Raw genomic sequence first — 72,089 nt, 5'->3', positions numbered from 1 at the left:
CAGGCAGGAACTGAAAGAATATGTAACCTCCAAACCAGCTCTGCAAGAAATTTTAAGGGGGACTCTTAAAATTCCCCTTTAAGAAGAAGTTCAGTGGAACAATCCACAAAAACAAGGACTGAATAGATATGATGACACTAAACTCATATCTGTCAATAGTAACTCTGAATGTGAACGGGCTTAATGACCCCATCAAAAGGCGCAGGGTTTCAGACTGGATAAAAAAGCAGGACCCATCTATTTGCTGTCTACAAGAGACTCATTTTAGACAGAAGGACACCTACAACCTGAAAATAAAAGGTTGGAGAACCATTTACCATTCAAATGGTCCTCAAAAGAAAGCAGGGGTTGCCATCCTTATATCAGATAAATTAAAATTTACCCCGAAGACTATAGTGAGAGATGAAGAGGGACACTATCTCATACTCAAAGGATCTATCCAACAAGAGGACTTAACACTCCTCAATATATATGCCCCGAATGTGGGAGCTGCCAAATATTTAAACCAATTAATAACCAAACTCAAGAAATACCTTGATAATAATACACTTATACTTGGTGACTTCAATCTAGCTCTTTCTACCCTGGATAGGTCTTCTAAGCACAACATCTCCAAAGAAACGAGAGCTTTAAATGATACACTGGGCCAGATGGATTTCACAGATATCTACAGAACCTTACATCCAAACTCAACTGAATACACATTCTTCTCAAGTGCACATGGAACTTTCTCCAGAATAGACCACATACTGGGTCACAAATCGGGTCTGAACCGATACCAAAAGATCGGGATAGTCCCCTGTATATTCTCAGACCATAATGCCTTGAAATTAGAACTTAATCACAACAAGAAATATGGAAGGACCACAAACACGTGGAGGTTAAGGACCATCCTGCTAAAAGATGAAAAGGTCAACCAGGAAATTAAGGAAGAATTAAAAAGATTCATGGAAACTAATGAAAATGAAGATACAACCGTTCAAAATCTTTGGGATGCAGCAAAAGCAGTCCTGAGGGGGAAATACATCGCAATACAAGCATACATTCAAAAACTGGAAAGATCTCAAATTCAAAAGCTCACCTTACAGATAAAGGAACTAGAGAAAAAGCAACAAATAGACCCCACCCCCAGCAGAAGAAGAGAGTTAATTAAAATTCGAGCAGAACTCAATGATATCGAGACCAAAAGAACTGTGGAACAGATCAACAGAACCAGGAGTTGGTTCTTTGAAAGAATTAATAAGATAGATAAACCATTAGCCAACCTTATTAAAAAGAAGAGAGAGAAGACTCAAATTAATAAAATCATGAATGAGAAAGGGGACATCACTACCAACACCAAGGAAATACAAACGATTTTAAAAACATATTATGAACAGCTGTATGCCAATAAATTAGGAAATCTAGAAGAAATGGATGCATTCCTGGAAAGCCACAAACTACCAAAACTGGAGCAGGAAGAAATAGAAAACCTGAACAGGCCAATAACCAGGGAGGAAATTGAAGCAGTCATCAAAAACCTCCCAAGACACAAGAGTCCAGGGCCAGATGGCTTCCCAGGGGAATTCTATCAAACGTTTAAAGAAGAAATCATACCTATTCTACTAAAGCTCTTTGGAAAGATAGAAAGAGATGGAGTACTTCCAAATTCGTTCTATGAGGCCAGCATCACCTTAATTCCAAAACCAGACAAAGACCCCACCAAAAAGGAGAATTACAGACCAATATCCCTGATGAACATGGATGCAAAAATTCTCAACAAGATACTAGCCAATAGGATCCAACAACACATTAAGAAAATTATTCACCATGACCAAGTAGGATTTATCCCCGGGACACAAGGCTGGTTCAACACTCGTAAAACCATCAATGTGATTCATCATATCAGCAAGAGAAAAACCAAGAACCATATGATCCTCTCATTAGATGCAGAGAAAGCATTTGACAAAATACAGCATCCATTCCTGATCAAAACCCTTCAGAGTGTTGGGATAGAGGGAACTTTCCTCGACATCTTAAAAGCCATCTACGAAAAGCCCACAGCAAATATCATTCTCAATGGGGAAGCACTGGGAGCCTTTCCCCTAAGATCAGGAACAAGACAGGGATGTCCACTCTCACCACTGCTGTTCAACATAGTTCTGGAAGTCCTCGCCTCAGCAATCAGACAACAAAAAGACATTAAAGGCATTCAAATTGGCAAAGAAGAAGTCAAACTCTCCCTCTTCGCCGATGACATGATACTCTACATAGAAAACCCAAAAGCCTCCACCCCCAGATTGCTAGAACTCATACAGCAATTTGGTAGCGTGGCAGGATACAAAATCAATGCCCAGAAATCAATGGCATTTCTATACACTAACAATGAGACTGAAGAAAGAGAAATTAAGGAGTCAATCCCATTTACAATTGCACCCAAAAGCATAAGATACCTAGGAATAAACCTAACCAAAGAGGTAAAAGATCTATACCCTAAAAACTATAGAACACTTCTGAAAGAAATTGAGGAAGACACAAAGAGATGGAAAAATATTCCATGCTCATGGATTGGCAGAATTAATATTGTGAAAATGTCAATGTTACCCAGGGCAATTTATACGTTTAATGCAATCCCTGTCAAAATACCATGGACTTTCTTCAGAGAGTTAGAACAAATTATTTTAAGATTTGTGTGGAATCAGAAAAGACCCCGAATAGCCAGGGGAATTTTAAAAAAGAAAACCTTAGCTGGGGGCATCACAATGCCAGATTTCAGGTTGTATTACAAAGCTGTGGTCATCAAGACAGTGTGGTACTGGCACAAAAACAGACACATAGATCAATGGAACAGAATAGAGAACCCAGAAGTGGACCCTGAAATGTACGGTCATCTAATATTTGATAAAGGAGGAAAGACTATCCATTGGAAGAAAGACAGTCTCTTCAATAAATGGTGCTGGGAAAATTGGACATCCACATGCAGAAGAATGAAACTGGACCACTCTCTTTCACCATACACAAAGATAAACTCAAAATGGATGAGAGATCTAAATGTGAGACAAGATTCCATCAAAATCCTAGAGGAGAACACAGGCAACACCCTTTTTGAACTTGGCCACAGTAACTTCTTGCAAGATACATCCACGAAGGCAAAAGAAACAAAAGCAAAAATGAACTATTGGGACTTCATCAAGATAAGAAGCTTTTGCACAGCAAAGGATACAGTCAACAAAACTAAAAGACAACCTACAGAATGGGAGAAGATATTTGCAAATGACATATCAGATAAAGGGCTAGTTTCCAAAATCTATAAAGAACTTATTAAACTCAACACCAAAGAAACAAACAATCCAATCATGAAATGGGCAAAAGACATGAACAGAAATCTCACAGAGGAAGACATAGACATGGCCAACACGCACATGAGAAAATGCTCTGCATCACTTGCCATCAGGGAAATACAAATCAAAACCACAATGAGATACCACCTCACACCAGTGAGAATGGGGAAAATTAACAAGGCAGGAAACAACAAATGTTGGAGAGGATGCGGAGAAAAGGGAACCCTCTTACACTGTTGGTGGGAATGTGAACTGGTGCAGCCACTCTGGAAAACTGTGTGGAGGTTCCTCAAAGAGTTAAAAATAGACCTGCCCTACGACCCAGCAATTGCACTGTTGGGGATTTACCCCAAAGATTCAGATGCAATGAAACGTCGGGACACCTGCACCCCGATGTTTCTATCAGCAATGGCCACAATAGCCAAACTGTGGAAGGAGCCTCGGTGTCCATCGAAAGATGAATGGATAAAGAAGATGTGGTTTATGTATACAATGGAATATTACTCAGCAATTAGAAACGACAAATACCCACCATTTGCTTCAACGTGGATGGAACTGGAGGGTATTATGCTGAGTGAAATAAGTCAATCGGAGAAGGACAAACAGTGTATGTTCTCATTCATTTGGGGAATATGAATAATAGTGAAAGGGAATATAAAGGAAGGGAAAAGAAATGTTGGGAAATATCAGGAAGGGAGACAGAACATAAAGACTCCTAACTCGGGGAAACGAACTAGGGGTGGTGGAAGGGGAGGAGGGCGGGTGTTGGAGGGGAATGGATGACGGGCACTGAGGTGGACACTTGACGGGATGAGCACTGGGTGTTTTTCTGTATGTTGGTAAATTAAACACCAATAAAAGTTAATTAAAAAAAAAAGAAATTAGTGATTTGCTAGAGAAATATAAATGATAAACAAAACCTAAAGGATGTGGGGGTCTTGAACAGAAAATCACCATAGAAGAAAGAGTTTGGGAATTTAATAGGAAATTTCCTCTTGAATAAGACACCAGAACCCGATGGGATGACAGTTGAATGAAATAATAATTGTAATGTTATTTAAACTCAGCCTATACAAAAAGGCAGAAAATTCCCTTATAAACAATCAGCATAATAGAACACTCGAGTTGGATAAAATATAAGTAATCTATACATTGATTTCACTTCTGAATATAATGTAAGAATTCTAAATAACATATTAACCAAACCAGTTAGTAATGTTCCAAAAGAATGATATACAATCAAGCAGGGTTTATTCCAAGAATAGAAAAGTATCTTAATATCAGGAAACCAAAAGAACAAAACCCATCTGGTTTTATTAATACACACTGAAAAAACACTTAACCAAGTTTAACAGTTGTTCTTAGTAAAAATTCCAGGAACCACGGGAAATTACTTAATAAGGACTATCCACCACAAGTAATGGAAAATATTATCCTACACTACAAAACACTAACATCATTTTAATTAAAATCATTAACTAGAGAGGAACACTCGGTCTCATGTTAGTTGATGTCTTGGAGGTTGTAGTAAATGCAATAATAAGAACATGGGATAATTTAGTTAAATTTTTGGGAAAAGTGATCAAATGATCTCTGTTTAGTATGTTATAATTATACATAGAAAATTCAAGATTATTAAGAAAGCAGAAGTATAGATACAAAAAGCAGATTAGTGGTTGCCTCAGGCGGATTAGTGGTTGCTTCAGGTGGAAATGGAAGTAAACACAAATGGATTGAGATGATATTGGCACAGTTCTGTAGGTTTACTTAAAATTACTGTACTATACACTTAAAATGAGTGAATTTTTGGTTTGTAAATTATGCCTCAATAAAGCTGTTTTTAAAAAAGGTCTAAAGTGAATGTGAAAATTTAAGATACTTGAAAATAAGAATATTAAAAGTATTTTTCTTAGATGATGTGGTGTACACACACACATGCACACACACACAAAATGGAATATTACTCAGTCATCAAAAGCTGAAATCTTATCATTTGCAACAACGTGGATGAAACTAGAGGGTATTATACTAAGTGAAATAAGTCAATCAGAGAAAGAAATTATATGATTTCACTCATATGTGGAATTTAAGAAACAAAACAGAGGAGCATAGGGAAAGAGAGAGAAAAATAAATCAAGATTAAATCATAGAGGGAGACAAAGCATAAGAGACTCTTCACTACAGGAAAGAAGCCAGAAGGAAAGTAGGTGGGGGATGGGGTAACTGAATGATGGGTATTAAGGAGGGCATGTGATGTTATGTGATGAGCACTTCATGTTCTATGCAAATTCTACCTCTGAAACTAATAATACACTATTTGTTAATTACTTGATTTAAAAATTTTAAAAGTCCTTAAAAGTGAAAAAAAATATTTTTCTTGGGAAATATTTTTTTTAATTTTATTTTATTATTTATTTATAATAGTCATACAGAGAGAGAGAGAGAGAGGCAGAGACACAGGCAGAGGGAGAAGCAGGCTCCATGCACCGGGAGCCTGACGTGGGGTTCGGTCCCGGGTCTCCAGGATCGCGCCCTGGGCCAAAGGCAGGCGCCAAACCGCTGCGCCACCCAGGGATCCCGGGAAATATTTTTAAATTTAGGAATGTATTGAATAAAAGAAGCACAGGAACTGTAAAAGAACTGATGAAAAAAGAAAAGAACTGATGAATCATATTGAAGGAGATAAAGCCAGAAATTCTCGACTAGGTAAACTTGACAGCATTAAAATGTCAATTATTCTAAAATTAATAAGGAAAATTCAAACATGACAGAGATTATTTTTCAATTTGGTGGGAAACAGGAAATTATTTAATACTGCTGACACAACTGTAAAACAATAATTTTGGACTCTCATATCATATACAAAAATGAATTCCAAATATGCTAATGACTTAAGTATAAAAAGCCAAACAATGAAAATCCTGCAAGAAAATTGATAAGATTGTATGAACACTCTAGATGACAGGAGAAGCCTTTTAACCAATGTTGGAAACCAAGAGTTATTGTTTTTTTTAAGAAGAAAGATAATGAGAAATGTAAAAGAAAAATCAGTTAGTGGAATATTATTTTCTGTTGGGTGAAAGATGTGTAATCAAGGTCAGGAGACAGATGTCAGATTTATATATTTATATTTATGTTACAGGGGATGAGGCTGCATCTGCAAGTTACTACACATTTTTACAAAGTTAAAAAAAACCTTTGCTGACATTTATACCTTGGAATAAAGAAAATGAGGAAAGAGCTACCTGACATGATGAAAAGGATGAACAATCTAATAGAAAATGTGTAGAGGGCAGAAGAGATGATTTGTAGATACACAAATTCAAGTGATCACCAAACATATAAAAAGATGGCTAAGTGCATTAGTGGACAGGAAATGCAAAGGAAAATGATCATGAGATTTCATTTTACATCCATAAAACAGGCCAAATTTTAAAGATCCAGAGTACCTGTTGCTGATGGGAATGCAGGGAAAAGAACACTCTTGGACATTGCGGAGGACACACGCCATGTCAGAATCTTTAGAACAGAGCTACGCACCCACAACTATTACAACTAGAGATTGTGTAGATGTGAATATAGATACAGACAACCTTTATTGCAACACTATTCATAGTGGCAAAAACCAAACCTGGAAAAAACCTGAATGGCTATGAATGGAAGAGTAGTTGAAAATATATGGTATTGCCACACTAGGGCCTATTATGAGGTTCATTAAAAGAGACTGAATTAGAGGTAGACCAGTTGCCTTAGAAGGGTTTCCCCAAGTTAAGTAAGAAGAAAGATGCCAAGAAATATATAAATATGATTCCATTTTTGAAAAATGGGTCCCATATGGATATTGAATATATGCATATTATGTGAGCACACAAGGACATATACACATATGACTATATCTAAGTAAGTTGATTCTTATTTGAGCATAGCCCAAAAAATGAAAGTGCATCTGGAAATTTGCTATCATGGTTTCTTGGAGGATTGCTATATGGGTGAAATGGGGATGGGAGAGGAAGGCGCAGAGGAAATCCAGCAAAAATATTTTTTAAAAATAAAGGTGAATATATTATGTATAATATGCTTGCCATCACACATGTATGGAAAATTATAAATGCAGGTATGTATACTTCTTCAAATGGAAATGAAACCAATTTTTGCTGTAGGAGACTAGACTACAGAGTGATGCAGGAGAAAAGATGTCATCATACATTATGTCTGATCATAGTCACAGCCTCACACAAACCCTCCCAAGGTAGGCAAACCTTTTAAAGACCATTTCTACTCGGAATTTATCCCTTATTCATTAGTCCAAGAAGGACTTCAGACTTGTTATATTATTGAGGTCTTTTCTCATCCTTTCCTTCTTTCCTTCCTTTTGTTCTTCAAAATGTGAAAGAGCAGTCAATCTTTGAAACAACCTGAGGAATTCCCCTTTTCTCTTACCTTGGGGCAAGATATTTGTTGCCCAGAAACAATTATAAACCTCCATTACATTGAAGCAAATGGTGTTATACTATATGTCGGCAAATCGAACTCCAATAAAAAATTATATATATATAATTATATATATATAATGAGAGAATATATATATGAGAGAATAAAAAATTATATATAAATACGAGAGAAACCTCCATTACGAATGTTTCTATGTATAATTATAACATACTAAACAGAGAAATATATATTTATATATAATTTTATATATAATTTATATATTATATATAAATAAATATAATTTATTATATGTATATATTATATATGAATTATTCATATATATTATTATATATTATATATAATATAAATAATATATAATTTATATATAATTATATAAAATTATAAATTATTGTATAATATATATTATATATATAAAAGAGAGAAACCTCCGTTACAAATTTTGAAATTCAAACCCTCTGTTGACATTTATACAATGGAATAAAGAGGATGAGGAAAGATTTACATGATATATTGATAAATTTTTTCTAATCAAATTGCATAACAGTATGAATAGAATATTTCCAGGGCACCTGCATGGCTCAGTTGGGTGGGTGTCTGCCTTCGGCTCAGGTCATGGTCCCGGGGTCCTGGGATCCAGTCCCGCATCAGGATCCCTGTTTAGCGGGGAGCCTGCTTCTCCCTCTCTCCCTTGTTCATGCTCTCTCTTGCTACCTCTCTCTCTTTCTCAAATCAATAAATAAAATCTTAAAAAACTAGAGTATTTCCAGGGCAGCCCCGGTGGCCCAGTGGTTTAGCGCCGCCTTCAGCCCGGGGTTTGATCCTGGAGACTTGGGGTCGGTTGGGTCCGCAAGCGTCGGGCTCCCTGCATGGAGCCTGCTTCTCCCTCTGCTTGTGTCTCTGCCCCGCCCCCCCGTGTCTCTCATGAATAAATAAATAAAATCTTTTTTAAAAAATAAATTTAAAAAGATTAATTAAAAAAATAGAGTATTTCCATTTAAAATTTATTTTTCCAACTCTTTATAATGAAAAGTCTCAAACATACAGAAAAGTTGAAAGAATTTTTCAACTTTTCAATTTTTCAACTTTTCAACTTTTCAATTTTTTTAACAGAAAAGTTGAAAGAATTCTACATTAAACATTTCTTTGCCTAGACCCCACCTAGATAACAACTATTAAAAGATTGCTATATTTGTTCTCTATCGGCCTATCTATGCTCTGAAATAGCAGGGCATATTCACTCCTAAATACTTCAGTCTGCATTTCTTGAGAGTAGAGATTATCTTCTACAAACCATAGTGCCACTATGATGTTTAATAAAAATTAACAGTAATTCTGTGTCATTTAATACTCCCATTTTAAAACTTTTCTCCATTATCCTATATTTTATAAAGCTATATTTTATAGCTTTTTTTCAAAGTAGAATCCAATCTACATTCATGCAGAACAGCCCTCCTGACTGTTTATTTATTTATTTATTTATTTATTTATTTATTTATATTAATGGAATTGACTTCTTGAAGATCCCAGGTCAATTTATTTTAAGAAGTCCCACATTTTCATTGTTCTGATGTTTCTTTGGTGAGATCATTTAATTTAATCTGCTGAATCTCTTATAAAGTAGAAATTAAATCTCAAGGCTTATCGAGTTCAGGTTAAAGATTTTGAGCAAAAACACTTCATAGTCATGTGTTCTTATATTGCATCCTAGTGGAGGCACCCAGTATAAATTTGCCCCACTATGAATGATGCTAAGTGTGGCCACTTAATTAAAATGATGACGGACAGCTCTTACTGGAAAGCACAATGTTCTCTTTGAATATCTTGGCAAAGGAGACCTTTGCAAGGCACCAACATTGCCCACTACCAACACCCAACAAATGGATATTAGATCACAAAAGTACAGGCCACCCATGCAATGATATGCTCTGCAGTTATTTAGGAGGAGGTATCAGTAAGGTCAAGGCATATTTTGAGCTACATACGATAGGGGAAGATTTTTCTAAGCATGATAATCAAACTTAGAATTCATAAATTAAAAAATTGACAGATTTCACTTATATTTAAAAGTTATAATATCTTAGGAACAAAAGGGTAAACCAAGATTTAATCAAGATTTAAAAATTGATGACCATCTCAATGGATGCATGAAAAGCATTTAACAAAATCAAACACTTTAATGATAAAACCCACTCACAAAACTAGAAATATAAGGGAGCTTCTTCAACACTTATGAAAAACCACAGCCAATATTACACTCAATGGTGAAAGGTTAACATTCCCTCTGACAACGCAAAGATGCCTGATTTCACCACTGCTATTCAACATTGTACTGAATTTCTAGCTAGAGCAATGAAAAGAAAGAAAGAAAGAAAGAAAGAAAGAAAGAAAGAAAGAAAGAAAAGAAAGAATTCACATTGGAAAGGAAGAAGTAAAAGTATATTTATTCCTCTATTCACATATGACAAGATCCTATGTACTTATGAACAATCCCAAAGATTTCACAAAAAAAAGGCCAGTAGAGCTAATAAGCAAGTTTACCAAAATTGGAAGACATACAAGATCAAAATAAGAATTGAACACAATTAAGAACACAAACATAAGCAATGAACATAAGCAATGAACAACCTGAAAAAGAAATTAAGAAAATAAATCCTTTTAAAATAGCATATATAAGAATAAAATACCTAGGAATCAATTTAGTCAAGGACATGAAATACTTGTATACTGAAAACAAAAAGGCATTGCTGAAAGAAATTGAAGAGGACCTAAATAAACAAGATGACATCCCATGTTCAAAGATCAGAAGACCTGACATTGTTAAGATGTCAATACTGCCCACAGTCATCTACAGATTCAATGCAATCTGTCAAAATCCCATCTTTTTTGCATAAATGGAAACACCAACTCTCAAATTCATATGGAAGTGCAAGGGTCCCCAAATAATCAAAAACAATCTTGTCAACAGCGTAAATATAAAGCTAAACCCACAAAACTCCTAGAAGAAAACACAGGGGCAATGGATTCTTAGATATGACACCAAAAATGCAAGCAATGAAAGAAAAATATAGACAAATTATATTTCATCAAAGCTAAAAACTTTGCAGCATCAAAGGACATTCTCAAGAAAGTGAAAATACAGCCTACAGAGCAGAAGAAAGTATTTGCAAATCACATATCTGTTAAGAGCCTACTACCCAGAATATATAAAGAACTTTTGTAACTCAAAAATAAAAGCACAAACCAATTAAAAATGGGCAAAGAGCTTGAATAGACATTTTTTCCAAGGAAGATGCACAAATAGACAAATAGCTAATAAGCACATGAAAAGATGGTCAATGTCATTAGTCATTAGGGAAATATAAATCAAAACCACAATGAGATAGCACTTCACACCCAATAGAATAGCTATAATTTAATAACAAAACCAAAAAATGGCAAGTATTGTTGAGTGCTATGGTCTGAATGCTTATGTCCCCTGAGAATTCACATGTTTGCAAATCTAACTGCTAACATGATGGTAATAGGAAGTGTGGCCTTTGAGAGGTTCTTGGTCAGGAGGGTGGAACCTTCATTAGTGTCCTTATAAAAGAGACGCCACAGAGATCCCTCGCTCTTCCAGTGTGGGAGGACACAGAGAGAAGACACCAGCTGCGAACCAGGAAGAGGACCCTCATCCAATGATGCTGGCACCCTGAACTTGGACTTCCACCCTCCAGAAGAGTGAGGATTAAATTTCTGTTGTTAATAAGCCACCCACTTTGTGGTATTTTGTTGTGTCAGCCCCAACAGATTAAGGTAAGGGTATGGAGAAATTGGAACTCTCAGACATCATTGGTGGGAATGTAAAATAAAAACAAACACATATTATGTATAATATGCTTGCTATCACACATGTATGGAAAATTATAAATGCATGTATATATACTAAAATAATAAAATAATAATAATCAGCCTCTGTGCATAAATATGTTTAGTGGCTCCCCAGAAAGTTAAACATAGAATAACCACAGCAATTCCACTTCTGGTTATAACCCAAAAGAATCTTCCATTCAAACATATACTTGTTAATAGCAGCACTATATACAATAGCCAAAACATGCAAATAGTGCAAATATCCATCAATGGACAGGTAGATAAATCATATGTGGTATACATACAACGGGCCGCCCCACAATTTTAGTTCTACCACTACCCACCTGGAGGTAGCATCAGATTCTGCAGGTTAGGAACACTGTCCGCAAGACCACTCCTATTTCAGATGCCAGCAGCTAGTCTCTGGGTTTCAGTCCCCAGGCCCCTCACATTTCTTATTGACTGGCTATGGATTCAGGGATTTCCTCTGACCCCTTCAGTTTCCACAATTCATTAGAATGACTCATGTAGGAAATCCCTATGATTACTTATTATTATCCGTATTTGTGATTATTTAATATTTTTTTTTATAAAGGATGCAAGTCAGGAGCACCAGCCCCATGAAGAGGTATAGGCGACTGTGAGAGGTAGCACAGAGCTTCCATGCCCTCTTCTCATAGAATAAGAGTGTGTCACCATCCTGGCACATCCATGTGCTCACCAACCAGAAGCTCCACTGAGTTTTTATTGGAGTTTCAAAACGCAGGTGTAGTTAAGTAGATCATTGTCCATGTGACCCAACTCGGATCCAGCCCCTCACTGTCCCTGGGCTGAAAGTCTTAACTCTCTAATCACATATGTGACCTTTCTGGTGACCAGCCCCTGTCCCAAGTTAGGTAGGAGCATAAGTCACCTCATTAGAATAACAAAGACACTCCTATCACTCAGGAAATTCCAAGTTGCTTTAGAAGCTCATCCCCTGGAACCAAGGCCAGACAAATTGTTTATTATACCACAGCCGGAACAAAGGAATAAAACACTGATACATGCTTGGAGCATGGATGAGCCTCAAATGCATCATGCTAAGTGAAGGAAGCCAGACACACAGGTCACATATTGTAGGATCCTTTTCTATGATATACCTACATGACGCAAAACCCGCAGGGACAGAACACAAGTGGTAGCCACCAGGGGCGGTGGATGGGAAATAGGGGAAAACGACCCAGAGTACAAGGTTGAGCTGTTGAGCCAGCCTTGAAGCCCTTGCTCTCAGCTTCTTATCAAGCAAGATCATAAATGTCATTTTAGTTCACAGGTCTCTCTGTTGACTGTTCCCTTACTTGCCTACTTACTGCTGAAGCATTCAAGAGAGAGAAGACAAGGTGGCCAAGGCCAGGCCAAGGTTGTAGTTGTCCTTTGGGGGCTCTTAGTTCACAGGAAGAGGGGAGGAGCTCGTGGAATAGTGGGGTGGGGGGCTAGTGCTGCTCTACCCCAACCCCAGGCCCCTCATGTAAGGGCTACAGGACACATCCTGGAAAGGGGTTCTTTGTCCTCTCTAGGTCATAGTGGAAAAATGAGCACTTTGGAAAGAGATTTCAATGATTTGTAATCTGGTTATTCACTTTATTCTCTGTGACCTCCATCCCTCTGTGTCCTGTTTTTTTGTTTTTTGTTTTTTTCCCAGATGGCTTAACATAGATTCCATCATCCAGGCCTCTCACCCCTTAGTTTCTAGGGCCAGGTGGTTGGAGAGGATGGTTAGCCCCTCTCTGACCCCCACTTCCGCTGTCATTCTGACAGTGGCCACTTCCTCTACAGACACTGTTCCTGCTGAGAAATCCTCTATGCATGGCTCCAGCCCTCATGAGTCCAGGAACCCCATGCCCACCCTGCTCCAGCACCCCACACCACCCCAGACCGGTCCTCTGACTCTGCCCTTAACTCAGCAGATCTTCCCTCCACTTAACCCTCTTCATTTAGACTCTGTAAGCCTGCCATCAGTCTCCTACTCGGGCTTGGACTGATACATCATCTGTGCAACCCTTCACATGCAAGGAGGCAGGATGGAAGCAGCCAGCCAGATCACCTTGGTTCTCTCTAAAGCTGTCACCGGGCCCGTAGAGTCACTGCATTAGTAATAAGGTCGGGGAGCAGGGGACACTCAATGGTGTACAATAGAATCCCGTTCTATTTAATATTTAGAGGGATGATGATGATGGTGATGACGATGATAAAGACAAATAGGTGATAGTAGATGAGAATATGTTTTACACAAAGAGAATTTTGAAGGATTTATGTGAAAATTGATAACGATTATCTTTGTTGATTAAATTACCTTGAGGAGAGGCCTTCCCTTTCTTCATTTCAGCATTGTTTACATTTTATACCGTGCCTATTCTTTCTTTCTCTTTAGAGGGAGAGATTGCATGGAAGGGTTTGTATCAGTTATCTACTGCCGGATAACAAACCTCCCCACGCTTAGTGGTTTTATTTTGCTGATAGGCAATCTGACCTGGCTCAGCAGGGCCCGTTCTCCTGGCCTCCCCTGGGTCCATTGTGCATCTGTGCTTAGCTGTAGGTCAGCAGGGGCTCCGCTTCCTGACTTTGGCTGGTGGTCAGCTAGGGACAGAGGGTTTCTCTCTCATCCTCCCAAAGGCCAGCCAAGTGTGTCTTTGATTTCCACGAGGAACAGCCACACACGGCACTTTCCCAGCCTCTGCTGGCCTTGCAGGTGCGGTCAGCAGGGAAGGGACTGAGCAGTGCCCAGGACACTGCAAGCAGTGAACAAACTGAGGCCAGTACAGCAGATGCCAAGAGCGCCAGGCTGGGAGGTTAGCACCTCAGCCCTATGCTGGCTCCAGGCCTTAGCAGACTTCAACTGTAAGTCAGCAGAATGACACCATATAAAAGAGCAGCAACAGCAGCACTTTGCACCTCTTGAGGGAACAGACTGGGTAGGCAGCAGAGACAGTGGTAGTTAAAGACAGCAACACCTCTGTAGGCAGGGGCCCAGGGGGTATTGCAGATGAACAGAGAGGCCAGGACCAGAGGAGAAGAAGGAGGGAGTGAATCCAGAGCACAGCTGGCTACGGATGCCTTCAAGGCCCAGGCTGATGAATTCAAGTCCAGTCTCCCTCCTAGCAGGGAACTTGTGGATGGGAGGGACAGGCTTCATGAGGCATTGGGTAGGTCTCTGTGGAGCTGCCTTCCCTGGCACCTGTCACCTTCCCAGCCTCCTCACTCAGCCTCGCCACCTGTCTACACATGTGGGGAGGGGACAGAAGAGGAATTGCTGGCCTGAGCTACCACGTGGTCAGGGGTCATGCCACACTTAAAGTCACTAACTATGGACCCATTATACAGTGGTTCTCACCCCATGACACTGGGGTTGGCAGACAAAATCCATGGCAGTCATGGCATGGGTGTATGCTAGGTGCTGGCACGACCCCAGCCCAGAGCTTCGTAACAGCCCCATGGGGATGGCATCCTTTGCTCCATTGCAGGTGAAGGGACTGAAGCTGCACACCCCCTTGTCCCACAGCAGTTGGTGGCAGATAGTATTTGAACCCAGGCCTGATACAAACCTACACTCTGTACTTACACTGAGTGGATGTCCCCCTGGCCTCTCCCAATGGGGATCTTATCACAAAAGCATGTATGAGTCCACAGAGTCTCAGAGATCCAAACAATGCAGCTGTTTACAGCATGACCACTGACAGTTTCCTTTCACTACTGCCTCCTCCCCAGAAGACACAACTCTAAACACTGTGGCATGTGAGAAATTCCCAGCTCAGGAGCTGCAGAGCAGTGGCCACGTCGCAGGGGACTGCACATCCAGGTGGTGTAGTTCATCGGTCCACATCTGCCACCTAAGCCAGCCCCCCTTTCTCTGCCCAGGACCAGCTCACCTTGCAATTCGGCTCTTACAAAGAATGCCAGCTAATGGCTTTGGATCATCGGCCACCCTTCCACGGGCAAGCCCCTCCTAGGACAGATTCACAGAAGTACAGTTGCTCCAGACCAGGGCCTGTCTGCAGTGTCTAATTGCCTCTTTCCCTGCATCCTCAGCCACTCTGATCATGTGCAGACTTCTGCATTTTTGCCAATAAATGACATGATAGTTTACAGTTACATTTCCCTGATTACTGGGGAAATTGGGGATAGTTTCATGTGTTCGCTTTCAGAAACAGAAAAATCTACAAAAATATCTACATTTTGAAATCTCGCAGCATCAACAAGAAACAGAGGCCGAGAGCACTGCTGACTCCCCCGTATCCTGCTCCAGCCTGCACATAGCAGGGGAAGGCCCTCTGTTCTCCGGAGCCGGGAAAGATTTTTATCTGCCCTGAACCTCAGCATCAGAACGATGTCAGATCTGCAAGAGCATAGAGACCTCCCAGGCCAAGAGCTCCATTTTGTGGCTGGAGAAACTGAAGCCCTGGGGCACATGCACATCTGGCTGAGGTCTCACAGGCTGTGACAAAGCAGGGAGCAGGACCCAGATCTTTCAACTTTCATGAAGGCAAAGGACAGAACAGGAACAAAGGAAAGGAGGCAAGGGCAAGAGCCACGCTTGTGCTCCACAGGTGCAAGGCTTGCCTGGGGGTTGGCCCGTCCCTGCCCACCTCACTCAGGCCTGGGAAGGATGCTTCCCCTTCTGACCTGATGTAGGGAAGCCTCTATGAGGCCCCTGAAGGATCTCATAGAAATTACATCAGACGGTTCCATAAGCAGCATATTCCAGCATCAGCCCCTGAGAGGCGAAGAGCTTTTTCTCAAGATAGATCAAAGGCCCATTCCCAGGGCACTCCGGGGAAAGGGGTGTTGGACATGTCCTTCCCCTGGACCTGGCCCGGACACCTAGGCTCAGGACCTACGGATGACCTCACAGCCTGACCAGAGGGGGGCAGCCGAGTGCAACAGATGAATGCGGAATCCCTGGCACGCTGGAAACCTCTCTGGGGGAGGGCGGTGGGTGTCCCCAAGGGGTCACTTGTAAGATCAAGCAGAGTTGAACTCAAGACTGGTCTAAAGTCCCATGGAAAATACCTTAATAAGTCGCCGCACTTGAGAGCAACTGCCCTGGCCAAGTCAACACAGTTGGGTGTCCCTCTGCCACGGATTAGATCACTGTTTATCCAGCTCAGCCAGGGATTTCAGGACCTTGTATGAGCCATACCTATTTTTACCCATTAGAGTCAGCGTCCAGCACTGACAGAGGTCCTAGGACTGGACACTTACTATGGGAGCAGAAGGTGCCAGGCTTCTAGGCTGGTCCTGCCACAGAGCTGCTGACAAGTGTAGGGCACTTAGTAGGTGCTTCAGCACTTATTAGGGGCCTCACAGTGAGGACTCCTGGCCTCTCCTGGGTTATCAGATGTGCATCACTTACACTGCAAACCAGCCTTTCTGTTTCCTTCACTCTCCATCCCAGACTCTCTTTTCAAGTGTGTATAATTGATTTTGACTCAGTTCCACATGTCATGATGCAAAGCCCCTGTGTGCCTTCCCTTCCCTGATGGCCCTTTCAACCTGTTTCACAACAGAGAGTGCGGTTACATCAGCTCAGAGGCCCGGCCAGCACACAATTCAGCATATCCAGGGCTTTCCGCTGCCTCTTGAGTAACCAGCCTTTGATGGGAAGGGAGAGGAGATCTGTGCAGACACTCCTGCCAAGAGCAAGGCCCCAAGATGCCTGAGCGCTCCCTTCAGGCTCCATCAATCATGAGGCTGCCTCTTTGAGGAACCTCCACACAGTTTCCCAGAGTGGCTGCACCAGTTCACATTCCCACCAACAGTGTAAGAGGGTTCCCCTTTCTCCACATCCTCTCCAACATTTGTGGTTTCCTGCCTTGTTAATTTTCCCCATTCTCACTGGTGTGAGGTGGTATCTCATTGTGGTTTGGATTTGTATTTCCCTGATGGCAAGTGATGCAGAGCATTTTCTCATGTGCATGTTGGCCATGTCCATGTCTTCCTCTGTGAGATTTCTCTTCATGTCTTTTGCCCATTTCATGATTGGATTGTTTGTTTCTTTGCTGTGGAGTTGAATAAGTTCTTTATAGATCTTGGAGACTAGCCCTTTATCTGACACGTCATTTGCAAATCTCTTCTCCCATTCTGTAGGTTGTCTTTTAGTTTTGTTGACTGTATCCTTTGCTGTGCAAAAGCTTCTTATCTTGATGAAGTACCAATAGTTCATTTCTGCTTTTGTTTCTTTTGCCTTTGTGGATGTATCTTGCAAGAAGTTACTGTGGCCGAGTTCAAAAAGGGTGTTGCCTGTGTTCTCCTCTAGGATTTTGATGGAATCTTGTCCCACATTGAGATCTTTCATCCATTTTGAGTTTATCTTTGTGTATGGTGAAAGAGAGTGGTCCAGTTTCATTCTTCTGCATATAGACCTGCCCTACGACCCAGCAATTCCACTGTTGGGGATTTACCCCAAAGATACAGATGCAATGAAATGCCAGGACACCTGCATCCCGATGTTTCTAGCAGCAATGTCCACAATAGCCAAACTGTGGAAGGAGCCCCGGTGTCCGTGGAAAGATGAATGGATAGAGAAGATGTGGTCTACGTATACAATGGAATATTACTCAGCCATTAGAAATGACAAATACCCGCCATTTGCTTCGACAGGTATTATGCTGAGTGAAATAAGTCAATCGGAGAAGGACAAACATTATATGTTCTCATTCATTTTGGGAATATAAATAATAGTGAAAGGGAATAGAGGGGAAGGGAGGAGAAATGGGTAGGAAATATCAGAAAGGGAGACAGAACAGGAGAGACTCCTAACTCTGGGAAATGAACTAGGGGTGGTGGAAGGGGAGGAGGCTGGGGGATGGAGGTGACTGGGTGGTGGGCACTTAGGGGGGCACTTGACGGGATTAGCACTGGGTGTTATTCTGTATGTTGGCAAATTGAACACCAATAAAAAATAAATTTATTATTTAAAAAAATAAAATAAAATAGTAGAAATGAAAAAAAAAATCATGTGACTGCCTCCTCTGGCCACCTCCCCAACCCCTAGTCTCACAAAAGGCCAGCAAGACCAGCATCTGTGCTGTCCCTCCAGGGCAGGGCAGGCTCTGTGCCCCCTGAGCTGAACTCCCCCCAAATCCAGGACCTGCTGCTTCAGCCTCAGAGCCACAGGAGTTCCTGGGGGGTATAGGTCGCTGAGGTCCACCCAGGCCTAAATGAGAAGTGAAATTGTAGTGCAGAGCAAAATCAGCAAGATAAAGAAAGCCAAAAGATGATCCTTTAATACAGTTTCGATGTCCTTTAAAAACGAAATCCTTAAACTCCGTGCAGTCAGGATGAGTTTCAAGCTGTAAAGTTGCACAGGTTGTTTTAAATGGAATTCCCAGCACCAATTGGTCTTTCTCGTTTCCCGTTGGAAGGTACCCCAATCTCAGTCAGTTCAGGGACCCCTGTCTCTCTCCAGGGGGTGAGTCTATTTCTGTGTGTCTAGGAGTTGGCAGCAGCCGGTCGCACTCTTGTTCATCCTGACCCCCACTCTGCTCTAGGGTCAAGGATGCCAGGAGCCTGGGACATGTATGGGGGTGACTTGGGGCTCCTACCATCTACCCAGTGCCAGTGCCTTTAGGAGTGGGAGGAGGGAGTTGGGCCACTTCGTGGGATGAGGAGAGAAAAACAAACCCATAGAGAATTGGGGATTCAGAGCATGCCATAGGTGGGTCTTCCTTCCATTGAGCGCCCTGTCACCTCAGGGTGTGAGGATCCAGATCCTGAGTGTTGAGAGAATATGTCAGCCCTCCCTCGAAAGCAGGATCCCAGGATGGGACATATGATGACACAGCAGCCCAGCCAGCAGCATCCCCTCTCTGTCGGCACCAAGGCTGTGCAACTATTCAAAGGTTTTTTTTGTACTTTGTTCTTGTTATTAAAAGAAATAAAGAGTGGCACAAAGGGATGGGAGTGCAGATACTGGTGGTGAGAAGCCTAGATCTTTTGTGGCTGGAAATGGCTGAAGGGCTGGAGGAAGTGTTTGCAATCACTCCCTTGGGCTCAGAGCTTGGCCCGCAACTACCTGTCCATATATGAAAGCAAAAGATGCCGTGAAAATGCAAGTCAGAACTGCTGGATATGCCATCAAAGACTGTATCCCAAAACAGGGAAGTAGCTTCAGGCTTCTGTCCTATGAGCTCTGGGAATGGAACTGCCCCCCCCAAAAAAAAACGCACACAGAAACATAATATTGGAGTCCATCAGCAGTTTGCAATGTCTTCTTCAGGGAGTGCCATTATGAATAGAAGTGGGCACTCTCTTCCCTTGGCTTCACTTGAGGTCAGCATCTGAGGTATTTCAAGCTAAGTTCATTTATGAAGAATCCACAGTTTATGCACTCTTGATTCCAATTGGCCTTTCTCCAAACATTTGCATCCCCTGCCTCCTTCACACTTAAAACACATGCCAAGTTCTCAATCAGGGGAGTTAATCTGCTCCTTCCAGTCACACTTTCCAGGCTGTCCCTGCCTGGGCTGAACCCCTGCCACAAACACTCTGTGCGCCCATCACTAATGCCTGCTGGGGCTGGTCAAGCAGCGCCCCCAGATGAATCACAGCCTAGTAGAAGGCAGAGGTGGGCGGGCAGAAGCAGCAGCAGCCTGTGACACCCAGGGCCTCAGAAGGAGGTGGCTGGGCAGGCCTAACTTCACAGATTCCCATTGTCCCAAAAAAGACAGAAATCTGGATTTAAATAGAAATTCAAAAATTTTTAAATCATAGCAAGGCCTAACCAAGAGTATCAATGAGCTGGAAGTCTGCAAAGGACTGGGGACAGGGACTAGCTTGGCCTCATTGACTGGTGTCCCTATGGGGTCTGACATGTTCTAGGCACTTGGGCAAATCATTCCTGAATGGATGAATGAATGAATGAATGAATGAATAAGTGTGGCAGGATGCTCAGTTCCCAGGGGCCGGGAGGCTTGTTTACCCCATATCCTGTGGGAGAACACAATGTCCTGTGAGAACATGCCTGCTGAGGTACTGGAGCTGGCTCTGACACAGGGGTTGACTGGCAGCCATGGCAGCAAGGAGCAGGGGTGGGAAGGACTGGCCCCGCTGGTCAGACTTAGGACCCCCTACTGGCTATCCAGTTTTCCAGGCAACAGCTTCCACTCCTTAAGCCCACAGGTCATGGCTTAACATAAACACAAAGGCACAAACGCAAGGGCCTGAGTTAGTGCAATGCCCTGAACAAGGAGTGCCTGCCCTTGCCCTCAATTCCCACCTGGTGCACCCACCTCCTCCCAGGAAGCCTCAGTCCCAAAAGGCCCAGCCAAATAGAGGGGCTACTGAGCCAGAGATAGGAATCAGGGTCCTCCACTCTGGGAGCTGCCCTCTGCCATCCACGAAGGACACTGAGACTATTCATCCAAGGTCATTCCTCCAAGTGTGTTTGGGGGTCTCTGGGTGTGCAAGCTCTGCTCTGTGTGCACAGCATGCTACGGATAGATGTGCCCCTTTGACGTATGCATGCCACCTGCTATGCCTGGTGTGTGCACCACTTCAATGTGTATGTTCAGGGGGTGTGCACATGTATGTGAGTACATGGCATGTGAGTGCATGTCTCTGAATGTGCTAACACCTCCTATTGTGTGTGTCTATGAAGAGCGTGGTGCAGATGTGTGTGTATCCCCACTGCAGTGTTTCTGAGCATGTGCCCGAAGGCCGGGTGTACACCTCACTGTGCTGTACAGTCTGGTGTGTGTGTGTACACTCTGCTCTGTGTGTGCACGCATGTGTACGTGTGCACGGACCCGCACTCTGCTGAGTGCCAGCGCACACATTCTCCAGGCTGAAGTGAATGTGCCTGGGGGTTGGCTGCACAGCGGCCCGGTGGGGTGAGCATGCTCCAGGCCCTCTCCCCTCCCCTCCCCAGGCCACCTTCCAATCTCCAAGTACAGACGGGCAGGCCAGCAGGTTGTGGGGCTCTGAGGGTGGGTCACAATCGCTGGGCCGCCAAGGACGGCTGGGGCACCAGAGGCTAGGCCAAGCGCCGCCCCGGTGGGGGCTGGGGAGGTCGCGGTGACCGCATTCCTGGGCTCCAGCGCAAGCTCCAATTCGTACATTCCATTCATAACATTCCCGCAAGCGAGTGGGAGGGAGGACGAAGACAGAGGGTTGGTGATTAAAGGGAAGGAGGAAGGGCGCTCCTTGCTGCCCGGGCTGAGAGGGCCACCCTGCAGCCAGCCGCCGGCTGAGCACAGCACACATGAGCTGCGAACCAAGCAGCTGGGCTCCTCCCTGCGCAGGAGCCTTGGGTTGGAGAGGGGCCTCTGCAACCAGACCTGGGGGGCCATCGAGGGTCAGCGACAGCCCGGCTGCCCGTGTGCAGCAGAAGTACCAGAACCACTCCCCACCTACCCTCCTCAGGTCCCCCAAAAGGTAGGACCTTATGACTCAAAAGGTAGGACTTTATCATCACTCATTTTACAGATGGGGAAACTGAGGCGCAGAGAGATCTAGTAGATTGTGCCATTCATATTCCCTATCTGGGTGCTCTCCTTCCCTCTTATGACCTTAGCAATTGCCTTTGCAAAAGGCCCTGCCCATTTGCAATGTGTTCTTGCTCACTGGACACAGACATCTCCCTTAGCTGAGTCCTGCCCTCCACCCAAGCCCCCTGTGCCCCTGCCCCCTCTCTGAGCCCTGCCCTCCTGGCCTGATTGCTGCTCTTGAGACGATGTCATGTCTCGCATTGAGCTGTGCCTTCTCTAAGGACCGGGCCCAAGTGGCACCTGTACCAGACCAGTGGGCACTGGGAGTTGGGAGCATTCTGACCCAGCTGTGCCCCCCCTTGAGGCAGTAGCAATGGGGACAGAACAGAAAGAGCAGAATCTGTGTGGCTTCCGGCCAGCAGAGAAGCAGGGAGGCTGGAGAAAGGGTCAACCAACATGGCTTGGATCAGCAGTACCAAGATGCTGCCAAGAGAGCTACAACCATGTCCCAGAGCTGAGTAGGGGCGACAAAGAGGAAAGACAACTTAGTTTGAAATCCTGCTGGCCCTGGTGCAGGCTTTGCCAAGGACACTTCGAGGAGTCGGGGGTGCCCAGGTTAGTGGAGGGAGGAACTGGCAAGTCTCTGGCAGAGGGAATGGCATCTGTACGAGAGGCGGCCACTCAGTGGGCCATAGTTACCTGGCCCGCAGATGCGTGGTGGATTGTGGAGACACGCCTTCAAAAGCCAGAGAAAAGAGTGACCTCTCCATTTGTCTACTACAGTCCTTCGTCCAGTCCAGAGGTCTGTATTTGTTCAGTCATCAGTTCTTATGGCCCAGGGCACTGGCCTACATAAGCACAGTTTGATGATTGGTGGAGGAAGATGCTAAAACCAGCTGAGCCCTCCGCTGGTGTTCAATCAACCAAGGATCAGGCCAAAGTACCAGGGAGGGCCTCTCCCGGGCTGCGAGGCTGGGGCACATCACCCAAAGTCATTCTAGCAGCCCCCTCCATCTGGTCGGCCTTACTGCTCCCACACCCATCCATCAGTTGGCTGTGTGACCGTGGCCAAGCCCTTTCATTGGCTCAGCCTCAGTGAGCCATGGTGGTCCACGTGTCTCTGTCATGGGGTTGCTGGACCCAGGGACAGGAATCACTCCGCAAAACTGTGTTAGCTCCTCTGCACCCCACCACCGTTTTCATCCTCCTCCCCATTCCTCCTCTAACGAGTTCCTTGAGACCCATCCTTCCAGTGCAAAACTTCCAGTCACCCTGATGTGAGTGCATAAAGGCCGCCTTCTCAGCAAGTTCAGAACAGCACTCCTCAGAGTGTGGCGCAGAGAGCCCTAGGGTTCCGGTTCTAGGGGGTCTTCCACATGATAGGCATGTTCATGACAACACTAAGGTCTGCCTCTCTCTTGTCCTTTCACAAAGGTGCAGCAGCATCTTCAGGTGCACGTGCTCTGCTGGGACCATGAGATGTGTGCTGTACATCCTTGTGCTTTCAAAGTCTTTTGGGTCATATTTCAGCTATATTAAATAATGACAGACCTAACTCACCTTCTTATAAAAGCTCCTCGAGGTCCTCAATAATTGTAATGAATTAATAAAGGGTGTTAAGGGGTCTTGAGACTAAAACATTTGAGAATGGCTGATTTAAACTGGGTTTGAATCCAGATTCTGCCCCTGAATGTTTGTGAGTCCTGGAGTGAATCAAACATGTGAAGCCACAGTTCCTCTTCCTGAAAAGGAGAGAGTGGCACTTTTCTCCTGTTGTCGAGGTGGATAGGAGATGCTGGAAGCCAAACACAGGAGTGCATTCAATCGGTGAACCCGTGTAGCTCTGCACTGCGGAGGCCCACCCTCCAGGGACTGCTGCCAGCTTGCACACTGAGGAGGAGGGTGCCCCACAGGATTTGGAGGGACTCTTAGCTGCTATTCAGAGTCCAGCAAACAAGAAAAAGCCAAGCCCCTGCCACACAGCATTCATCTAGCCTGGCACTTTCCCCAGGCGGGCTCCCAGCCAGCTCCCTGAGCACACATTTTCCTACATGTCCAAGGTGTGAGAAAAGTAACACATTTATTGTTGATCTTGTTGGAAAAGGCCTGGTTTTAAAAAGCAGTGTGTTTTGAACTTGTTGAGAAGTACATTCTGTAATTCCTGACCAAAATACCAACTGACGTAAAAGAAGCTCCTTTACAGAAAAAAATATTTTGCTTGGAGATGGACCCCTGGATGCTCGTGGAGGGGAAAGTGCTTCTTCCCTGAGCTGGAGCTGAAGGCCAGGTGGGAGGGCCAACCATCCCCCCAGAGTGGTGGGGGGTCACTTTATTGCCTGTGCTACCACCGCCCATGCAAGGAGATGGAAGCAAAATGGCCAAAGAAGCCACAGGGGGACAAAAGCTATTCCAACTGAAAAGAGAATTCAGTTCAGTGGCCAGTTACAAAATAAATATACAAAGCCTTGTGGCTTGCCAAACTCCCCAAAATAACTATAACAAAACATACTGAAAAAAGATCCCATTCACAATTCAACAAGAAATTAGGATATTTCTTTATCCTAATCATATTTCAGGAACAAAATAAGCAAGGAGACAGACACAGGACAGGAGACTCCAACTCTTACCTGAGAAATACAGGTTACTTAGTCAATGGAGAGATGTGATGTGTTGATGTGTCTCTGGACAGAAAGACATAATAGTTTTTTTTAAAAAGTCCATCTCCTAGCAAGAAATATTTGAAAAGGAAAACAAATTGGTGGAGGAACGAGATTATCAGATATGAAAGATAAAATCTTTTAACATTGAATTCATGATGCAAAATGGAGTGGAAAAGAGTAGAAAAATGTACACGTCAGCCTGAAGTTATATAAACATTTAATATGTGAAAAGACGACCTTTCAAATCAGTGGGGAAAGCTTGGATTTTTTTCAATAAACAGTTTGGGCGAGTGGCCAACCCCTTGAAATCAAATAAAGTTAGATTCCTGTTTCTTGTTCTAGATGGATCAAATGTAAAATGAAACCATAAAAAACACTAGAGGCATATTTCAGTGAATATTTATGTAATCTTGGGGGTGAGGGAGAACTTAATACACATGAAACCGAAGATTAAAACAATCAAGGGAAAGGTAAATGGATTTGACCAGAAAACAAATTTTAACTTCTCTCTGTCAACAAACACAAACAGATCTTCTCTTTAGAAATGGACTCTGTCTAGTAGCTTTGACTGAACCCTTCCACAGTCTCACTAACACAGGGAAAAATGAAGCCTGCTACATTCATCCAGACAGTGAATATTCATTTAGTAGCTGTGAACAATAAAAAAAAGAAAGAAAAGACCCCTGCCCTAATGGTCTTGGCATCTAGAGCGAGAAACAACTAAGAAGAAAACAAACAAAAGGACTGCCCATTGAAAACTCGGATGAAAATACAAATTAACAAGCTTTTGGAGAAGCTGCTGGTAATTGGGTGAGTGGGTGGCCATGGACGTGAGGATGCCTATGGAAGCCGTAACTCGTGAGCTTCCTGCTGTCTTTGGTCCTGCAGCGATCATTTTCAGAAGGATCTTCTTCCCTGCATGTTTCTTTTTCCCTCTTCAGTATTTTTTTCATCATTCCATCCTGTTTTCTTTAGTCTCTATGCAACCTTGAAAGTCTGAGTGTTCACAGTGGGTCACATAAACAATGACAAATAAATGTAGTATTTCAAATGGTGCGAGGAAGAAAAGCCCCCAATTGTAGGTGGTCCTTAGACAAGTCTTTTAAATTTTAATAGTTTTCTATTTATTTTATTCTATTAGAAAAGCATTAGTTTTCCATTTACGGGAGAACAACGACATTTCCTTTTACATAAAGATATTTAAGTAGAGAGTTGATTTGAACACAAGGTTAAGTACATAGGTGGTTCAATTCATGCCAAAAATCACGACCTTGACCAGGGAAATGACTGCAGATTGGGAGATGCTGCTGTAGGCAAGGGAAAGCCACCGAGTGCTCTCCCCAGGCTGTGTTTGGCACCACCAAGGGGAAGCACTGACCGATTAGGGGACACACCTGTGAAGAGGTGAGCAAAATGGTGAGGCTGGCGCTGAGCAGGAGAGGAAGGGGTCATTCTGGAGGGACTGAGGGCAGTGAAGACAGTGGAAGTTGAGGATCTCAGCTAGTGCAAAACCTTTGGAGGGGATCCCCAGATAACACTGCTGGGACCCTGGCGGGGTTATGGGGCAGGCGTTAGGAGCACAGCATGCCAGACTTGTGGACTCAAATCCAGCTCATCCTCCCAGGCAAGGCACTGAATACTGTGTGCCTTGGTTTGCGCGGGCATGACAACAGTGAGGGTGACAGTGCCCACCTCGTGGGGCATTGCCCATGCCTCAACTTCCTCCCCTGTGAAACAGAACCATAAACAGCCCTCACTCAGGGGAGTGTGTGAGCCCAAAGGAATTCATCATGTGAAGCACACCCAGCACTTGACAGAGTCAGCTCTCCATAGACATCTCCTTGGGCTCCTGACCACCCCCCAATGTGAGCACAAACAACTCGTGTTGATTATTAGCATTTGCCCATCTGTGCACCTGCTCTGACCTGCTCGGTGTCCCAGGAGGTCACCTCCAGGATTCCCATGGCCCCTTCACCAGGACTTGAGGCACCCTGCTTCCCTTCCCACCCTCTCCTGTGCAAGGGAGAGGGAGACAACCTTTAATCAGCCAACCTCCAGTGACCTATAAGTATCTTGTCCATGTTAAGCTGGAATCTGCCTCACTGCTGGGGGCAAATCAGACCAGGAAAATCCTTGAATGCCTTCTTAACCTGGTCACAATGAGAAGTATGGGATGTGTTTGAGCAACACAGGGTCAGGACAACCCTAAAGATACAGTGTTTTAAAAAAGATCCATAACCCTCTCACCCAATGTTTCTGTTCCCAGCAGTCTCATCCTGTTCCTCCCAAGCATGCCTCCCTCCTTCCCTCCCTCCTTCTCTCCCTCCCTTCCTCTTCCTTCTTTCCTTCCTTCTCTCTCTCTCTCTCTCTCTCTCTCTCTCTCTCTCTCTCTCTCCATCCCTCTTTCTCTTCTTCCTTCCTTTTCTCTTTCTTTTCTGGGCATTAGGGGGCATTTTCTGTTCTTAAATAAATACAGTTCAGTACTAGTATGGATAGCAACACTCTGCCCACTCATGACACAATCTCGCCTATCCAGACATTGCAGAGGCAGTGCTTGTGAAACACAGCAAAGTTTCAACAGTGTTGGAAATTAGAACTGTTGCCCAATGGCCCATCAGAAACCTTCCCTGCAATGCTGAAACTAAGCCACCGGGGAGAGAGCAAGGGTGCTGGCACTGGTTTGCACCACAGAACCAGGCAGCCCAGCAGTGAGAGAGACCAGAGCTTCTATGAGGGACGTAAGTGGGGTTGGAAGCAAGGGGGTTGCTTGAAAGCTTTCAGGAGTGCCTCCTGGAGCCTCCTACCTCCCCAGTCCTCGCCGTCATCCTTACTCCACCTAGAACATCATGTGCTTATCCCTAGGAGAAATTGAAGGGCAAGCATCTCTGAAGAAGAGCCACTAACCTGTGATTTAAGGACCAGGTGACAAGAAGGAAGTGGAGTTCCAGGAGTAACCTGATCTGGTTTGCATTTTAAAAACTCACCCTGGTGGCTGTGTGCTAAGTGCAGAAAATGGAATGTGCGGGCCAGCTGGAGAAACCTGCAGTCAGCCAGGAGAGCTGTGAGCACTGAGACCCCTGGACAGGCACACGGGCACCCCAGGTGTCTGCTGCACATGGACAGGCACATCTTCCACAGGCAGTTGAGCAGCGAGGCTCCAAGACAGCATCAGATTCTGGAATGAGAAATAGCCTGGAGGGAAGCAGTGTCTCCCCAAAGGCAGCTGTAGTAGAAATGTTAGGAGCTGGTCCTTGGTGTAGGCTCCCTGAGTCTGAGTCCCAACTTGACCACCTGCTAGCTAGGTGGTGGTTGGTCCATTAATCAATCTCTTTGGGTCTCAGTGATAGCCAGATGAGTTGGTTTTTAAAAGTACCTGAAAATAGAGTCATATCAAAGAACCATCTTCTCCTTAGAGGACTATGAGATTCTCTTCTGCTCAAGATCCCTCCTCACAGACATTCACATGGGCCCCATAGCTTCACATTCTGTCTCAAAGTAAAAGTACATGCCCTGCCAAAATCTTTCAAATTCATTTTTTTAAAAATCCTGATAAAAATAAAGGTTTTTAATATTTTATTTTAAATTAAAATAATTTTAAAATAAAATGTTTTAATTTTAGGCTGAATGATATTTGAAGGGTGTCTTTTTCTTGCTGGATTTTAAAGCATTTTATATACTAGATATCTTAAAATACCCTCAAATGTTGAAATTATTAAGCTATTTTCTATTTCATCATTTCACTTTATTTTAAGGCCTTTTGCCATGTGGAAAGTTTAGTTTCTATGTAGACAGACCCATCCAGCTTTTCCTCTTGGCTGATGGAGAAGGGCTCTCCCCATGCCAAGTTTATAGAACTAGCTTCCTGCATTTTCTTCCAATTCTTTTAAGGTTTTATTTTTCACATCTTAATATTTAATTAATTTGGAAGAAATTTGACTTTTATGATTTTGGCCATTAAGCCAACATTATTTGCCAAATAATCCATTTCATTGATCTAGAATGCCACTTTTATTGTTTACTAAAAGCCCATATTTGTACATGGCTGGTCCATGTTTCTATTGCTTTCTCCTGCACCCTGCAAGATTCTTTTAATCCCCAGACCTCTAGAAAAGATTTTCATATCTGATAAGACAAATAACTCCCAGTGCTCTTTTTTATTCCAAAAGTGTCTATGCTATTCTCAAACACTTACTCCTTCTGGTGAAATTTAGAATTACTTTATCACATTCCGAATATATTCCATTCAAATTTTGAATGAGACTGAAATGAACTCGTAGATTAATTTGAAAGAAACTGCTGTCTTTATTTTTTTCTGTTGAAGTATAATCAACACATAATGTTACATTAGCTTCAGGTGTACAACTCTACACATTATGCTTTGCTCACCACCAGCGTAGCCCATCTGTCCCCACACAGCGCTGTCACAGTACCAGTGACTGTGTTCCCTGTGCCGTGCCTTTCATCCCCACGACTTCTTCATTCCACCCCTGGAAGCCTGTATCTCCCACTCTCCTTCACCCTTTCTTCCCTGCCCCCCACCCTCCCCTCCAGTGACCACCAGCTTGTTCTCTGTATTTATGATTCTGATTCTCCTTTTTCATTTGTTTGATTTGGTTTTTTTTTTTTAATTTTTATTTATTTATTAGTCACACACAGAGAGAGAGAGAGAGAAAGAGAGAGAGAGAGGCAGAGACACAGGCAGAGGGAGAAGCAGGCTCCGTGCACCGGGAGCCCGACGTGGGATTCGATCCCGGGTCTCCAGGATCGCGCCCTGGGCCAAAGACAGGCGCTAAACCGCTGCGCCACCCAGGGATCCCTGATTTGGTTTTTAGATTCTACATATAAGTGAGATCATATGGTATTTGTCTTTCTCTGTCTGACTAATTTCACTTAGCACAACACCTTCCAGCTCCTTCTGTATTGTTGGAAATGACAAGATTTCATCTTTTTATGGCTGAGTAATATTCCATCATGTATATACACCACATCTTCCTTATCCATCCATCTATCAGTGGACACTTCGGTTGCTTCCATATTGTGGCTGTTGTAAAAAATGCTGCTATAAACATGGGGGCGCATGTATCTTCTCAAAGTAGTGTTTCCTGTTTCTTTGGGTAAATACTCAGCCATGGAATTGCTGGATATGTGGTAAGAAATTGCTGTCTTTAAAATACTGAGTCTCCTTTTCCAGAAATCAGGAAAATCACTTCTTATTTAGGGTTTTTTTTAATGTCCTTAGTTGACTTTTATTGGTATTATTTTCATCACATGACTATTTATTTGCTTTCTTACATTTTTCGTGTAGTAGGAGCTTTACTGAGATACAATTCATGTATATACATACAATTTAGCCATTTGTAAGGTATAATTCAGTGGTTTTTAGTGTATTCACAAAGTTGTGACAGTTGTGCAATTATCACCACATTTAATTATAGAATATCTTCATCTCCTCAGTAAGAACCCTGTACCCTTCATGTAGCCCCCCAATCTACTGCCCCCATCCCAGCCCTGGACAGTGACTAATCTACTTTATGTCTTTATGTCTTTACTGATTCTAGGCATTTCATGTAAATGGAATCATATAATACATAGTCTTTTGTAATTAGCTTCTTTAGCTTAGCATAAAGCTAAAGTTTTAAAGTTTCAGTCATGTCGTAGCATGTGTCAGTACTCCTTTCCTTTTCACAGCCAAATAATATTCCGTTCTGTGGATAGACTACATCTTGTTTACTCATTTATCACTTGATGGATGTTTGGGTCGTTTTCACCTTTTGGCAGCTGTGAATAAGGCTGCCATGAATATTTGTGTGCAGGTTTTTATGTGGACATATTGCAATTCTCTTGGAAATGGAATCACTGAGTCAAATGGTAACTTTATATTTAACTTATTGAGAAACTGCTAGACTGTTTTCCAAAGTGACTACAGCATTTCACATTCTCACCAGCAGTGTGTGAGGGTTCCAGTTTCTCCACATCCTTGCTAACACTTTTTATTTTCTGAGTTTTTGATTGTAACTATTCTAGTGATTGTGAAGTGGTATCTCACTGAGGTCCTGATTTTCATTTCCCTGATGACTAGTGATGTTGATCATATTTGCATAGGCTTTTTAGCCATTTGTACATCTTTTCTGGGGGAAATTCATATCCTTTGCCCATTTTCATATTGGGTCATTTGTCCTTTATTATTGAGTCATAAGTGTTTTCTATACATTCTAGATAGATTCTAGATTCTTTATATATTCTAGCCTTTTTCCAGATACATATGATTTGCAAATATTTTGTCACATTCTGTAAGTTTTCTTTTCACTTTCTTGAGAGGTTGAAGCACAAATGTTTTTAATTTTGGAATCCAACATATTTATTTTTTCTTTTGCTTTTTATACCTTGTGTCATATCTAAAAACCCACTGCCAAATCGTTGGCCATAAAGATTTACTCCTATGTTTTTTTCTAAGTGTTTGATAACCCCAGGGCTTTCATTTAGGTCTTTGATTCATTCCTAGTTAATAGGGCATAATGTAAGGGGTCCAGTGTCATTCTTTTGGATAAGGCTTTCCAGTTGTTACAGCACCATTTGTTAAAGAGATTGTTCTTCCCCCATTAAATGGACTTTGAACCCTTGTTAAAAGTTAGTTGACCATAGATACATGGGTTTACTTCTGGACTCTTGATTCTGTACAATTGATCATATGTCTATCCTCATGCCAGTACCACACTGCCTTGATTACTGTAGGTTTGATTACATTTTGAAGTCAGGAAGTCTGAGTCCTCTAACTTTTGTTCTTTTTCAAGATTGTTTTTGCCTATTCTGAATCACTTGAGTTTCCACATTAATTTTAAGATTAGTTTGTCAATTCCTATGAAGAATACAGGATGAGTTAAATCTGTAGACCAATGTGGTTCTTAACCTAGTAAGTCTTCCAGTCCATGAACATGGGATATCTTCCTACCTATTTAGGTTTTTAATTTCTTTCAATGACCTTTACAGTTTTCAGAGTGTAAGTTTTATACTTATTTTGTCAAGTTTGTGCTGAGTATTCTATTCCTTTTTGATGTAATTGTAAATGGAATTTTCATAATTTCATATTTCATTTTAGATTATTCATTGCAAGTATATAGAAATACAATTGATTTATAAAAATTAATTGTAAATTATTTTAATTTTTATTATTTTAATAATTAAAAATAATATAAATTATTTCTTTTGCATTTTGCAACCTTGCTGAACTGTGAATTAGCTCTAATAGTTTTTCGTGAATTCCTTAGGAATGTTTGTGTACAGCATCATGTAATCTGCAGATAGAGATTGTTTTACTTCTTTCTTTCCAACCTGGATTTGAATCCAGAATTATATGTATAACTCATGTGTGTTACTTTGGCTCACCTCCCTGTAACTCAGAGACCTTAAGCCAGAGTCCGTCGATGTCTAACGGGCCCATTGATTTCTTCCAGACAGCCAATAAGCCCCTTGAAAAATCTGTCCAAAATGTTGGATGTATGCTCACATGTTTACTACTAATCAGCAAAGCTTTTTATACAAAATATGGTATTAAATTACATGAAATACTTCGTGGGCATTTTTTAGGTTATAATTTCTCATTTTTGCCTAATTGTCTAGTGAATTGCATTAATGAAGTTTATAATGATGATCCATGCCTACATTCCTTGGATAATTTTTTTTGTCATGATAGATCCTTTTCATATTATGCTACAAGCTTTGTTAATATTTTATGTGAGACTTGCATCCAAGTGTGATTTCTTCTCCTTGCTATTTTGGTTACATCTTGAGTTACTTTTGCTACTTGATATTTTCTTAGAAAATTATTCATTGTTTTACGATATTTAAGTACATTAGTTTAACATTTTATACCATATTTTCCCACGTTAAAAAGAACTTATTTTTGACCTACTTTACATGATACCTATGGCATGTTTCCAATAGCTTTTGTCCTCCCTGTATGGCCTTGGCAGTAACCACTGTGACTCTGGAGTCCTGGAGTTGTCCTGGACTAGTGGCAGAGGACTGTGGCCTGAATCTTGGATTCTAAGCCTGAAGTCTGAGGACTGGGAGGGTCTGAGCCTCGTTCTGGCTATGTGAGGCTGGCCAGTCCCCTTTCCTTGCCAAGGCCCTCTTTTTCCTTCTCACTTTGAAGGAAGGTTGCTGAATGAGCACCCAGACCACTCACTTCTTTATCTTGAGGCTTGCTGTCCATGAAAAGCCTAGGAAGACAGAGTACCTTTGAGCACAGGCTATCAGGCAGGGGTGCTGGAGTTCCTAGGCTACCCAGAGGTCCAGGAGGTAATGCCTGGAAGAGACTCATCGTTCTTGGGACACCAAGAACCTCCCATCACCTGTCAGGGATTCCTGTTCTGGTGGGACATATCTGTTCTTGCCACTGAACTACTATGTGTGCTTTCTTCCCCTCACCCTCCATCCAGCCTGGTAAGCCTTTTTGTGTGGGCTACCTGGTACTACAGAAATAAGGACCTTCATTGGTCCAGGGCCAAAGCAAACTCCAACTTACTCCAGAACGTGGATTCCACACTTAGGACTCCATCACCAGGAGGATCTTTGCATGGGAATTTGCTCAAAAGAAACACATAAGTTCCTGGCCACAATGGAATGAGTTACTGCCCTAGCAAGCTCAGCATTGAGTCAGCTTCTTAATTCTACAGGAGGAGAATGAGGCCTCAACACTGAAATTCCTTTCTCTAGATCATTCAAGAGGCCAAGGCAAAAGCCAAGGCCTATGGTTCCCAGCACCATGCTATCTCTTTAATAGTGTCTGGCCAAGAGAGACCACCAGTGGTGGGCAAAAGTAGTTTGAGGTGGCAGATGGATAAATACATCATATTTCAGTAGTTATGTTTTATTTCAATGTACATTGAAATACATCTAGCATATCAACTCCATGCTGTCCCAGGTACAACAGCTTAAAATGAGGCTAAAAGGGATATTTGAAGGGCTAAAACTGAATTGATTAAACTAAAATATTAAGAAATCAACCTATTAGAGACATGGAAAATGGCAGAAAGGGGGCATGGAGCAAATGATCTTCAAAAAAATTCAAACTCCATCAAGTTGGTGGGTTTGACTTTATATATATGCATATAGTGGATGTGAATAAATGTCTCTGCGACAAGGAAGAGCCACTCAAGTCAAGTACTGGCAGTGGGCAGGTGCCAAGGCTGACTGCTTAGCATCTCAGTGCATTCACCTGTTCCTCAGATCCAGCAAAGAGTACACACTCCTCACCTGGGGAAGACAACCAGTGAACCTGGGTGGGAGGAAGTGATGCCCTGGATCCAGAGGCCCCAAGTGGTGGCTCTTCCTCTGAGCAGCTTGCAGCCCCAGCACCACCCAGCCTCCCCTGCCTCACTCTCTGCCCTTCCCTTGTACTGCCACTCATCACTGACATCCTTCTTTCTGATGGGGAGAGTTGGAGTCACAATTCTGGGTGTGGTTTGACCACCACTGGGCAGAGTGTCTGACTCATAATTCTGGACACATGGTCAATGCTGGACTGCCAGTAGCCCCTTCATGCTGCTAACACTCCCTCTGCTTGACCTCAAGGCCAACAGGCCTGACAGCTTGGCATGAGGAGATTTTGATACCACCTAGAAACAAATCACTTAAAACTCTTTTTCCCCAAAATTAAAATAAGGTTTTGGGGGATTTCTTCCCCCTCTGCCCCCCCTACAAAAATCTATGAATTCTGTCCAATTTCAGCCAAAATCTCAGCAGGGTATTAAAACTTGAGAAGCTAACATGAAAGCTCATCTAAAAGAGAAAGTACTTATGAATAGTTAAGGTGTTTTTGAAAAGCCACCCTCCCCCCCCCCAGAACTTCAGCTGAGTCCAGGAACAGATTTATGTTCATGTGGAAATTTCTTATGTGATAGAGGTGGCATTTCAAACCAGAGCTGAGAATGAAGGATCAAGACATGCTTTGGGGAAGCTTACTATCCTTTTTGAAACCAATAATTTTAGATTCTTTTTCACACCATTGGCAAACATAAATTTCAGATGTATTTAAAGAGCTACACATAAAAAGTTTACAAAATGTTTAGAACCAAGTAGGAAACAACACTTTAAAAATCGTTTTGTGAAGAAGGCTTTAGTAAGCAAGAAATGAAACCCAGCAACAGAAAGTAAATGACTGGCATATCTGAGTATGTAACAACTAAATGAATCATGCCTTAAACAAATTGAAAACGAATTCCAGACAAAACTATTTACAAAAGATGCAACAAGCAAATGGCTAATACCTATATTACATAAACATCTCCTACAAATCAATAGGGAAAATGTAGTTAGGAAGTGGGTAAGGATCAAACAGGTAATTCATAGAAGAAAAAGGAAAAGAGAAAAAAAGAAAGAAAAAAGAAAAAGGAAAAGAGGAATTCAACCCTACTTATAACCAAGACAATGAATTTAAAACAAGACATTAGTTCTCACATATTTGTTTCATTGTGGCCTCACGCTACCTGTGGTTTACAGCCTGTTTTTTTCTTTGACCTAACATAAGTATACATTAATAAATACAGGTCAATAGCATGTTAATACCTTATTTCTCTGGATGTATAAGTTACTTTCTCTTTCCGTCTGTGACTTAAATTTTCTATTTCACTCTTTTTAGCTCTGATGCTATGAGCTTCCATACATCACATCCTCACACTAGACTCCCGGGGGGAGATGGGTAAGCCAAGGAAAAACACATTTTGATGCAGAAGGACAAACCTGGCCCCAAAGGCCTGCATGATTGGAACCCTCACCCCCAACTCACCCATCTTCATTCTGGAATTCAAGAAGGTATGTTTGCCACTTCTTGGCCCAGCAGAGTCTTCTTCTTCATTTAAAACTATTTCTAGTTATCTGACAATATCATAATATGCAAATATCAAATCATTATGTGGTACACCTGAAACTAATGTAATTTCTAATCTGTATGTACTGTACCCATTTATCTAGTAGGGTGCAGCTCTTTGGGTTTTTTGTTTGTTTGTTTTTTGCTTATGTTTTACTAACTTTCAAAATTTCTTTTTATAGTTTATCATTTTCCATTTTATGTTGTTGAATCTATCAAACTTCTCCTGCTTAATGTTGCCTGTTGTCAGGCTTAGGAAATGCTTCTTCATTCCACCTGGAATGTTTTGGAAACACCCACCTAAATTGTATTTTTGTGTCTCGAAAGCCACAGTACTTTCCACTTTGGAGAAGGAATCACTAAATTCGTTCAAAACAGCCCTTCCTGCCCACCTCCCCAGGTAGGTCCTGGAAGGGGCACTGGAGCTGCTGGAAGGGCTCAATGTCTCTTTCATGTAACACTTAAATTTAAAAATAGTTTTTACATTTTAATGTAGCCATTTGAGGGAACTGCTTCAACATTATTATATAAAATTGGCCTTGTCTAAACACCCTGTTCACACAATTCTCCATCCTGTACTAGTACAATTTTTTTTTTAACCAAGAAGAGAACTTTCCTTCTATCCTTCTCCAATTTCATCTTGTCAGAAACCACTGACTTCAGAGAGGATAAGAGAGTGCTGTGTTTGGAACATTCTCTCCACAACCCAAAAACTCTTGTCCACAGCTAAGTTTCAAGGGATCTAGGTAACCAGAGAGAGGTATTTCTTCTGGGCCCTGGCCAAGCTTTCCCACAGGAAAGGAGCAATATCTTCAGGCACTTCAGTGGCTCTTCTATTAGGAACACAAAGTGATTTTGCAACATTGCTTACTGTTGACAAAATAAATGTGTGTTGAGACAAGACCAGGCCATAGTTTCTTAAAATGAGGGCAAAAAATGTGAAACATGCAAAAGATTTGTGTAAATCATCCTTGGAAGCTGCAAACATTGAACTGACACTGCCAAAGAGAGTGTCAGTTAAAAGGAAGAGATGTTTGAGAAACATCCAGAACAAAGTAGATAGAGACATTAAAGGTGAGGGGGAAGGAGAGGCGCCCACACAGAATGAACAACCAAGGCTAGAACAGAAGGAAGTTTTCCAGCATCAAACCGACCTGAAATAGGAATTTAAGAGAAAAAGTATTATTTTAGATTGTCAAATATTGTCAAGACACAGGCTGGTAACAAGTGAACTGCACATGCAGGATCCTGCATGTTACTCAACTATAGTAGAAATAATACCTACAGGAGGGAAGGAAGTCTGTGCCAGAGACTGTCTCTGCAAGCTGTATCTCTTGACTCCAGATGCTCCATGGAGCCCTATGTCCATCTCCTGTCTCATGGCTTGCAGCTGTTTCCCAGGACAATGTTTGCACCTAGAACTTCTGGGATGCAGTCCCCTAGTCTGGCAGAACCATCAGCTGCTCTCTACAGGAGACTTAGGAATGAACAGGGGCCTAGAGCTCTGACTCTTGGCAGTACCAAGAAATGAAGTTTCAAAGCCTGAAGCCAGTTGGCCAGCTGAGTGTCTGAAGTTGCCCCCTCCTTACTCCTTCTGAGGTTTGATGTTTTTTTCGGTTTGTGAGTCTCCCACTAGGCATTCAGCAAACCCCCTTCCCTCAGCTTTCTGGGGGAGAAAACTAAGTCTTCCCTAACTGACTCCCTCCTCACCGTGGAAATGACCAGGAAAGTATAAACTAGGAGAAGCATCCAGTCCTGTCCCTGGGAAGGCCCCTGCTCTCTGCCCACTGGCTCTTTTGCACCAGCTGTTTAGTCAGTTCCCCCTTCCTTAGATTTCCTAGGACCATGGCCAAGCCAGGTCCAAAGTTAATTAATGGTTCACCATGCCCAGCTCCTGGGAATGCTGGGCTGGGGTCTCTGCTCCCACACTGAGCCATTCCTTAGTAGCTGGGAAGAGTTCTGCAGCTGCTGAGGGGTTGTGGGCTCCTAAGTCACCCCATGTAAGGTGCATGAGGTTCCCCCCTGTAGATAAAAAACAAGGTCAGTGCATTCCTACTAAATATCACTCCAGAAAACCTCTGGGGATTGCCTGCCCTGACAGACTCCTGCTCCTCCCCACAGAAAGGCTGTAATTAAGGAAAAGAAGCAGCTAATTGACTAGTTAATTTAGTAGGTGTGTATTGAGCACCTATTGTGTGTAAAGCCCATTCTAGACTCAGGAGATGAGCACATGGAGCCCAAGTTCTGGAAAAGCAAGCTCAGTAAACATAGGGAGCAAGAGTAGACAGTGGTGCCTTTGACCTGGCAATGGGGGAGGGCACATCTGACAGATGCTACTGCAGTTCATCCCTAAGTGATGAAGAGACAAACCAGGGAGACAAAGCAGGTACAGCTAGTGCAGAGGGCCCAGGGCTCAGCCGAAGGGTATGAAGATACCCAGGGACAGGTTTGCAGATGGTGGGGAGGAGTACAGGGGTTGAGTTTGGCAGGACCCTGTGGACCCTGGGGAGGAGGAGTGGGGCACACAGATGCTGGAGGGCTCTAAGTGAGGAATAGGCTAATCTACTGCATGGTGTAATAGGTTCAATCCAGTGCTGGGTGGAGAGTGGGCAGCGTGTGGGGACAGAGGTAGAAAAGTGGGGAGAGGTTGAAAAGTGATGCACTGAGGATAGATGCTGGAGGCAGAGCCAACAGGGGAAAGTAAAGCAAACAGGGATCCAAAAATAGCTTTTCAGTTGGGGCCACTTTCTGAAATGGGAAGAGCAGGAGAGGAACAGGCTTGGGGGTAGGGGAGAGATTCAGAGATCTGTTTTGGACTGTGATGAACTGACCCCCCAAAGTTCACATGTTGAAACCTTAAGACCCAGTGAGAGGGTATTTAGGGACGGGGTCTTTGGGAGGTAACCAGGGTTAGACGAGGTCATGAGTGTGGGGCCTCATGATGGATTATTGTCTTTATAAGAAGGGACTAGGGTGCTCTCAGTCCTCCCTATGAGGACACATTGAGAAGACGGCCATCTGCAAGCATGATAAGGGGCCTCACCAGGAGCCACATCTCTTAGCACCTGCATGTCAGACTTTCAGCCTCCAGCACTGTGAGGAATCAATGTCTGCTGAGACCCCCAGCAGACTAAGCAGCCCGGGCAGACTAAGGCAGCTTCTCACACTCCAGATGCCTCCTCAGCCTAGATGTGTCGGTATGGGTAAGGCATTACCATTCCTTGTGTGAGCCCCACACCTGGCCACCACAGAGCCTGGACATCCCAGGAGAGGCCGGATATTAAATCAGCACCATTGGCTGTCAGACTTTAAATGTCACCCTTGATTCAGAGCTGTGGTGACCTACGGGGCCCATGAAGACCCTTCCATGCCCCCCAGAAGATCACACAGAGAGCGTACCTCATGACCACATGCTGCACTGACCTCCATGCTGATCTCTGCAACACAAAGGCCCGGCACAGTCTGTATGGGCCCCAGAGGGAGACCCAAGCAAAGACCACTGAGCACATTTGGTAACTCACACCCACATCCACTGGCTGTTGCACTTTGAAATAATGCTAGATTTATAGAAGAGTCTCAAAACCAGTGTGGATAGTTCCCATATACCCTTCACCCAGCCTCCCCTCATATGACCATGTCCCACAGTCACGACATGTTTACCTGAGTCCTAGGGAGTGGGCTGTGGACTTTATCTGGATTTGACCACCACCCCCATGGGGTCTCTCTCCTGTTTCGGGATCCTGTCTGGATCCCAGATTGCATTTGGTTGTCACAACTCCTTAGTCTCCTGCAGTCTGTATCAGTTCCTCAACCTTCCTTGCCTTTCCTGATGCATTTGAAGAAGGCTGGTCCTTGACTCTGGAATGTCCCTGTGTGTGAGTCTGTCCCACTCTGCCATGATGGGACTGACGTAATGTATTTTCAGCAATTCAGTGTCAAGAGCACAGAAGCGAGATGTCCTTCAGGTGTATCCTCTTGGAGAGTGTTTCATGTCACTGTGTCTTCCAACTGTGATGTTAACCTTGCTCATGTGACTATTGGTGCTGGTCCAGATTCTCCACTCTAAGCTTACTACTGTCCTCTTCATACTCACTAAATATTTTAGGGGCAAAACCCTGAGTCTGCATCAGCTTTCACCCACTAATTTTAATATCCACCAACAGGTCCTGCCTGCAGCAAGTATTGCTGGGGTATTCTAGTGGTATCTTCATTTCCTCTTGGTTCATCTACATTTATTAATGGGATTTTTTCTGTAAGGAAGAAGTTAATGCACTGTAGACATCAATAATTAAGCCGGACTTCTGGCAACAGAGCAGAAACTGGAGGAAGAGCAGAGCTTGCAAGGACAAAGGGTAGCCCGAGTCACTTTTTAACTGAGCGCTTCTCTCTGCTCATGGTCTGACCCTTTGCTGCCTTCTCCCACCCTCATCCCCCTTCCTGGCTGTGCCAGGTCTCTGTTGCTGAGTTATCAGCAGCCCCTGCATCGACCTTGCCTGTGCTTCAGTGGGGCCTCTCCACGGGGCAGGACCTGCTTCCTTCTTTCATCCTCTCAGAGCCTTTTTCTCTTACAGCCAAGAATTTTGTCAGCGACCTATGCACACACACACACACACAACACACACGGATATACATATGCACACACATGGATATGCACACACATGCAGTACAATGTGCATGTGATACACACGCACACATGCATGATGTATGCACACACGTGTGCGCGCACGTGCACACATGCATGCATATCCACACATAAACACGCCCACACATACATACCTGTATGTTTTGATTACACATCTCAGATCATTGTTTTTTAAAAATCAAGCAATAAAACATAATAATAATAGGTTAGGCTTTTGGATAGCCCAGTTAGCCCTTACTTGCATCCGACTTGAAGGGCCACTACTCTTAGTATTCACCCCTTTAAAGGTTGTAGGGCTGCAACACCCAAGGTCAGGCATCCATTGAGTGACCACAGTAGGTGCCCATTCAGGGCCCAGGGACTCAAAACCTGTCTACTCAACCCATCCCTGTGTGCTGATTAACCCTGGACTTGTCCGCCTCTGGGTCTCCAGTGCCCACACCAAGTCAGTGCCTGCCTCCTTCCCCCCGACCTTCTCCCTCCATCCAGAAAGGAGGTCTACTTCATGCCTTGACCCATGATAACTGAGGATGCCAGTTTGCACAGCATCCCCAAGTGGCATTCATGTCTCATGTTTGTCAGCTTGATGGGACTTTAAAAATTGCAGTGTTGTTTTAATGTGTGTTAAACTTGTATAAATTTGCACTTGATTTTTATTGAATATCAAAGTCTTATATTTCTCAGTAATTGAGGCAGCTGCCCTTATTTAAAGATTTATTTATTCATTTTAGATAGAGTATGCATGCAAGCAGGGAGAGGGGTAGAGGGAGAAGCAGACTGCCCACTGAGCATGGAGCCCAATGCAGGGCTCCATCCCAGGACCCTGAGATCATGGCTTGAGCAGAAATCAACAGTCAGGCACTTAACCAACTGAGCCCCTCCGGGGCCCCAAGAGAGACAGCCACTCTTGCCTTTGCATGAAGGCCTTGCCGACAGATGGCTGATACCCTGGTTCCACCAGTCCTCAGGGTGACCTAGGGGGGCTGGCTCCACACGCCATTCCTCATCTCCACGTATAGAAAACACAGTACCTACATCAAAAGCTCACTCTGTAGGCACAAACTAATCCACTGGGGAGGCTAGCATCTTCAAATAGTGAAAGCTGGCTACTATTACTGCCCTTTATGTTCATCTTTTACTGCTTGTAAAAACTCTTCACATTCTTAGGGCATTTATCTTTGTGATACAAACATTTAATTCTGGTGTTTGTTTTTATTTGCTTTCTTTGTGGTGTTTAATCCTGAACTTCATTTCTAAAATTTGATTAGTCAAATGTAGTGATGTTTTCTTTTATAGTTTCTGACTATAGTGTTATGCTTACAAAGGCCTGCCCTGTTTTATCTCTGTTAAACATTGCCTAACCTTTTCTCCTAGTACAGTATTTTAATAGCCTTATTTATTTTTACATTTAAATAATGAACCTGGAATTCACTTTGATGTAAGGTATCCAACTTAAATTCTCTTGCAAACAATAAGTCTGATGACCTAACAGCACTTTCTAATTAATTATTCTCACCTCACCATTTTAAAAGATTACTTTCCATCACATGATAAGTTTCCCAGACATTATAATCCTTTCAAGGGTTTGCAATCCATTTGCTCATCTACTAAAGATATAGGGTGGCTTTATATTATGATTTCTGGCTGGGCAAGTCTCACCTCATTACTGTGGGACCATCCATGGGGTGGTGAGGTGGCAGGTGTGCACTCGCACCCAGAGTCCGGTCGAGGAGCAGTGCTGGAAGAGCTACCTCTGTGCAGCCGATGCCTGTGATCTCTGCGGACCCAGCAAACATTCCACACCACTTTCCTGATATGCAAGGTGGGTGAGAACTCCCACTTTCATTTCCTGGTACATTGTTGAGAGGATCAAGCGGGATGAACCAATACCAGTCAGTGCCCAAAAGGGTTGTAGGGACTGCGTTTGGAGTGGATTACAGACTGAATTGTATCCCTCAAAAGTCACATGTTGAAGCACTAACCCCCACCACCTCAGAATGTGACTGTGTTTGGAGATATGGTCTCTCTAGGGATGATTACGTTAAAATAGGGCCAAGGGGTGCCCTGTATGGTGTCCTTAGAAGAAGAGGACACAGACACACACAAAGCGACAACCATGTGAGGGCACAAGGAGAAGATGGCCATCCGCGAGCCAAGGACAGGGACCCCAGAAGGAACCAGCCCTGCCAACACCTTGATCATGGGCTTCCAGCCTCTAGAACTGTGAGACAATAAATCTGGGTTGCCTAAACAGCCCAGTGTGTAGAACTTTGTTGTGATACTTGATCAGCCAAATAGAGGGGGCATGATTTGGGGGGCCCTGGTTCTGATGACCCACTGGTGTAGCACGGGGTCTCAGAAGCCAGCTGTCCTGCCGTGAGACACCAAGGGCCTGATGAAGAGCTAGACATCTTGACGTGTATCAGGTAGAAGACCTCTGGGGACCCAAGGACCCAGCCACAGTGAGGTGGGATGCTCTCTCCTCCAACTAGGGAGAGATTAGAGCAGGATGGCCCCACTTTCAGGAACAATAAGCTGTGGTAGACAGAAAAAAATGAGTCCATTTGGCACCCAGGCCCGTCCCTTTCCTGGACTCTGCCCTTTGCTTGCTTGCAGTTCTCTAATAGCTGGACCTGACCACAGCAAAGCTCTGGCCAGTCCCTCAGCAGGACTGGCCTCTGCCCTCACACTTCACCATCTCACAGTAGGGATGGGCCTGTCTCCTTGGCTGGTGACCTCCTAGGTGCCCCCAGGGCATTCCCAGAGCTTTCAATATTTCCCACCAGTCACACGGCGGGCTTGGATAGTTGTCCTCAACATTGCTCCACTGCACAAAATTCATTAGTAAGAAACCAAACATCTCTAAAAAAAAAAAAACGAACAAATATTTGAACAGACATTTCACCAAAGGAGATAAAAGATGGCAAATGAATACATGAAAATGCTTGAGATGAGGTGGCTGTGGTTCTCAGAGTTGCTGTTGTTTTTTTTTTCTCAGAGTTGTTTTGACTGTACTAGTTCTTCTGCATTTCTCCATGAACGTTAGGACCATGATGTCAAGTTCTACAAAAAACCCACTGGGAATTTGATTGAGGTTGCATCAGATCTAGAGATCAGTTTGGGGACAATTGATATCACGGCAATGTTTCATCTTCCAATCAATCAACAAAGAACATCTCTCTATTTATTTAGGTCCCCTTTGATTTTTTCCAGAAATGTTCTGTGGTGTTCAGCCTACAGGTTTCATAGATCTATCCCTAGGTTGTGGATTTTTGTTCTACTATAAATGATGTTGATTTTTTAAATTTCAATTTCTGACTGTTTCTAGGATAGAGAAATTGATTTCTGCATAAGATCTTATATCCTGCAATTTTGCTAAACTCATTTATTTACTAGTAGATTCCATTAGATTTTCCACATAGGCGATCATGTCATCTGCGAGTAAACATGGTTCACTTATTTTCCAATATCAATACATTTTGTTTCTTATTCTCCCTTCATTGAGCTAGAAAGAATCTGTAGTATAATGTGGAATAGATGTAATGAGAGTGGGCATGCTGGCTCATTGCTGTTCTTAAGGAGAAAGCATTCAGTCTTTCACCATTACGTGAATGTTAGCTCTAGGCTTTTTCACATACATACTTTGTCAGGTTGAGGAACTTCCCTCTTTCCTGGTTTTCTAAGACTTTTTTCAAACAGAATGGATGTTGGAAAAAAAAAAAAAAGAATGGATGTTGGAGTTTTTTTCCAAATGGTTTTTCTGTTTCTATTAAGACGGTATTTTTTTTTAATTTATTAATGTAGTGCATTGCACTGATTGATGTTTCTCAAGTGTTAAACTAACCTCACATTTCTGAGATAAAAACCACTTGCTTGGCTTTCGATATGCCAACTTGGCTGGGCTAAATTATATTCCCTAGAATTCCTTTCCTAGTATGTTTTCAGTTCGGGTAGGCTGTAAGAGATATTCTCTGGCAAGGACAGATGAGATGATAGTGGTCATTTTATAGGATACACATACCTCTTGACTATCCAGCCAAACACCCATCTCAGTGGGGGTGTAAATGATTTTTCAGAAATGAGATTATATTTATATATATATATATAAATAAATATGTATTTATTTATATTATGTTCTGTTAGGTTCACTGATGTCTTTGTATCCTATAAATATTCTTGAACTTTGTTCTGGTACTTAGTCAAGTTACTGGAAACAGTGTGATCATATCAGGTATTGCCTTTCAGATTTGTTAAGTGGAACCAGAACAGCATTCAACCTAGTGAAGCAAGACCATTCTGAGCATGGCATCTAACACTCCATGAACTAGTAGGTTTTCTGGTCTGGCTAGTGAGAGCAGCTACGAATCCCAGACCTTTATGAATACCCAGGCACTGTTCCTCTAATTTTTTCTAATTGATGAAGGATAATTGAAAAGCAGGCAGGCAGGGACAAGGGACTCCCGCCCTAAGAGGAAAACCACTCTTAAAAGGATTTTACACCCCCTTGGAAGCAGCCCTCAACTGTTTCTCATATGACAAAAACCTGATTGGGTGACAGGTGTGGTTAACTAGATTAAAATAGCTGGCTAACAAGCCCATACAAACCCCTAGACTTAGAAACTCAGGTGGCAACCCTCCCAGGTCCCCTCCCTCCTCGGGAGCCTTGTACTATCCCTTTGCTATGGTTCAGTAAACCCTGCTTTGCTGCCCACCACTCTGTGGGATCCACCTCTCCATTCTTCAGAGCGGCGTGACCAAGAACAGTGGGCACCAACGGAGAAAAAAATCTTGTAACATAATGGTCTTCCCTCAGCCTTAGTTGTTTCCTCAGATGCACGCACTGACCAGTCTACTGCTGAGTACCCTGGAGACCTCTTCTGTATGCAAATCCTCTTCCATTTGAGTTCCCCTCCTAGCACCTGTGCAGGAGAACGTTCTCAAGGCAGTAAGCTGAGCTTGAAAAACATTTGTTTTCTCATCTTTCAGAGATCATTGTCCTTCACAACTTAACTATCATTGTTTCTTATCTCTAGTCTAGGTTTGCAATTGTTTCATGCAGGAGAATAAATTAGGTCCCTGTTATTCCATCTTGGTTGGAAATGGAAGTCTGAGGAATGCTTCTGGAGTTGCTGCCTTTCCACTCATTGAGCATGAGCTTGGAATACTGTTGACTGCAAGTAACTGAAAACATGATTCTGCCTAAACTGTTTACCCATGTAGTAACCTCTGCTAGTCTTTCCCCAATATCCTGTTCTCCCCCTCTCTCCTCCATATAGAATTCTCAAATGTTAGTCGGGCACATGGTCCCCTCATGTAGAATTTACATTTCTCAGTCCCCCGGGCACTGGGCGTGGTCATGTGGTAAAGTTCTTGCAAATTTACTGTAAATGAAAGTAGCACTTGCAGCTTCCAGGAAGTGTTGTTGCAGAGAGACTTGCTCATCTCCTCTCCTTTTCTCTGCTGCCTGGAGCCAGGTGTGATGGCTGGAGGTGGAATGGCCAGCTTAGGCCACCAGATGGAAGCCACAGGTTGAACCTGGTCCCTGAAATTTGTGGAGCAATGTATTCTTACTTTGATAAATACATATTTTTTATTTTAATAAAAATAAAATTGAATTATATTTAACATGATTGATTTCAGCTTCCTGTCATTCACCTCTGAACCTAATTCTAAAAAATAGCAAAACCAAGAGTTTATAGAGACAGATGAATCTCAGAGTTAGTCGATGATACAGAGGTGCTATCAAGAACCCAGCACTTCCCATAATTACACTCTGGCCTTCTTTAGCATATTGGCTTTTTCTTCTCATACTTGGAGCCTCAAGGTTGCAAGGTGGCTGCCAGAGATCCAGCATCATATTTGTGTATAAGCAAAAAGAAAGGGAAAGAACAGCTCCCACCATTCACCATTCTCATCTAGCATCTGTCTCTTTTATCAAGAAAGAAAAAAAAGCCTCCCCAAAGTTCCTTCCACACTTCATTACTCAAGACTTGACTACGTGGCCACTCCTATTGCTTGGGAGACAGTAAAGTTACTGTCTGCTTTTATTTTCTTTCTTTTTTTAAAAGATTTTATTTATTTATTCATGATAGAGAGAGACAGACAGACAGACAGACAGAGGAGGAAGCAGACTCCCCTTGGAGCAGGAAGCCCAGTGCAGGACTCAATCCCAGGACCCGAGATCATGACCTGAGCCAAAGGCAGACATTTAACCAACTGAGCCACCCAGGTTCCCTACTGTCTGCTTTCCTAGCCTCTGTTTTGGGGGGCAAGCAGGGGGAAAAGTGTTTGGGCATAGCTATTGGGTTGAGTAACCCAACATTGTCTGCCCCACACAATAGAGATTACAGATATTCTAAAAGCAAAAAGTTTTGAAAGCCCAGACATCTGAACATAGACATATTTTTTTGAGGAAGAGAGAAGAGAGGAGAAAATAAGGAGAATGTCTTTCATAAGCTATCTTTGGGATTCTCAAACTTTAGTGTACATGGGATTTATTGACCAGAAGTATGTGGCGAAATCAAGGCATATTTTATGTATTTTATTTCATGAGTGGCTAAAGAGATTTTAACAGAAAATCTAACTCTATATGCTTTAATTTTTACAATCACCAACTTGGATGCTAACCACCACGTAAGATGCAGCTCTATTTGTCCTTCTTCATTAAACTGTCAAGCCCGGATCCCTGGGTGGCGCAGCAGTTTGGCGCCTGCCTTTGGCCCAGGGAGCGATCCTGGAAACCCGGGATCGAGCCCCACGTCGGGCTTCCGGTGCATGGAGCCTGCTTCTGTCTCTGCCTCTCTCTCTCTCTCTCTCTCTCTCTCTTTCTCTGTGTGTGTGTGTGTGTATGTGTGACTATCATAGATAAAAAAAAAAAAATTGTCAAGCCCATGGCATCTGAGGGATTCAGCTCTAGAAGCTTTCTTCTCAGGTTTGTATTTTGGAAGTCAAGAGGCCTGGAATGCTGATTATTTTGGGCATCAAAGCTTCAGAGGTGTTCTCTCTGCCTTCCCTACTCAGGGATAGCCACAGTTCTGGAATCCTTACCTTCTTGGAAGCCTCTTGGATTTACAGGTAGAAGTCCTGGAGAATGTTACTTAGAAGTCACATTAAGGGAAAAAGAACACATCATGGCAGCTCTCTCCCCGCCCCCAAAATATTTACTCTATGAAAGTAAGTGTGTAACCCAGATGTTGACTGGTTGAACCTTACTCCACACCCTGTCAGAGTCCAAAGACCTGTGTGAGCTCCTCTGGATCTGTGGTCTCTTGGCAACCTTGGGCTCTGACTTTGGAGTGGAGAAGATGCTTAGATGTGTGGGGGCAGAAATCAGAGAAGCCAAGGTGACAGGGTAGATATTGCCATTGACTCACCTAACAGACTATGCATGAGTAAATAGTGACACCAGAAATTCATGAAGTGAGCAATAACTTGTAAAAAAGAATATGTATGAAAGACCCTCCCTAAAGGGCCTAGGGGAAATGGTGCTGGCTCAAGTAAGTCTGGAAATGAGTAGAGTCTCTAAGAACAGTGTCAAGAGAGCCCATAAGCACCCAGTCCACCTGGCAAAGTTGTTTCCTATGGGTTAGCGATTCTAATGCCTCCCTACATGTATCCTGGAATTGTACAATTGATGAAGGAACTGGACGGCAGATGGCAGAGCCAGGTTTCTCACTGTTAGAATGGGACATTACAGGCAAACCAGGGCAAAAGGCTGGGATGATCCATGCCTAATGAACTGGAGTTGGAGACATGAATATGAGCCCAGCTGGAGTTGGAGACATGAATATGAACTGAATTAGCTTAATTCAGTTACTGATGGCCACATGTGGAAATATTTATGGACATGGATATGTGCACACACAGATAATCTCTTTGCTCTGCTGGATGGGCCTAGAAGAAATGGTACTCCCCAAGGACAACCCATACCGAGACGTTGGTATCTGATATCACTCTCCAGAAGAAGGAACAGGGCTCCCTGGGGTGATGGCTGATTCCAGGTTTGGGGCAGGGAATACACAGGATGACCCTGGATCATCTTGCAGTGAGGAAGGGAAGGATGTGCTCAAAAAACAAAACCACAACACTGAGGGCTTCAAGGGCCCACTGAAGGAGCACCCACTGGCCAAAGCTAGAACAACTGGAGCAGAAGAACAAGTAATGTATTATATTATAACCCAAAATATAAAATATGCACACATGAGTCCTGGGGACTCGTGTTCCAGATAACTCTGTTGCCCCATGCCTGACCTGCAGGCTGTACCCTGTTCACACTGGCTCCTGAACAAGTGTAACACAACATAGGCTAGCTTGGGAGGCCCCATGCATGCAGTGCCAGTACTACAGCCCTTCCTGAGAGCTCCTGCTGAGCTCCAGGAGTCCTCAAGGGAGGTGTAGTAGCTCAGGTGCCCTACAAAGTCCCATAGATGGGGTGGCTTAGACGGCAGATAGTTACTCTCTCACAGTTCTCGAGGCTGGAATTCAAAGATAAAGGTGTTGGTGGGGTTGGTTTCTCCTGGGGCCCCTGTCCTTGGCATGTAGATGGCCATCTATTCCCGTGCCCTCACACAGTCACCCCTCTGTGAATGTCTATGCTCTAATTTACTCTTCTGTAAGAACACTAGTTATATTGGATCACCCCTCACCCAATGACTTCATTTTAAATCAATTACCTCTTTAAATACCTTGTCTCTAAATACAGTTACATCTGAGGTGTGGGGTATTAGGACTGTCACATAGGAACTGAGGAAAAGGCAGAGGCTGGGGGCTTCCACACACCCAGCAGCCCCTCGGGGGGTGAGGGCTGCTCTGATGCACCTCTTCGGGATCTCCCTGCCCACTGCCACCTTTGCCCACTGCAGGAGGCCTGTTTCTGCCAGTGCATCCACATCAGGGCACCAGGGGAGTGCTGGGTCCGAGGCTGAGGCAGGGGATGGTCTCCCCCAGTCTCCATGCCACACCATGTCACAGGGTCCCCCTGCAGCTTGCCGCCCACATCTGCAATCCTCCTGCTATGCATGTCCATCCCTTCTGATCGTCACAGCTACTCCAGAGTCTCACCCTCCCAACCAGAAGTGGGCCTTTCCCTCAGACTCCAGAAGTTTGAGCTCAGTCCAAAGAGCCTTTGGGGGAAGAGAATTCCTGGTGTGTTTCTTCCTCTTCCACTCTCTTCCCAAATCAAGTTCCCAGTCTTCCCCTAGTAGATAGGTAAGCAGATTCACATTAGACCCTAGGAAGGGGCTGATGATGTTTACATCTGGGTCCTGGGCTCAGCCAGTCCAATGTTCCCACGTGTGTCCTCCACCTTGTAGAATCTGGACATCCCTCCTGAGGCCTCTATCCTGTCTCCTTAGCACAATTCAGAGGTCAGGAAAGGGCCTTGGCCTTGAGCTGGCACAGGGAAGCCCTCTCCTGCCCTAAGTCATGCACCTGGACAATGCGTGCTTCTCAGCCTTCCTCTGGAACCACAACTCGTTCATCGGCTCCCCTGTAGAGCGAAAGAACCCTCTATACCCTGGTGCCTCTTTCCCTCAGGGCTCCAACCTTTATTTTCTCGAACCTCTTTCATGAACCTCTGGAAAGGTCAGCCAGGTCCAAGGGCAGTGGACTCGGGCTCAGAAATCACAAGTCAGTCCCATGGCAGCCATATTCAGGGAGTGGGGAAAGGATTCCATGATGGGAGACTCTGCAGTCACTCACCAAGGCCACACACCAAGGGTGAAAGGAACCGCCACTATCATTAATCACAAAAATCACACAGATGTCTTCCCCTGAACACCCCAGCTCAGTTACGTCCAGCCCAGGGTCCTTCACAGAGCTTTCCTGCCTGGGTGGAGAGAGTGGAATATCATACAGCAGGACCTTCACTTCAGCCAGTGTGGCATTCTTAGAGCTCAACGCCTCCAGACTTGTCCCCTACTCCCTCTCATTCAATAGGTGCTCCTGCCTCCCTGCACCTCTGAGCCCCAGGCTCCTGCTACTAGCCACCTGAGAGCTGAAGTGTACATTTCTCAAAGTGACACTAGCAGGGCCCAAAGCCATTTATTTCACCTACGGGTCCAACACAACTCAGCTTGAGCATCATCCCATGTCCTCTATGCCCCCCACACCCACAATACCCCTCACTCTACAGAAGAGAGAGAGAGATTTTTGAAATTCTAGAACAGGGGTTGGCAAACTGTCCTTGAGGGCCAAATTTGGCTGGTACCTGTGTTTGTGCAGGCTAAAAATGATTTTTGTATTTTTAAAGGATTGTTTTTTTAAAGAAAAAGAATTTCAGCAAAGACCATGTGTGGCTGTGGCTCACAAAGTCTAAAATATTTGTTATCTTCCCCTTTACAGGAAAAATCAGATTCCAGCACAGTATACTCTTGTCCTCAAATTAGGCCTTGAGAGGGGAACAGGAGGTCTTGTGTGACCTGGAGGCCACCTGCAGACCGGCCCCCGCCTGCCAGCGGCTCCCTGCACCTTCCGGCCCGGGGGCAGGACCAGCAGAGGTGCCACTGGTTGAACGCCTCCACAGTGACTCCCACCATCAAAGGAGGGGAGCTAGAGTTAACCCACCCTACACTTCCCACCCCTACCAATGTTCTCCAGATCTATTACTGACTAAATGACTTCTACCCAAATCCTTGTCTTCTGGCCAGCTTTGGAGGAAACCCGGGCTAAAGAATACATGTAAGGCATTCTGAATAGATAAAACAGAATAAAATCACGAATGTGGGAATGGCCATGTGCATGTGGGCATGAGGAAAGAGGAGCAAGCCAGCCGGGCTGGACCAGATCACAGGCTGTTGAGTGGCAAGGGTGTCATTGGGAAGGGCCCTATCATACAATGCCCAAGAGCTGAGGCTTTATTCTGAGGTAGAAAGGGGAAGCAGGTCACAGCAGGGGAAGGACACAGTTCCCTACTGCCACCGCTTGTGAACAATAGCCTGTGCCCTCCTTCTTGCTCTGTTCTCTGGGACTAAGGCAGGTCCCACTGTTGGCAAATAAATCCTCCTGGTGTCCTTCACCCTCCTTCATGGAAATATTGGCACGTAGATTAGTTTCTTTCTCCTACATCTCTATCTCCTCCCTTTGGATTTCTTCCCAGCCAGTGAAATTACCTGTTGTCACCCAAATGTGTAGGAGGTCTCTCTGGGCTCAGAGCTGAAGGGGGATTCAGGTCAGGGAGACCAGATGGAGGGGTGAAAGGTATTGGGAGCTTCAGAGAGCCAAGGCTGTCTAAGAATAGGTCCGTGGGCAGAGGGGGGGAGAGACGAGGGGGCATGTAGAAATGCTCCTGGGGGTGGTGGTGGAGGCGAACAGTCAAAACTGAACAGTCCCCTTCATGGCTAGCTGGCCCACCCCCATACAGACCAAGCCTCTCCAGGGCTGGTTCACATGCTGGCTCCCACTGCCGAGGAAGGAGTAGGACCTGGGGGGAGCCCAGAGGGACCAACAAGCTACCTGAAGGACACACTGGCAAATAGACTACATTGCTCAGGATTCCTTTTTGGAAACAATAAACTGACTTTAACTTAAGTAAGTAGAAAAGGGACTAGATAGAAAACCCCAGAGTAGCTCACCACATCTATCAGAGAATGAGGGTCAGATCAATGGGCAAGAACCATGGGCAGAACTGCCTTCAAGATCATACCACAGGGAGACACTCGTTGGTCTTGGCTGGCACTGCTGTGTGCTGGACACCAACCTGGCACTGCTGTGAGCTCTGCCCCAGGCATCACATGCCAAGTCATTAAAGCCACCATGGTGAATCATGAGATGCCCTCTCTTCTTTTTGTCACTGGCTCCAAATCCAAGACTCAAGGCAGAAGCATCCGCCTGGCCAAGCATATGTCATAGGCCTGTAAGCTGCCCAGGATCAAGGTAAGCAAGTATCATACAGAATCTGAGTCCTCCACCTGTGTAAGGAAGGACAATGCTGGGCAGCCAAGACAGGTTGCCCAGCACAGTCCACCCCTTTGACTGACCAACACACTTGATTGGTGACCTCAGTTCCAAACCCAAACTCCTGAGTGATGACCATGTCTCCTCTGCTTGTTATGGTCCCATCTCAACATACAGAACTTATAATGAAATTGTAAAGTTTACGAGTTAGCATCTCAAAAGCTCATGAATCATCCCAATCACATCAATTGGAGAAAGTAAGAGGAAAGAAAAGTTAGGGCCCCTGAGTGGCTCAGTGGTTGAGTGTCTGCCTTTGGCTCAGATCGTGATCCCAGGGTCCTGGGATCGAGTCCTGGGATCGAGCCTGCTTCTCCCCCTGTCTGTGTCTCTGCCTCTGTGTGTGTGTCTCTCATGAGTAAATAAACAAAATATTTTTTAAAAGACAAAAGTAAAGAAGAATAAATCTATATAAATATTTATGTGACCTAACCAAGGAAAGACATGCAAATACAACCTTATCCTCCTTCCAGCAACTGACCATGAAGCCATAGCTGCTGCCTGTGATTCCCACCTTCCCTTCCCTGCCGCAGTCCCTGCTCTCTCAGCCAGCTTGGAGGAAGGTTCTTGACCTCACTCCTGGGTAACCCAAGTCCCTAGGGACTTCCACTAAATTTCATTATAGGATGTGGAAGTACTAGGAGGTCCTCTAGGTTCCATCCATTCTCCTGACCACCTTCACTGTGTGGCCACCATTGAGTCAAACACCAAAAGCAATATGTACCATAAGCCATGAATATCACGGTGAGTAGACCAGATGTCATCTGGGGCTGCCCTGTGCTCTGAGATCTAATTAACATTGGCTCCACATCCCTGATTCTATGTCTTGTAGGCATTCAAATCCCTCCCAAAGATGTCTGCAAATGCCCCAGGGAAAAACATCTTTATGATCATCCTGTTCTCTGAGCCCCCAATTCAGGGCTAGCTGGCTAGCTTTGTTCTACACAGCACCAACTTGGATGTGTGAAAAAAACAGCTCATTTCGCCAAATCTGCCACTCTTCTTTCTTTCTGCCTTCGCCGTCCTCTCTCTATCCTTCCATCTGGTCCTTCCCCAGCCCCAAATTCGTCTATTTTATCATGCCAAGTGACTTGACTACAACCTCATTCTGAGGACTCACCTGACACATGTATTTAACTTATAGGAACTTAGCTACAGCAGTTACCAAAAGTGAGGGGGAAAAAATACACATTAATTTAGTCCATGCTGTGGGGGATGCTTGACTGGCTCAGTGGTTGAGCATCTGCTTTTGGCTCAGGTCATGATCCCGGGGTCCTGGGATGGAGCCCCTGGGATGGAGCCTGAATTCAGGCTTCCCAATGGAGCCTGCTTCTCCCTCTCCTGCCACTCCCACTGCTCATGCTCTCTCTCTCACCTTCTCTGTCAAATAAATAAATAAAATCTTAAAATTTTTTTGATCATGTGGGGTAATCCATGTCCATGTACTAGAAGGTACTGGTACTGGTACCCAATCCTGACTTCATTTATCATAGTGTGAGTTTCAGCCATTTAGGGTGATCCTAGAATTGAAAGATATGTATTTATTATACAAAATAATTGCCTCTAAATGCAAGCCAATCACTGATTCCTCCCAACCAGAGGGCAAGTACATCTGTGATGGGTGTACTGAGAGAGGGGATGTCAGTATCCAAGGAGGCCACGAACATAACATACTGTGCCCTATGGATGATTTAAGAAAACTTCCAAAAGTAATTTTGGCTAATTAGGACTTCACATTCTGAGCTGGTTTTATATTGGAGTTCAATTTGCCAACATATAGCATAACACCCAGTGCTCATCCCGCCAAGTGCCCCCTCAGTGCCCATTACCCAGTCACCCCAACCCCCCACCCACCTCCCCTTCCACTACCCCTTGTTCATTTCCCAGAGTTAGGTGTCTCTCATGACAAATCTTATTTTTTATACCAATTTTAGGTTCATAGCAAACTCTTTAGTGTGAAGTACAGATTTCTTCTATATCCCCCATCTTCCCACACGTGCTCAGCCTCCCCTATTATCAGCAGTCTGCACCAGAGTGGTGCGCTTGCTACAGTCGATGAACCTTCACTGACAAACCATTATCACCCAAGTTCCATAGTCTATACAAGGGGTCTCTCTTGGCACTGTACATTCTGTGGGGTGGCACAAATGAATAATGACACGTACCCATCATATAATATCACACAGAGTATTTTCACTGCCCTAAAAATCCTCTGTGCTCTAATCATCCCTCCCCCCAGACCCCAGGAAGCATGAGTCTTTTTGCCATCTCCATAGTTTTGCTTTTCCCAGAATGTCAGATGGTTGGGATCATACAATTTGAAGCCTTTCAGACTGGCTTCTTTCACTTACTAATATGCACTTGAGGTTCCTCTGCCTTCTCATGGGTTGATAGTTCATTTCTTTTTAGTGCTGAATAACATACCATTGTATGACTGTACTAGAGTTTATTCATTCACCTGCTGAAAAATATCCCAGTTGCTTCCAAGTTTTAGCAATGGTGAATTGAGCTACCAAAGACATCCATGTGCAGGTTTCTGTGTGGACCTAAGTTCTCAATTCATAAGGGAGGAGGGGCAAGATGGCAGAAGAGTAGGGTCCTCAAATCACCTGTCCCCACCAAAATACCTAGATAACCTTCAACTCATCCTGAAAATCTACGAATTCAGCCTGAGATTTAAAGAGAGACCAGCTGGAATGCTACAGTGAGAAGACTTCGCGCTTCTATCAGGTAGGAAGACGGGGAAAACGAAATAAAGAAACAAAAGGCCTCCAAGGGGGAGGGGCCCCGCGAGGAGCCGGGCTGAGGCCGGGGCGAGTGTCCCCAGGACAGGAGAGCCCCGTCCCAGAGAAGCAGGAGCTGTGCCAACCGTCCCGGGCGGAAAGGGGCCCGTAGGGAGGTGAAGCAAGACCCAGGAGGGCGAGGATGCCCTCGGGCTCCCTGGGACAAAACAGGCACCTGCGCCCCGGGAGAGTGTGCCGAGCTCCCTAAGGGCTGCAGCGCGCACCGCGGGACCCGGAGCAGCTCGGAGGGGCTCGGGCGGCGGCTCCGCGGAGGGGGCTGCAGGGCAGGAGCAGGGATCCAACAGCGCAGGCTCCGGAGCACAGGGCGCCAGGACACAGCCCAGGATCCGGCCTCCCCCGGGACAGGCAGAGGCCGGGAGGGCCCAGGACAGCAAGGACGCTCCTGCTCCAGCTGAGCAGACCAGCGGCCCCACCCCGGAGCCTCCAGGCCCTGCAGAGGGAGAGCCCCGGAGTTACTGCGGGAGCTGACTCCAGGACTGCAGAGCTGGCCCCGCCACTGCGGTTGTTCCTCCTGGGGCCTCACGGGGTAAACAGCCCCCACTGAGCCCTGCACCAGGCAGGGGCAGAGCAGCTCCCCCAAGTGCTAACACCTGAGAATCAGCACAGCAGGCCCCTCCCCCAGAAGACCAGCGACACGGACCAGTTCCAGGCGAAGTCAAGGGACTTAAAGTATACAGAATCGGAAGATACTCCCCCGTGTTTTTTTCTTTGTTTGTTTGTTTTTTGTTTTTTGTTTTTTTGTTTTGTTTTTGTTTTGTTTTGTGCTTTTTTTTTCTTTCTTTCTTCTTGATTTCGGATTGCTTCCCCCACCCCACCCCACCCTTTTTTTTTCTCCTTTCTTTCTTTTTCTTTCTCTTTTTCTTCTCTTTTTCCCTTTTTTTTCTTCTTTCTCTTTTTTCTTTTTCTCTTTTCTCTCCTTCTCTCTCTTTTTCTCCTTTTCCCAATACAACTTATTTTTGGCCACTCTGCACTGAGCAAAATGACTAGAAGGAAAACCTCACCTCAAAAAAAAAGAATCAGAAACAGCCCTCTCTCCCACAGACTTACAAAATATGGATTACAATTCAATGTCAGAAAGCCAATTCAGAAGCACTATTATACAGCTACTGGTGGCTCTAGAAAAAACCATAAAGGACTCAAGAGACTTCATGACTGCAGAATTTAGATCCAATCAGGCAGAAATTAAAAATCAATTAAATGAGATACAATCCAAGCTAGAAGTCCTAACGACGAGGCTTGACGAGGTGGAAGAACGAGTGAGTGACATAGAAGAAAGTTGATGGCAAAGAGAGAAACTGAGGAAAAAAGAGACAGGCAATTAAAAGACCATGAGGATAGATTAAGGGAAATAAATGACAGCCTGAGGAAGAAAAACCTACGTTTAATTGGGGTTCCCGAGGGCGCCGAGAGGGACAGAGGGCCAGAATATGTATTTGAACAAATCCTAGCTGAAAACTTTCCGAATCTGGGAAGGGAAACAGGCATTCAGATCCAGGAAATAGAGAGATCCCCCCCTAAAATCAACAAAAACCGTTCAACACCTCGACATTTAATAGTGAAGCTTGCAAATTCCAAAGATAAGGAGAAGATCCTTAAAGCAGCAAGAGAAAAAAAGTCCCTGACTTTTATGGGGAGGAATATTAGGGTAACAGCAGACCTCTCCACAGAGACCTGGCAGGCCAGAAAGGGCTGGCAGGATGTATTCAGGGTCCTAAATGAGAAGAACATGCAACCAAGAATACTTTATCCAGCAAGGCTCTCATTCAAAATGGAAGGAGAGATAAAGAGCTTCCAAGACAGGCAGGAACTGAAAGAATATGTAACCTCCAAACCAGCTCTGCAAGAAATTTTAAGGGGGACTCTTAAAATTCCCCTTTAAGAAGAAGTTCAGTGGAACAATCCACAAAAACAAGGACTGAATAGATATGATGACACTAAACTCATATCTATCAATAGTAACTCTGAACGTGAACGGGCTTAATGACCCCATCAAAAGGCGCAGGGTTTCAGACAGGATAAAAAAGCAGGACCCATCTATTTGCTGTCTACAAGAGACTCATTTTAGACAGAAGGACACCTACAACCTGAAAATAAAAGGTTGGAGAACCATTTACCATTCAAATGGTCCTCAAAAGAAAGCAGGGGTTGCCATCCTTATATCAGATAAATTAAAATTTACCCCGAAGACTATAGTGAGAGATGAAGAGGGACACTATCTCATACTCAAAGGATCTATCCAACAAGAGGACTTAACAATCCTCAATATATATGCCCCGAATGTGGGAGCTGCCAAATATTTAAACCAATTAATAACCAAACTGAAGAAATACTTTGATAATAATACACTTATACTTGGTGATTTCAATCTAGCTCTTTCTATACTAGATAGGTCTTCTAAGCACAACATATCCAAAGAAACGAGAGCTTTAAATGATACACAGGACCAGATGGATTTCACAGATATCTACAGAACTTTACATCCAAACTCAACTGAATACACATTCTTCTCAAGTGCACATGGAACTTTCTCCAGAATAGACCACATACTGGGTCACAAATCGGGTCTGAACCGATACCAAAAGATCGGGATAGTCCCCTGTATATTCTCAGACCATAATGCCTTGAAATTAGAACTTAATCACAACAAGAAGTTTGGAAGGACCACAAACACATGGAGGTTAAGGACCATCCTGCTAAAAGATGAAAAGGTCAACCAGGAAATTAAGGAAAAATTGAGAAGATTCATGGAAACTAATGAAAATGAAGATACAACCGTTCAAAATCTTTGGGACGCAGCAAAAGCAGTCCTGAGGGGGAAATACATCGCAATACAAGCATCCATTCAAAAACTGGAAAGAACTCAAATTCAAAAGCTCACCTTACACATAAAGGAACTAGAGAAAAAGCAACAAATGGACCCCACCCCCAGCAGAAGAAGACAGTTAATTAAAATTCGAGCAGAACTAAATGATATCGAGACCAAAAGAACTGTGGAACAGATCAACAGAACCAGGAGTTGGTTCTTTGAAAGAATTAATAAGATAGATAAACCATTAGCGAACCTTATTAAAAAGAAGAGAGAGAAGACTCAAATTAATAAAATCATGAATGAGAAAGGAGAGATCACTACCAACACCAAGGAAATACAAACGATTCTAAAAACATATTATGAACAGCTGTATGCCAATAAATTAGGAAAACTAGAAGAAATGGATGCATTCCTGGAAAGCCACAAACTACCAAAACTGGAGCAGGAAGAAATAGAAAACCTGAACAGGCCAATAACCAGGGAGGAAATTGAAGCAGTCATCAAAAACCTCCCGAGACACAAGACTCCAGGGCCAGATGGCTTCCCAGGGGAATTCTATCAAACGTTTAAAGAAGAAATCATACCTATTCTACTAAAGCTGTTTGGAAAGATGGAAAGAGATGGAGTACTTCCAAATTCGTTCTATGAGGCCAGCATCACCTTAATTCCGAAACCAGACAAAGACCCCACCAAAAAGGAGAATTACAGACCAATATCCCTGATGAACATGGATGCAAAAATTCTCAACAAGATACTAGCCAATAGGATCCAACAACACATTAAGAAAATTATTCACCATGACCAAGTAGGATTTATCCCTGGGACACAAGGCTGGTTCAACACTCGTAAAACAATCAATGTGATTCATCATATCAGCAAGAGAAAAACCAAGAACCATATGATCCTCTCATTAGATGCAGAGAAAGCATTTGACAAAATACAGCAGCCATTCCTGATCAAAACACTTCAGAAAAAAAGAAAAAAAAAAACACTTCAGAGTGTTGGGATAGAGGGAACTTTCCTCGACATCTTAAAAGCCATTTACGAAAAGCCCACAGCAAATATCGTTCTCAATGGGGAAGCACTGGGAGCCTTTCCCCTAAGATCAGGAACAAGACAGGGATGTCCACTCTCACCACTGCTGTTCAACATAGTACTGGAAGTCCTCGCCTCAGCAATCAGACAACAAAAAGACATTAAAGGCATTCAAATTGGCAAAGAAGAAGTCAAACTCTCCCTCTTCGCCGATGACATGATACTCTACATAGAAAACCCAAAAGCCTCCACCCCAAGATTGCTAGAACTCATACAGCAATTTGGTAGCGTGGCAGGATACAAAATCAATGCCCAGAAATCAATGGCATTTCTATACACTAACAATGAGACTGAAGAAAGAGAAATTAAGGAGTCAATCCCATTTACAATTGCACCCAAAAGCATAAGATACCTAGGAATAAACCTAACCAAAGAGGTGAAGGATCTATACCCTAAACACTATAGAACACTTCTGAAAGAAATGGAGGAAGACACAAAGAGATGGAAAAATATTCCATGCTCATGGATTGGCAGAATTAATATTGTAAAAATGTCAATGTTACCCAGGGCAATTTACACGTTTAATGCAATCCCTATCAAAATACCATGGACTTTCTTCAGAGAGTTGGAACAAATTATTTTAAGATTTGTGTGGAATCAGAAAAGACCCCGAATAGCCAGGGGAATTTTAAAAAAGAAAACCATAGCTGGGGGCATCACAATGCCAGATTTCAGGTTGTATTACAAAGCTGTGGTCATCAAGACAGTGTGGTACTGGCACAAAAACAGACACATAGATCAATGGAACAGAATAGAGAACCCAGAAGTGGACCCTGAAATGTATGGTCATCTGATATTCGATAAAGGAGGAAAGACTATGCATTGGAAGAAAGACAGTCTCTTCAATAAATGGTGTTGGGAAAATTGGACATCCACATGCAGAAGAATGAAACTGGACCACTCTCTTTCACCATACACAAAGATAAACTCAAAATGGATGAGAGATCTAAATGTGAGACAAGAGTCCATCAAAATCCTAGAGGAGAACACAGGCAACACCCTTTTTGAACTCGGCCACAGTAACTTCTTGCAAGATACATCCACAAAGGCAAAAGAAACAAAAGCAAAAATGAACTATTGCGACTTCATCAAGATAAGAAGCTTTTGCACAGCAAAGGATACAGTCAACAAAACTCAAAGACAACCTACAGAATGGGAGAAGAGATTTGCAAATGACGTGTCAGATAAAGGACTAGTTTCCAAGACCTATAAAGAACTTATTAAAATCAACACCAAAGAAACAAACAATCCAATCATGAAATGGGCAAAAGACATGAACAGAAATCTCACAGACGAAGACATGGACATGGCCAACATGCACATGAGAAAATGCTCTGCATCACTTGCCATCAGGGAAATACAAATCAAAACCACAATGAGATACCACCTCACACCAGTGAGAATGGGGAAAATTAACAAGGCAGGAAACAACAAATGTTGGAGAGGATGCAGAGAAAAGGGAACCCTCTTACACTGTGGGTGGGAATGTGAACTGGTGCAGCCACTCTGGAAAACTGTGTGGAGGTTCCTCAAAGAGTTAAAAATAGATCTGCCCTACGACCCAGCAATTGCACTGTTGGGGATTTACCCCAAAGATTCAGATGCAATGAAACGTCGGGACACCTGCACCCCGATGTTTCTATCAGCAATGGCCACAATAGCCAAACTGTGGAAGGAGCCTCGGTGTCCATCGAAAGATGAATGGATAAAGAAGATGTGGTTTATGTATACAATGGAATATTACTCAGCAATTAGAAACGACACATACCCACCATTTGCTTCAACGTGGATGGAACTGGAGGGTATTATGCTGAGTGAAATAAGTCAATCGGAGAAGGACAAGCAGTGTATGTTCTCATTCATTTGGGGAATATAAATAATAGTGAAAGGGAATATAAGGGAAGGGAGAAGAAATGTGTGGGAAATACCAGAAAGGGAGACAGAACATAAAGACTCCTAACTCGGGGAAACGAACTAGGGGTGGTGGAAGGGGGGAGGAGGGCGGGTGTTGGAGGGGAATGGGTGACGGGCACTGAGGTGGACACTTGACGGGATGAGCACTGGGTGTTTTTCTGTATGTTGGTAAATTGAACACCAATAAAAATTAATTAAAAAAATAAAAATAAAAGTCCTTCTAAAAAAAAAAAAGAAGAAGAGAGAGAAGACTCAAATTAATAAAATCATGAATGAGAAAGGAGAGATCACTACCAACACCAAGGAAATACAAACGATTTTTAAAACATATTTTGAGCAGCTATACGCCAATAAATTAGGCAATCTAGAAGAAATGGACGCATTCCTGGAAAGCCACAAACCACCAAAACCGGAACAGGAAGAAATAGAAAACCTGAACAGGCCAATAACCCGGGAGGAAATTGAAGCAGTCATCAAACACCTCCCAAGACACAAGAGTCCAGGGCCAGATGGCTTCCCAGGGGAATTCTATCAAACGTTTAAAGAAGAAATCATACCTATTCTACTAAAGCTGTTCAGAAAGATAGAAAGAGATGGAGAACTTCCAAACTGGTTCTATGAGGCCAGCATCACCTTAATTCCAAAACCAGACAAAGACCCCACCAAAAAGGAGAATTACAGACCAATATCCCTGATGAACATGGATGCAAAAATTCTCAACAAGATACTAGCCAATAGGATCCAAAAGTACATTAAGAAGATTACTCACCATGACCAAGTGGAATTTATCCCCAGGACGAAACGCTGGTTCAACACTCGTAAAACAATCAATGTGATTCATCATATCAGCAAGAGAAAAACCAAGAGCCATATGATCTTCTCATTAGATGCAGAGAAACCATTTGACAAAATACAGCATCCATTCCTGATCAAAACTCTTCATAGTGTAGGGATAGAGGGAACATTCCTCGACATCTTAAAAGCCATCTACGAAAAGCCCACAGCAAATATCATTCTCAATGGGGAAGCACTGGGAGCCCTTCCCCTAAGATCAGGAACAAGACAGGGATGTGCACTCTCACCACTGCTATTCAACATAGTACTGGAAGTCCTCGCCTCAGCAATCAGACAACAAAAAGACATTAAAGGCATTCAAATTGGCAAAGAAGAAGTCAAACTCTCCCTCTTCGCCGATGACATGATACTCTACATAGAAAACCCAAAGCCTCCACCCCAAGATTGCTAGAACTCATACAGCAATTTGGTACCGTGACAGGATACAAAATCAATGCCCAGAAGTCAGTGGCATTTCTATACACTAACAATGAGACTGAAGAAAGAGAAATTAAGGAGTCAATACCATTTACAATTGCACCCAAAAGCATAAGATACCTAGGAATAAACCTAACCAAAGAGGTAAAAGATCTATACCCTAAACACTACAGAACACTTCTGAAAGAAATGGAGGAAGACACAAAGAGATGGAAAAATATTCCATGCTCATGGATTGGCAGAATTAATATTGTGAAAATATCAATGTTACCCGGGGCAATTTACACGTTTAATGCAATCCCTATCAAAATACCATGGACTTTCTTCAGAGAGTTAGAACAAATTATTTTAAGATTTGTGTGGAATCAGAAAAGACCCCGAATAGCCAGGGGAATTTTAAAAAAGAAAACCATATCTGGGGGCATCACAATGCCAGATTTCAGGTTGTACTACAAAGCTGTGGTCATCAAGACAGTGTGGTACTGGCACAAAAACAGTCACACAGATCAATGGAACAGAACAGAGAACCCAGAAGTGGACCCTGAACTTTATGGTCAACTAATATTCGATAAAGGAGGAAAGACTATCCACTGGAAGAAAGACAGTCTCTTCAATAAATGGTGCTGGGAAAATTGGACATCCACATGCAGAAGAATGAAACTGGACCACTCTCTTTCACCATACACAAAGATAAACTCAAAATGGATGAGAGATCTAAATGTGAGACAAGATTCCATCAAAATCCTAGAGGAGAACACAGGCAACACCCTTTTTGAACTCAGCCACAGTAACTTCTTGCAAGATACATCCACAAAGGCAAAAGAAACAAAAGCAAAAATGAACTATTGCGACTTCATCAAGATAAGAAGCTTTTGCACAGCAAAGGATACAGTCAACAAAACTCAAAGACAACCTACAGAATGGGAGAAGAGATTTGCAAATGACGTGTCAGATAAAGGACTAGTTTCCAAGACCTATAAAGAACTTATTAAAATCAACACCAAAGAAACAAACAATCCAATCATGAAATGGGCAAAAGACATGAACAGAAATCTCACAGACGAAGACATAGGACATGGCCAACATGCACAAGAGAAAATGCTCTGCATCACTTGCCATCAGGGAAATACAAATCAAAACCACAATGAGATACCACCTCACACCAGTGAGAATGGGAGAAATTAACAAGGCAGGAAACCACAAATGTTGGAGAGGATGCGGAGAAAGGGAACCCTCTTACACTGTGGGTGGGAATGTGAACTGGTGCAGCCACTCTGGAAAACTGTGTGGAGGTTCCTCAAAGAGTTAAAAATAGATCCTGCCCTACGACCCAGCAATTGCACTGCTGGGGATTTACCCCAAAGATTCAGATGCAATGAAACGTCCGGGACACCTGCACCCCGATGTTTCTATCAGCAATGGCCACAATAGCCAAACTGTGGAAGGAGCCTCGAGTGTCCATCGAAAGATGAATGGATAAAGAAGATGTGGTTTATGTATACAATGGAATATTACTCAGCCATTAGAAACGAACAAATACCCACCATTTGCTTCAACGTGGATGGAACTGGAGGGTATTATGCTGAGTGAAATAAGTCAATCGGAGAAGGACAAGCAGTGTATGTTCTCATTCATTTGGGGAATATAAATAATAGTGAAAGGGAATATAAGGGAAGGGAGAAGAAATGTGTGGGAAATACCAGAAAGGGAGACAGAACATAAAGACTCCTAACTCGGGGAAACGAACTAGGGGTGGTGGAAGGGGGGAGGAGGGCGGGTGTTGGAGGGGAATGGGTGACGGGCACTGAGGTGGACACTTGACGGGATGAGCACTGGGTGTTTTTCTGTATGTTGGTAAATTGAACACCAATAAAAATTAATTAAAAAAATAAAAATAAAAGTCCTTCTAAAAAAAAAAAGAAGAAGAGAGAGAAGACTCAAATTAATAAAATCATGAATGAGAAAGGAGAGATCACTACCAACACCAAGGAAATACAAACGATTTTTAAAACATATTTTGAGCAGCTATACGCCAATAAATTAGGCAATCTAGAAGAAATGGACGCATTCCTGGAAAGCCACAAACCACCAAAACCGGAACAGGAAGAAATAGAAAACCTGAACAGGCCAATAACCCGGGAGGAAATTGAAGCAGTCATCAAACACCTCCCAAGACACAAGAGTCCAGGGCCAGATGGCTTCCCAGGGGAATTCTATCAAACGTTTAAAGAAGAAATCATACCTATTCTACTAAAGCTGTTCAGAAAGATAGAAAGAGATGGAGAACTTCCAAACTGGTTCTATGAGGCCAGCATCACCTTAATTCCAAAACCAGACAAAGACCCCACCAAAAAGGAGAATTACAGACCAATATCCCTGATGAACATGGATGCAAAAATTCTCAACAAGATACTAGCCAATAGGATCCAAAAGTACATTAAGAAGATTACTCACCATGACCAAGTGGAATTTATCCCCAGGACGAAACGCTGGTTCAACACTCGTAAAACAATCAATGTGATTCATCATATCAGCAAGAGAAAAACCAAGAGCCATATGATCTTCTCATTAGATGCAGAGAAACCATTTGACAAAATACAGCATCCATTCCTGATCAAAACTCTTCATAGTGTAGGGATAGAGGGAACATTCCTCGACATCTTAAAAGCCATCTACGAAAAGCCCACAGCAAATATCATTCTCAATGGGGAAGCACTGGGAGCCCTTCCCCTAAGATCAGGAACAAGACAGGGATGTGCACTCTCACCACTGCTATTCAACATAGTACTGGAAGTCCTCGCCTCAGCAATCAGACAACAAAAAGACATTAAAGGCATTCAAATTGGCAAAGAAGAAGTCAAACTCTCCCTCTTCGCCGATGACATGATACTCTACATAGAAAACCCAAAGCCTCCACCCCAAGATTGCTAGAACTCATACAGCAATTTGGTACCGTGACAGGATACAAAATCAATGCCCAGAAGTCAGTGGCATTTCTATACACTAACAATGAGACTGAAGAAAGAGAAATTAAGGAGTCAATACCATTTACAATTGCACCCAAAAGCATAAGATACCTAGGAATAAACCTAACCAAAGAGGTAAAAGATCTATACCCTAAACACTACAGAACACTTCTGAAAGAAATGGAGGAAGACACAAAGAGATGGAAAAATATTCCATGCTCATGGATTGGCAGAATTAATATTGTGAAAATATCAATGTTACCCGGGGCAATTTACACGTTTAATGCAATCCCTATCAAAATACCATGGACTTTCTTCAGAGAGTTAGAACAAATTATTTTAAGATTTGTGTGGAATCAGAAAAGACCCCGAATAGCCAGGGGAATTTTAAAAAAGAAAACCATATCTGGGGGCATCACAATGCCAGATTTCAGGTTGTACTACAAAGCTGTGGTCATCAAGACAGTGTGGTACTGGCACAAAAACAGTCACACAGATCAATGGAACAGAACAGAGAACCCAGAAGTGGACCCTGAACTTTATGGTCAACTAATATTCGATAAAGGAGGAAAGACTATCCACTGGAAGAAAGACAGTCTCTTCAATAAATGGTGCTGGGAAAATTGGACATCCACATGCAGAAGAATGAAACTGGACCACTCTCTTTCACCATACACAAAGATAAACTCAAAATGGATGAGAGATCTAAATGTGAGACAAGATTCCATCAAAATCCTAGAGGAGAACACAGGCAACACCCTTTTTGAACTCAGCCACAGTAACTTCTTGCAAGATACATCCACAAAGGCAAAAGAAACAAAAGCAAAAATGAACTATTGCGACTTCATCAAGATAAGAAGCTTTTGCACAGCAAAGGATACAGTCAACAAAACTCAAAGACAACCTACAGAATGGGAGAAGAGATTTGCAAATGACGTGTCAGATAAAGGACTAGTTTCCAAGACCTATAAAGAACTTATTAAAATCAACACCAAAGAAACAAACAATCCAATCATGAAATGGGCAAAAGACATGAACAGAAATCTCACAGACGAAGACATAGACATGGCCAACATGCACAAGAGAAAATGCTCTGCATCACTTGCCATCAGGGAAATACAAATCAAAACCACAATGAGATACCACCTCACACCAGTGAGAATGGGAGAAATTAACAAGGCAGGAAACCACAAATGTTGGAGAGGATGCGGAGAAAGGGGAACCCTCTTACACTGTGGGTGGGAATGTGAACTGGTGCAGCCACTCTGGAAAACTGTGTGGAGGTTCCTCAAAGAGTTAAAAATAGACCTGCCCTACGACCCAGCAATTGCACTGCTGGGGATTTACCCCAAAGATGCAGATGCAATGAAACGCCGGGACACCTGCACCCCGATGTTTCTATCAGCAATGGCCACAATAGCCAAACTGTGGAAGGAGCCTCAGTGTCCATCGAAAGATGAATGGATAAAGAAGATGTGGTTTATGTATACAATGGAATATTACTCAGCCATTAGAAACAACAAATACCCACCATTTGCTTCAACGTGGATGGAACTGGAAGGTATTATGCTGAGTGAAATAAGTCAATGGGAGAAGGACAAACATTGTATGGTCTCATTCATTTGGGGAATATAAATAATAGTGAAAGGGAATTTAAAGGAAGGGAAAAGAAATGTTGGGAAATATCAGGAAGGGAGACAGAACATAACGACTCCTGACTCTGGGAAACGAACTAGGGGTGGTGGAAGGGGAGGAGGGCGGGGGGTGGGGGTGAATGGGTGACGGGCCCTGAGGGGGGCACTTGACGGGATGAGCACTGGGTGTTATTTTGTATGTTGGTAAATTGAACACCAATAAAAATTAAATTAAAAAAAATTTCTCGGGATCCCTGGGTGGCGCAGCGGCTTAGCGCCTGCCTTTGGCCCAGGGCAGGATCCTGGAGACCCGGGATCGAATCCCACGCCGGGCTTCCGGTGCATGGAGCCTGCCTCTCCCTCTGCCTGTGTCTCTGCCTCTCTGTGTGTGTGTGTGTGTCTATCATGAATAAATAAAAAATTTAAAAAAAAAGTTCTCAATTCATTTGGCTAATTACCAAGAACCGTGATTGCTGGATCTCATGGTAACAAGATGTTTAATTTTATAAGAAACTGCCAAAGTTTCTTCTGAAGTAGCTGCATGGTACTGCAATCCCACCAGCTATGCATGATAGTTCCTGTTGCTCCACATCCTCTCTAGCACTGGTTTGTGTGTTCTGGATTTTGGCCATTTTAATAGGTGCATAGTGGTGTCTCACTGTGGTTTTAGGTTGCATATCCCTGATAACAGATGATGTAGAGCATCTTCTCATATGCCTACCTGTCATCTCTGTATCTTCTTCCATGAGACGTCTCTTCAGGTCTTTGACCCATGTTTTTCAACATGGCTGTTCATTTTTAGTTGAGTTTAGTTTTTTTTTTTTTTTTTTAATGATTTGGCTCCTAATCGTGATTATACCTCTCCTTTTATACCATGGGCTTATCAACAGTTTTCCCAAACAAAGATATTTCTCTCCCTTGGAGGGTTTTTAGTCCCAGCTCATAAGATGACCTTTTCCTGTACACCTGCCAGCAGCACAATCAGCAGTGAAGCACAGCAAGTCAGGGAGAAGAGAAGGGGTGACTGATGGCCAGGGAAGATCTGAGACTTCTCAGAGGAGGGGAACATATGAAGTGCAGCTGAAGAAAGAGTAAAACTAGTTGGGACACAGGGTGAGGAGGACATAGCACACTAGGAAGACAGCATCAGGAGAAGCATGGGGAGGGACAGAATGACCGCATGGACATAGTGGCTGAAAGTGAATGAGGGCAGGAATGGGGATGCTGCTCAGGCTGAAACTTGCTATTCAATTGTTGGGACTTTATCAAAGAATCTCAAACTCCTATTGAAGCCAAAAAGGTAATATAGATGGGTAGGCAGGTAATTTGGGAGACAGGAGGCAGCGGTGAGGACTCTGACAAACTAGAGGTCACATGACCCCTCCAGGGGGCAGGGCAGGGCGGAGCCTATGGGCTCTAGTTGGCAGATGCCCTTCAGGAACACAGCCCAGTACAGCTTCATCAGTTTTCAAAAGAAGCTGAACATGTAGCTTTTTATGTGAAGTCTTATTTCTTAAATGCTAGCTCTGAGTTTTTGAATCATGAGAACCAAAGAAAATGTAGGCATAAGCTGAAACTGGCAGCCCTGCATGCGCTCTCCACGCACAGACACACATTCGTGACTGCACGTGTGCCTGCACGAGAGCCTAGGCACGCTCACATGTATTTGCACCTATGCACATTCAGTGCAATCCTGAGTGCACACACACAGAGGAGCATGGACGCCTGTACACACCGGCCTGAGCTTCCCTGGCTGCGCATGCCTGCACACACACACACACACACACACACCCCTGTGTACACAAGTATTGCACACACTTGCACACATGTATGCACAGGTATGCAGCCTTGTACTGGAACATTCCGGCACAGGCCTAGAGAACAGAGGTGCCCTTGGACCTGTATACAGCTGATAGTCCACAGTGTATGTGGGTGACGGAAGGGGTGTCATGGGCCAAGTCCCTGCCTCACTGTAGGCATAAGTGCACCTGGCCTAAGCTTTCTGCCTTCCTGGTTGGATTCCCTTCCTTCTGGCCAATGCTTCTGTGAGCTGTCAGAGGCCCATGTGCAACATCCTCTCTGTAGGCTATCCCAGTCAGCCTGCACCTTACTGCAGCCACTGGGTTCCTATGGTCACGCTGCTGGGATCACATCATGCACTTCTCCAGAAGACCAATGCAAGAGTAGGTTTTAAAAGTGCGCTTTTATGGTGGTCAAATACACTCACGATAATCAATCCACGAGCACCAAAGAGCAAAGTGGGCAAGTAACAACCTAGCCACCTTCCCCCGATCCCCTTCCAGGGGTAGCCTCTTTTTTTACATTTATTTTTAAAATTAGTTTCAGAAGTAGAATTTAGAGGTTCATCCATCGCATATAACACTCAGTGTTCATTCCATCATGTGCCCTCCTTAATGCCCATGACCCAGTTACCTCATCCCCCCACCAACCTCCCCTCCAGCAACCCCGTTTGTTTCCTAAAGTTCAGAATCTCTTATGCTTTAATTCCCTCTCAATCTTCATCTCATTTTATTTTTCCTTCCCTTCCCCTATGTTCATCTGTTTTGTTTCTTAAATTCCACATCTGAATGAAATAATATATTTTTCTTTCCCTGACTCTTACTCTGCTTATAATACCCTCTAGTTCCATCCACTAGATGTTGCAAATGGTAGGATTTCATTTTCTTTGATGGCTGAGTAATATTCCATTGTATGTATGTACCATATCTTCTTTATCCCTTCATCTGTTGATGGACATCTGGGCTCTTTCCATAGTTTGGCCACTGTGGACACTGCTGCTATGAACATTGGGGTGCAGGTACAAGGGTAGCCTCTTCTAACTGTCTGGTTTCCATCCTTCTAGAGACTGCATCCAAGTGTAGTAGAAATATGAAATAACCCACATCTGGAGTTGCTGACCCTGGACTCTGTTGGTTCCCTTAGGAAAGATGTGGTATCAGCAACCTTACCTTCCCCCTCTCTCCTTCCCATCTCCTCAGCAGTTCATGTTTGAGACTCACATTTTTATTCTGCTTCTTCTACGGGTACCTGGGGTTAACTTCCTGCTGCTGCTGTAACAAATTACAATGAACTCAGTGCCTGAAAACACCACCAGTTCGTTCTCACACAGTTCCAGAGGTCACAAGTTCTAGAATGAAGATGTCAGTAGGACAGCATTCCTTCTGGAGGCTTCAGGGGAGAATCAGTTTCTTTGCTTTTCCAGCTTCCAGAGGCACCCACGGTCCTTCCTCCATCTTCAAAGCCAGCAGCATCTTTCAATCTCTCCTCCTGGCCTCTGCCTCCACTGTCCCACCTCCTTCTGACCCTCTTATATGGACCCTTGTAGGGACATCAGGCACACCAGATAATCCAGGGTCACCTCCTCAGGTGGAGATCTTTAAAGTAATCACACATGCAGAGTCCCTTTCGCTGTGAGGGAATGTACTCCCAGTTCTGCAGATTAGGACATGGACATCTTTGGGGAACCAAAGACGGTGCCTACCCCACCATCTTTATAACTTTAAATAATATATTTAAACCTCTGTATCTTATCTCAACAATTTTAGCAATAGCTCTTTCTACTACCCACTTTGTTTTCTCAACAAATACTTGTTCTGGAAGCTGGGTTTATAGCACAAACAAAACAGGCAAACCGCTGATTCCCAAGGAGCTTATGTTCTAGTGAGGAACAGATAAATAGGTAAATTGTGTTTCCAGTGTAATTGTTTTTTGAATGATGATTTGGCAAAAGTTAACCAAAATTTAAAATGTGCCTACCCTTTGGCCCAGCATTAAAAATCTGTGTATGGGAGCACCTGCGTGGCTCAGTAGTTGAGCATCTGCCTTTGGCTCAGGTCATGATCCTGGGGTCCTGGAATTGAGTCCCACATCAGGCTCCCCAGAGGGAGGCTGCTTCTCTCTGCCTGTGTCTCTGCCTCTCTCTCTCTGTGTGTCTCTCATGAATAAATAAATAAAATCTTTTTTAAAAATCTGTGTATGAAACTATGTGTGCAAGATGTTCTATTTTACAGCAGTATTTTTGGCAGCAAACATTTGGGAACTAACCAAACATGTATTAATGGTAGATAACTTACCATTAAATATGTAGTGCCCAAATACAGAACAAATATGATATTTGTTCCAGGATATGAGTTTATGGCAAACCCTGTCGTGATGGAGCAGTGTAGCAGGGAATGAACACAGAAGTAAATCATGATGTGGAAGGTGCTAAGTGCTGTGGAGAAAGATCAAGAGCACAGAGGGATAAGGAGTGCTGGTGAGCGTAACTATTGTTTGGTTTTATTCTGAAATATTTTAGATTTACAAGAGTTGCAAAGATAGTAACAGAGGGTTCCTGAATGCCCTAAATTGCCCTTTGAACACATTGCACAACCAGGTTTATGGTTTATCAAGACTAAGACATGAAGGTAGACACAAACTGGAGTCCTTTCCTTTTTTTTTTTCTTTAATTTTTTTTTTTTTATTTATCATAGTCACAGAGAGAGAGAGAGAGAGAGAGAGAGGCAGAGACACAGGCAGAGGGAGAAGCAGGCTCCATGCACCAGGAGCCCGATGTGGGATTCGATCCCGGGTCTCCAGGATCGCGCCCTGGGCCAAAGACAGGCGCCAAACCGCTGCGCCACCCAGGGATCCCTGGAGTCCTTTCCCAATGCAATAACATCTCAGCACAGATTTAAGGAGAGGAGGAAGGAACTGTGTGCGATAGCTGAGGGAAGAGCGCCTCAGGCAGAGGAACAGTCAATGCAAAGCCCACAAGGCGAGAGCTATTTTCCCAGAACAGCAGAGTAGGTGGAGTGGATGAAGAAGAGTGTAGGTGGTGAGGTCCATGTGGTGCAGGGCAGACAGCCCTTGTAGGGCTTTACGAGGTCTTCCTTTTCCTCTGAGTGAAACAGAGGAACCCCTGGAAGGTTCTGAGCAGAAGAGGGACACGATCAGATAGATTTTATCTGGATCCTTCTGGCTGCTGTGCTGTGGGTATGAGGCCACAGTAGGAAAGTCACCGGGACCTACTGCAACAGTCTGTGCAAGAGGACACGGGTTGCTTGGGCCCCAGTGGGTGGGAGGAGTGGTCATATTCCAGGTATATTTTGCTGATAGAGGAGATGTTCCTTCATGGATTGGACTCACTCCGTGGTTCTTAGGGCCTGCGTCCTCCCCCGAGTGTGCCTCTCCATATTCTTGCTGTTCCTCTGTCAGTTGCAGTCATGTCATGGGTGTTTATACCTTAATTAGGTCCTACCACCCTTACGAAGCCTTCCAGCCATTCTGCACAGGGTGATTCTAAAAATTAAAACTTTATGCATAATTTTTATACATGTAACTTATAACTAATTGTGACCATTTCGCTGCCAACCAATTAAAAGAGC

The 72,089-nt window shown here is 43.6% G+C and overlaps 2 long non-coding RNA genes across 3 annotated transcripts; one reads left to right on the top strand and one right to left on the bottom strand.

Moving 5' to 3' along the window:
* Window positions 1-21,801: 21,801 nt before the first annotated feature.
* On the top strand, window positions 21,802-51,400 carry LOC121495962. 2 transcript variants are annotated; one of them, XR_005989079.1, is made up of 3 exons: window positions 21,802-22,037; window positions 35,390-35,562; window positions 50,601-51,400. It is a non-coding gene; the product is annotated as an uncharacterized LOC121495962 (long non-coding RNA). The 2 variants fall into 2 exon arrangements; XR_005989080.1 differs by having other exon boundaries at window positions 21,802-22,059.
* On the bottom strand, window positions 26,264-47,045 carry LOC121495961. The gene is made up of 2 exons (XR_005989078.1): window positions 39,278-47,045; window positions 26,264-27,925 (listed from the first exon to the last, which is right to left on the bottom strand). It is a non-coding gene; the product is annotated as an uncharacterized LOC121495961 (long non-coding RNA).
* Window positions 51,401-72,089: the final 20,689 nt, after the last annotated feature.

This window comes from Vulpes lagopus, chromosome 7, assembly GCF_018345385.1.
Source record: "Vulpes lagopus strain Blue_001 chromosome 7, ASM1834538v1, whole genome shotgun sequence".
Classification (NCBI taxonomy): domain Eukaryota; kingdom Metazoa; phylum Chordata; class Mammalia; order Carnivora; family Canidae; genus Vulpes; species Vulpes lagopus.
This window is presented reverse-complemented; position numbering and strand designations above follow the sequence as displayed.